Source organism: Papaver somniferum, chromosome 7 (assembly GCF_003573695.1).
Source record: "Papaver somniferum cultivar HN1 chromosome 7, ASM357369v1, whole genome shotgun sequence".
Taxonomy (NCBI): Eukaryota; Viridiplantae; Streptophyta; class Magnoliopsida; order Ranunculales; family Papaveraceae; genus Papaver; species Papaver somniferum.
The window spans coordinates 99,284,941-99,357,029 of NC_039364.1; positions in this window are offsets into that span (position 1 = coordinate 99,284,941).

Consider the following 72,089-nt stretch of genomic DNA (forward strand, 5'->3'; position numbering starts at 1 on the left):
CTGGGACATGCTAGAGAATGATTTACTCTAGGAAGTTATGACTGCCAATCGCTAAGAGATAGTTTTTAGGCTAAGAACTGAATTCAAAGCCAAGCTAGCTGTCCGGATTTTTCGAGAATTGTGAATGTTCACCTAAGAGTTGGTGATATTTCAGCTTACCCGCATTGTGCATCGATGGCTACACCCTCCTTGCTTATTACAAGACAATTTACAACATATAACAAAACATGATTCTTATTTACATCGACTAATCTCTTCATTTGAGGCAAGAGAGATACTTTAACATTTTTACTGAAACAGAACATAATAAACACTGAGTACTTCTTTTTTCTTTCTTTTTCTTTTCATTTTTTTTTTCATAATAATAACTGATGTTTCATCTGACTTTTCAACTGAATTTTCATCTGACTTTTCAATAACAAGAGATACAAACACAGAATGACACAACAACTTTACACAAAAGCTCAAAAATACATTACATGACACTTTTAGCAAGAGGCAGCCCTTTTCGATTCACCCGGTCAAATTCAGTGGTTTCTTTTCTTAACGGATCCTCCAACTTTTATCCTATCCAACCAAAGAACAAGCTAGTCAAGTCTCATTCAGTATTCTAGATGATTGACAGCCTACTTAACCTATGAAACACCGACGATACACACGCTTGGTTGATCGTGCATGTGCAAAATTTCTAAATCACATGTGAATTGTGCTAGAATCAGGGTGCCTCATCATCTAGACTAAGAATCCTAAGATATTATATCATGCACAGGCATCACAGATCAAGGTAAGTGAGCTCCGTTTTTCATTCATTTTTTTTCTAAGATGTTATCTATTCACAAGATTCAAACATACCAAATCGCTACAAAATTCATGTGATATCTACTTGTACCCCCAAACCTATGTTAAACAGTATCCTCAATGTTTCTAAGGACTCATAAAGTTATAACATGCCATGAAGTTCATGAGGATAAATAAGAGGTTTAGAGAGTACCAGATCCAAGAAGTGTTGCCAAACAAGATAGTTGAGCAGCAAGGTAGATATCGCCAAAAAGAAATAGAAATTATGCAGCAAAAACAAGCCTATCAAACTGAAACCGAAAGAAAGCAAAAGACATAAAATGGAATTCTAAACCTGGTATGTACAAGGGGTGAACCAGTTCAGTCCACATAGATGAGATCTTCAAGATCAGTTGTTTCAATTTCAGGTGGAATTGGTTCAAGGAATGGCTTCAGTCTCTGCCCATTGATTTTGAAGACGTTCTTTGTTTCTACATCTTCGAGTTCTACATCTCCATGAGGAAATATTGTTCACACCATGAACGGGCTTGTCCATCTAGAACGCAATTTACTGGAAACAGATGCAGACGTGATTTGCACACTAAAACTTTCTGGCCAGGCGTGAATGACTTGCGCAAAATGCGCTTGTCATGGAACACCTTCATTCTATCTTTGTACATCTTTGCACTGTCATAAGCATCATTCCTAAGTTCTTCCAACTCATTGAGTTGGAGTTTCCGTTGAGTACCTGCCTTATCAAGAGAAAAGTTAAGTTTCTTTATATCCCAATATGCACGATGTTCTAATTCAACAGGTAAATGACAAGGCTTTCCGTACACAAGTCTGTAAGGGGACCTGCCAATAGGGGTTAATATGTTGTTCTATAGGCTCATAAAGCATCATTCAAACGTAATGACCAATCTTTTATAGACGGGTTAACCGTCTTTTCAAGAATATTCTTAATCTCCCTATTAGAAACCTCTACTTGGCCGCTGGTCTGTGGATGGTATGGAGTTGCAACCTTATGTGTTATGCGATACTTGCGTACTAAAGACTCAAAAGACTTATTGCAGAAATGTGAACCACCGTCACTGATTATAGCTCTAGGAGTGCCAAAACGAGAAAAGATGTATTCTTTTAAGAACGAAAGTACCACTTTGTGGTCATTTGTTTTGGTTGCAATCGCTTCTACCCACTTAGAAACATAATCAACAACGACAAGGATGTACAATTTACCTTCAGAATTAGGAAATGGTCCCATGAAGTTAATTCCCCACACATCAAACTGTTCAACAATCAAGATAGGGTGTAATGGCATCATGTTTCTCTTTGTGATACTTCCTAGTTTCTGACAGCGTTCACAAGCAACACAATAATCATGACAGTCCTTAAACAATGATGGCCAATAAAAACCACACTACAAGACTTTTGCAGCAGTTTTCTTGGAACTGAAATGGCCTCCACATGCTTGGTCATGACAGAAAGATATCACATCTTTCTGTTCAATGTTGGGGACACATCTCCTAATAATTTGGTCCGGGCAGTACTTAAACAGGTATGGGTTATCCCAGAAGAAGTGTTTAACTTCAGCCAAGAAATTAGAACGGTCTTGTCTAGACCAATTCAAAGGCATTCTACCTGTAGCAAGGTAGTTAACGATATCAACAAACCAAGGAAACTCAGACACAAGCATCAATTGTTCATCATGGAATGATTCTCTAATCAGCACAGACTCATCAACAGACTCAACATTTAATCTAGAAAAGTGATCAACAACAACATTTTCTGAACCTTTCTTATCTCGAATTTCGAGATCAAATTCCTGCAATAACAGTATCCCTGAGATAACACGGGCTTTAGCATCCTTCTTAGAAAGAAGAAATTTCAGGGCAGCATGGTCAGTGTATATGATAACCTTAGACCCTATCAAGTATGACCTGAACTTGTCCAACGCAAAAACAATAACAAGAAACTCTTTCTCAGTAATTGTATAATTAAGTTGAGCATCATTGAGAGTCTTTCTAGCATAGTATATCACATATGGAAGTCTATCGACGCGCTGTCCTAAAACAACACCAACAACAAAATCAGACGCGTCACACATGATTTCAAATGGAAATTTCCAGTCAGGTGGTCGGACTATAAGGGTTGAAATTAGAAGAGTTTTGAGTTCTTCCCATGCACGCACACAAGCATCATCAAATACAAAAGCAACATCTTTACTAAGTAGATAACACAGTGGCCTTGAGATCTTACTGAAATCTTTAATGAATCTACGGTATAAACCAGCATGGCCTAAAAATGATCTAACCTCCCTCACAGAGCGAGGTTGCGGCAAGTGCTGAATGAGGTCAACTTTAGCTTTATCTACTTCTATGCATTTTTCAGAGATGATGTGTCCTAGAACTATGCCTGAGTTCACCATAAAATGACAATTTTCCCAGTTCAAAACCAAAATTTTCTCTTTACATCTAATCAACACACGAGTGAGATGGTTCAAACATTCATCGAAAGAAGATCCAAACACAGAGAAATCATCCGTATATATCTCAAGGAAGTTATCTATCATGTCAGAGAAAATGCTCATCATACAACGTTGAAATGTGGCGGGTGCATTACACAACCCAAAGGGCATACGACGATAAGCAAATGTTCCAAATGGACATGTAAATGTAGTCTTTTCCTGATCTTCAGGTGCAATATGAATCTGGTTGTAACCAGAAAATCCATCTAAGAAACAATAGTAGATATACCTAGACAACCGCTCTAGCATTTGGTAGAGGAAAGTGGTCTTTCCTTGTTACTGTGTTCAACTTCCTATAGTCAATGCAAACTCGCCACCCTGTGGTTACTCGAGTAGGAACTAACTCGTATTTATCATTTTGAACTACAGTAGGACTAACCCATTTGCTATCTGAGATCAGGTATATGATACCCGCATCAAGAAGTTTTAGAATCTCACCCTTAACAACTTCTTTCATGTTAGGATTGAGTTTCCTCTGCATTTCCCTAGATGGTTTAGCATTTTCTTCAAGATTTATATGATGCATGCACGCAATGGGACTTATACCTTTAATATCTGAGATTGTCCATCCTAATGCTTCTTTATGCTCCTTAAGTACTTCTAAAAGCTTACTCTCCTGTTCTATATTTAAGGCAGATGAAATGATTACATGTAAAGTATTAGAAGATCCCAAAAATACATATTTAAGAGTATCGGGTAATAGTTTCAGTTCAAGCTTTGGTGGCTCAACAAGAGACGAGACAGACTTGGATTTAGAGATTGGAAGTGGCTCCACTATAGATTTCCATTTGGTGGTGTCCATGAGAGGTGCATATTCAAGCAAAGAATTCACTTCACTTATGTATTCATCATCAAACAGATCCAAGTTAAAATTATTCAAACAAGCATGCAAAGGGTCAACAGACATGCTACTAGACAACGAATCTTGAATCAAACTTTCAATCATGTTGATTTCATGCACATCACTATCATCATCAAGATCTAAATGTTGTTGGCTAGCATTAAAAACATTCAACTCCACAATCATGTTACCAAATGAAAACTTCAACACTCCATTACGACAGTTAATGATTGTATTGGGACGTCCTAAAATGACAGGAATGTGATAGTCTGAGTTCTTCACAGGCTGAGTGAAAAGGCGAGGGTACCCAAATATACCTCAAACCAAAACTTTTCCTACCTATAAGTCCTTTCCCCGAAAGTGATTGTCTATGGATACGAGATCGAGACAATGCAACTAATCGGTTCACACTTTGTGTGATCGTCTATGGATACGAGATCGAGACAATACAACGACAAAGTGTGGTACTTGATAAAAAGGTTCAGACTTAACCAAACACAATAGAATTCACTTATCAAGTAATCAGGATATTAACGTTTATGTAATTTACTTTAATTATAATAAAACAATTATAATGCGGAAAATAAAAGTAAATGACACAGCAAGATTTTGTTAACGAGGAAACCGCAAATGCATAAAAACCTCGGGACCTAGTCCAGAATTGAATACTCCCAAGATTAAGCCGCTACACAAAATTACACCTAACTTCGTATAGTTGAGACCAAGTACCTAACTCTATAGTATACCTAGTTCCGTCTGTATTCCCACGCCTCCAACGTATAAATAAGTCACTGTAGATGGGGAAAAACGATTTTCTGGTTTTTACGGAATTGAAAAGTCGGCCGTGTGGAGACTCCTTGAACCGAGCGAAATGTTGAACCTCACACAGATGCACTGCAAGAAGGGAGTGCTTTAAGTTCGAGAGATCAATTTGTAAGACCCCGACCTAAACCAAGAACAATGGCCGTTCCAAAGTCAATTCGGTCACAAGAGAGGATGGGTTGATCTGTAGGAGGGAAGCTGAGAAATGTGTGAGATCAATGGTGATCTGAGATTGTAGGTGTGTTGTGAATTTAGCGTAAAAATGCTCTGAATGATTGAATTTTGCTCAATTGAGAGTGATTTCTCTGAGTTCATGTAGAAGAAAGATTGTCTGTATGAACTTTGATGAGAAATTGCTCGTTTAGGCGAATGTTTGAGTGTTCGAATCTTGTTCTTTCAATCAGGATTCAGAGACATTTTATAATTCCGGAGTTGAAAACACCATGATCCCATGAAGTGTGACAGTTGCTGGAATCAGAGAGTGGGGAAGTGGGAAATCATGTTAAAACCAGTTGCTCATCGTGCGGAGACTTGGTTAATTTTCCACCCACTATTTTGCTGACTCTTCCAACTGATTGCACGACTTGCTCACATTCTCATCGTGGGTGAACACACGTGCCGTAGACCGCCATAACAAAATCATAGTTAATATTCCCCCATGTGACACGATTGAAATCTCGTGATTGTGGAGTTAGTTGTTGACTTTATGGGACGATGAGACCATGTATTGCTGAGTTGAACATGATTTGCAAATGTTCTGAAACTCATGAATTTAATGCGTCTGCTGAGACGAGGTATTATTGTACGAGCAAACTGTGTTGCTGAATTGTTGAATATTTGATAGTTGAACCAATATTCTTTAATTTGAGCAAATATTGCCGATTCGAGCGAATATTGCTAGTTTGAGCAAAATATTGCTTGTTTGATAAATTGTTGGTAGCAGGACCAAATAAAATATTAATTTAAGTTACCGACTGCTGGGTCGAGCAAAATAAACAAAAATGTTGATCATGGAATCAACATAAAATTATCAGAGTATTTGAATCTGCTCAGAATTACGTTTCTGCAGAGCTCTGGATTCAAAACCCTAATTTTACCGAAATGGTGATTTATTGCAAATCAACCACAGAGAAGCAGGGACTGTCTATATGGGATGGTGGGTTCACCATATAACTCCCATATGCTCGAATGAGCAAAAATTACCAAAGCCTCGAAGACCAGTTGGTGAAAGAATGATTAAATGCTGGTTTAATCATTTATTGATATAATGCTCGTGTGAGCGACAAATAATAGAATCTGGTTCATGAAAATATGATGGACCATCCAAGAGGTCATGGGACCGGATCTTGGTGACCGTGGGACCAATAGATGGTCGTTTGAGCCAACTTCCAATTGTTTGGAAAGGGTTTGAACCTAATATGAATAATCGAGCAAATTAGGTTAAAATCATTAAAACATGTGGGACCAGCTATTTGCAAGCCGTAGGGTCACCCTTGTTCGGTCAAGGGGATGTGCCCGTGTCACCATGGCGTCCGTGCCCCAGTCCTGAGAATTTTGATATTTTCTGTTGCGCGTTTTAGCAACATTTCGAGAAAATATGCAAAATCCAGGGTTTTGCTGAAACTGGGAAAATACATGAGATGATGAAAAACAATAAATAAAACATGAAGTTGCAAGGTGTGGGACCGGCCACGGCTAGGGCATGGCCGACCGGCTGACAAGCGCGGTCCCACGTGCTTTCCCAGTTTTATGTAATTTTATGTATTTTCTCTGATTTGAGGGAAATTCCATGAAACTAGAGAGTTTTAGGAAATTAGGGAACTTCCATGAGACGAGAGAAATAAAATAATAATAAAATAGGGAATGGGAGTTTGGGACCGACAATGGCCAAGGAATGGCTGGCAGGCCAATGGGCGCGGGTCCCAAGGCACTCTTCCCAATTTTATGTAATTTTTCATGATTTTAGAGAATTTTCATAAAATCAAAGAGATTTGTTGAAACCAAGGTATTTTGTTGAAATCAGGGAGTTTTCATGGAATCAGGAAACAAAACACCAAATAATAATAAAATAATGGGCGTGTGGGACCGGCTAGGGCATGGCCGGCCGGCAAGAGCCCGGTCCCACAAGTTTTTCCTAATTTTATAATATTTTTTCATGATTTTAGAGAAAATTCCTAAAATTAGGGAATTTTCATGGTTTTAGGGAAAATTCATGAAATCAGAGAATTTTCATAATTTGAGAGAATATAATAAAATAATGGGACGTGAGGTGTGGGACCGGCCACGGCTAGGGTATGGCCGGCTGGTGCTCGGTCCCGCGACACCTTTCCTTAATTTTAGTATTTCCTTGATAAAATCATGAGATTAGAAAGTTTCCTTGAAACGAAGGAAATTTGCTCGAACGAGAGAACTTTCATAAGATCAGGGAAAAATAATAAAACGTGATAAAATATAAAATTGGGCGCGGGACTGGTCACGGCACGACCAGCCGGCTGGTGAGCCCAGTCCCCTGGCGCCTTTGCTAATATTTTATTATTATTTCCTATTTTGCATAGGTTCATCGTTCATTCGTATTTTTGAAATGCTCGTTCGCGCATTCAAATGCTGGTCTGTGCATTATTGCCAAATACACTTGCACCATTTTAGTCAGGGCTCATTCGACGCTCAGATGCTTGTTTCGTTGAATATTTATCACTAACCCGTGGAATTCTGCTGGGAAGAACCACGAATTGAAGTGACGAAATATAACGAAGAATCGTAGAATATTGCTGGATATTCAGACGATTAGAGATAATTAACTGATGACTCTGTACTAGCAGAGCTTCCTATCTAGGAGCATCAATTATCTGAGGTTTGAGTAATATGAACTTGTTGGAGTGTCATATTCCTCTTGTATAGTCAGGGAAAAACTTGGTTACATCCTGAAGATGTTTCTCTATACTAGCAGGCATGTTGTCTAGGAGCTGTCCAATCTTTTGATTCTATACAGTATGAGATGTGCTGCGGTCTCATCTAGGAGACTACACATCTATATCTTCCCTGAGAGACTTTCTCGATCAGAGGTTCAATATGAGATGTGCCGTGGTCTCAGCTGGGAGACTACACATCTACATCATCTTCCCTGAGAGACTTTCTCGATCAGAGGTTCAGTATGAGATGTGCCGTAGTCTCAGCTGGGAGACTACACACCTACATCTTCTCTGAGAGACTTTCTCAATCAGAGGTTCAGTATGAGATGTGTCGTGGTCTCAGCTGGGAGACTACACATCTATATCTTCTTTGAGAGAATTTTTCAATCAGATTTTTTGTATGAGATGTTCCGTGGTCTCAGCTGGGATACTACACATCTACATCTTCTCTGAGAGACTTTCTCAATCAGAGGTTTTATGAGATGTGTCGTGGTCTCAGCTGGGAGACTACACATCTACATCTTCTCTAAGAGACTTTCTCAATCAGAGGTTTTGTAAGAGATGTGCCGTGGTCTCAGCTGGGAGACTACACATCTACATCTTCTCTTAAAGACTTTCTCAATCAGAGGTTTTATGAGATATTCCGTGGTCTCAGCTGGGAGACTACACATCTACATCTTCTCTGAGAGACTTTCTCAATCAGAGGTTTTGTGAGATGTGCCGTGGTCTCAGCTGGGAGACTACACATCTACATCTTCTCTGAGAGACTTTCTCAATCAGAGGTTTTATGAGATGTGTCGTGGTCTCAGCTGGGAGACTACACATCTACATCTTCTCTGAGAGACTTTCTCAATCATAGGTTTTATGAGATGTGCCGTGGTCTCAGCTGGGAGACTACACATCTACATCTTCTATAAGAGACTTTCTCAATCAGGGGTTTTATGGCATGAGCTTTCATGCTTTATTGAGAGACATGAGTCTCAATACTCATCCGATTGCCGAATCTGGAGTAATTACTGAAATTGCTCAGTATTCATGAGATGTGTCGTGGTCTCAGCTGAGAGACTACACATCTACATGTACTCTGAGAGACAACCTTCTTAGTCAGAGAATTATGACATGGGCTTTCATGCTTTAATGAGAGACATGAGTCTCAATACTCACCCGATTGCGGGATCTGAAGTATAATTTTACAATTTTACCCTTTGTCGAAAATCCACCATCTACAGTCACGTACTTGGAACAATCTTTTTGGTTCGTATTCCAAACAATAAAAGAACAACAAATCTGTTTGGTATCAACTCTATTCAACCAAGTGATATGATTCAGACAAAGGCTCTTCCGTTTATCTCAACATAAACTCCTTCGCCAGGTCTAGATCTATCTTATGTTCAATCACACTAAGGTAATCGGTTAAGATTAAGCCAACAACACCTTTAATCCCAAGGAATCGTGTTGATGCCGATCTACTCAATTAATCAATCAATCAAATCTACCACAAGGATAAACCGATTATTAATTGGATCCTCTTTTCACAAACAAGTATTGTGCACACCAAAGATTATAAAACCCAAGTCAGATCTTCAATATCTTCTTTGTCTTCAAATCTTCAATAAACACCTGCACACAATCACTTGAATCTCTTGTGATCAATCACGCACAGAACTAAGTCTGTTAACAATGGATTATCACAAGATCGTCTTTAGAACTCACAACAGTCTAAAAATCCCTGTCGAAACTCTGAACTAGTTTGAGTGAATCTTATATCAGAAGAGAAGATTCTCAAGAATAAACAAACTAGGTGCAATCATATTTCAACCACTGTTAGTCAATTAAATCAATCGAAAACAAAGATAAACCGCAATTGTCTAGTTTCCCACCAACGGGTCGTGCTAGAGTTTCTCAATCCCAAAGAAGACTTTAAAACGAGCGGTCGTAAGAGATTTCACCTAATTAAATTACTCTCTTCTCCGATAGGCGGCTACACCAGTAACAATGACAAAAGAGGAAGTCAAATTGTTACGAAGGATTAGTTTGCTAGAAAGGCAAACTTCGTGTATTTATAGACAAGGAAGTTTGGACACCAAGGAATTTCCAAAATCGAAAATATTCTCAAGATATTCATAAATGCACAAATTCGGTTTTCATAATTCCTGGAAATGCTCTTTCCAAAAACAAAAATCGAAATCTCTCGGAAAATCTAATTAGTAAATGCACATTACTAATTCCATAATTTCCTACCAAGATAAATTAATAACCTTAATTAAAAGATTCTTAACTTACTTATGTTTCGATTCTGTGATTCTCTTCCATTTAGCCTTTAAGGAATATCTTTGAACAATTATAGAAATAAACATTCTCAGCACGTGTTCAAAGTTTGTCGACATCTTTACTTTGTAAGTTCTCTTTCACACTTACAATCTTGAAACCGATTTGCCACACTTCCAAACTAGTTTAGAATTGGTTCATCTGACTTTCAAGAACTATGTGATTGATCAAACCAACATTCAATCACAATCATGGGTTTACGGTTCTACCAAAACAAGTTTCGGTTATACCTCCATGTGAGTACTACGCATAGTCACACTAGCTTACCAAAGATATGGTTGACTAGGTACTAGGATCGGTTCCCCACATATATATGGTATCTAACTTATATGTGTTGCACCCCTTTACAGGATCGGTTCCTCTTTCTTCTGGAAATTTGTTGCACCCCATACAAGGATCGGTTCCCCTCAATGTACTATACCCCTTACTAGGATCGGTTCCCCTTAATCCCTTACAAGGATCGGTTCCCCTTCACCCCTTACTAGGATCGGTTCCCTTCACCCATTACAAGGATCGGTTCCCCTCTTCCCATGGCAGTCACAAAACCGATGCATACCAAGGTGATTACTTAAGATTGGTTTTACTAATAAAAGTTATACCAATACAAAAGTCAGGCCTTTGAGAATAGTTCTACCAAGAACACAACAAGTTGTGAGTGGTTCTACTTTATCACACATATTGGTTGTTCATAAGATATGCAATGAATAACAAAACCAATAACACCTGGCAATTTCCTTTTCGGTTCACAAAACAAGTTTATGAACTTACTTCCTTTGAACACATGTAAACATTGTTCCCTAGGATGAAATCTTCACCCTATACCCATACATAATCACAATAGAATTCAAATGATTATGGCGATGTCTTATCTACAAAGTTTAATAGTTAAGAAATAAACCTCGTATTGTATTCCTTAATACTATGTCTATCTAGAGTTCAAACATGCTTCGCAGTTATGTTTTCAATATGCACGACTTGAAAGATACTTTAGGGAATGAAATAGTTCAAGTCAAATATCACTAACCTCAAGTGGAAGGATGATTGTTGTCGTTGTAGCTCCTCGCTTCTTGACATCTTCAAGACTTCACAATACTTGTAATGTCTCATATCCTAATGCTTTCAAGCTAACCTATACGAAGTTTAACTCTAGTACATAATCAAGCGATACTTAACATGAGTTTTAGTTCACTAAAATATGACAACCAAACTTGACATACCAACGCTTGGTGGGTTCAACCGAGCAATGCTCTAAAAATCTCACCCTTTGTCAATTTTAGTGACAAAACTCTTACATCATATGGATAAACAAATTACAAAAATTCATTACAATCCGCTTGATTCCCGATTCAATAGCACAGTAAACCTGCTTACATTCAATCCTTGAAAATGTCTGTGTTGACATTATAAAAACAAAGCTAATACTCCCCCTAAGGAAGATAGGTAGATATTCAATCCGCACGTCTTTGTTATACCAATCAATATGACATGTTACTCCCCCTTAGTCTGTGCTTTCACTCTTTCGTTAGATATAACATTCAAGCACCAATGTTCTTTTCCCTAGTGATACCAATTGATATATACGAAGTAATATAAAATCAACGCCAGTATCATCTGTTTACTCCATATATTTCTCCCCCTTTTTGTCACAAAAATGACAAAGAAACGAAAAAATAAAGGACAACAAGAAAAGAATCTTACAAATCTCAGAATAGACTTGCAAACCTGTAGAGTTAGGCACGAGGGTTCCACACATCACGTTCTGATAACCACTATCAAAACCGAAACTACAAGTAGTTTTATTTTGATATGTTACCAAGGAAACAATTGCTCGAAACAATTTTTCTCATTTAGTTTAGCAAACCAAAACGACTAATCACATTAGTTCCTTTGCTAAACCGATTGTTCAAGAACAACCGCTTAATTCGGTAAGACCAAAGTAAAGTATAAACTCCATTTTTCTCATCAGGTTCTAATTATCCATAAACTTAGACCTTTCAATTTCAAACAAACCTAATACTAGGTTAGTTAACTAGTATTTCTTTGTTTAGGCATTCGATTAGACTTGAATAACCGAAACCTCACTTTTGATAAGACAAACTAAGATCAGAATTAACTTAGTTTCTTATCCGGAATCGAATTGGACTAAAAAACTCATCCCGTACACATATTATTTCGTTAAGCCATAAATAATTCATACAAACCAATATAAATCAACTTGCAAAATTATTCACCTCAACCGGAAGCAATTGAATCAACATAAGACATTATAAGCACCGGAATTGCACCGTAATTTTGTAAGCCTAAACCATTGATACACTACCAAAGCAAAATACCAAAGGTTTTCTTAATCGGAACCAATTGAATCACACATACATCAATTGTACCGCAATTTTGTAAGCCTAAACCATTGTAATCATACAAAAGCAAGATGACAATCGTTTTTCTTAACTGGAACCAATTGAATCATTACACACATCAATTGTACCATAATTTCGTAAGCCTAAACGATTGATAGCACACAATAAAGCAAGATAACAATAGTTTTTCTTAACATGAATCAATTGAAACACACATCCACACACACATCATGGAATAAAAATCAGTTGCACCTAAATTTCGTTAAGCAAAAACAATACATATATATAGTATAAACTCAGGCTTTTCTTAAACAGGAAAACAATTAACTAACAAGATTGTTACCTCAATTTCTCATCCACTCCTCCTGTTAGAGCATAGCTCGGTCGACCTCGCATGCGTTACTATATAAAGCATGTTTGCCAATGTTAGTGATCAAAACTATAAGTCTTGATTTCTAGCCTATTAGCTAAGTCTCAGACTAAGATAGGAAAAGTGTAGTTGAGCTCAAGAACTTCATGGAGATTCAACGACAACGATGAAGATCTACACAAGGAACCGTGGAACTTCATCAACAAAAAGGTATGTGATGACTTGAAATTATCTATCACTCAAAAGTCTATCTATTTTATCTCCTACATCTTATGAGAAAAAAGTCGTATGCTATATAGACTAGATCATACACATTGACATTTCGAGCTGAGTATTCAATGCTTATCTTTTTCTCGAAATCCCGTGTTGGTAAAACGTTTCGCTTTGATCAGGATTATCTTCAGCTAGTGACGAAAGTCATGAAAAGTTTCAATCACTTTTGAGAATTGCTCTGACGTGAATCGGTCTGTGAATAACGGCTACATAGCGTCCTCTGAGAATGTCTCAATGGTTGAAATGAGAGTTTAGATTACATAACCATGTATTCTTTGATCCGAAGTTTTCGAACTTTGTTGAGCAAGTGAAATCGGTAGGATTGTGGAATTGGCTTGCCAAGTCCGCGAACCCAGTCCGCGAACTGACGGAAACTCTCAACCCGAGAATTTCTACTGGGATTTCCAATATAACTCGTTTGCTGTTAAGCCCGCGAACCCAGTCCGCGAACTGGCGGAACTTCTCTTCCCGAGAAATTCTGCTGACTCAAGCAGATTGATTAAGTCCGCGAACTTGTTTGTGTACTTAATAGGTTATGATCTAAAGATGAGCTCTGAACATGTATCATTAAATTACTAAGGAATGCTTTATGCAAACCGTGGCTATAATGTTCATTGAGCCGATTCAATCGAATCGTAATCATCTTTGATTCAATTGTGTCTTGTGTTTTACATAAGATATGATAGTAATTGAACAACTCTTAACTAGTTAGGTTGAAGTCATTTGAACTAGTTATGGTGAAGAAGAACCAGGTTAATATGAGATGCTCATATGGTTAACCTTTTGGTTACTATGTTGAACCAACGTACACGTACACGTTTGAGCTTGTGTTTCACAAACCCAATTCACGTTTACAAGTGTGTATGAAAAGCTTTGTTTTTCGATCTAACGGTTGAGAAATATTAGCTTGAATCTAAATCAGTTTTCATCTAACGGTGAATAAGGTTTTCTTAATTCCTAAGGCAAAACCCTGATTTGAAAGTCTATATATAGGGGACTTCTAGCTAGAGCAAAACTTAATCCCCACACATCTGTGTGACATTAGTGCGCTCGCTAGAGTCGATCTCTATTAACCCTTGAGTTTTTTCTCTAAATTCGGGTTAACGACTTAAAGACTTCATTGGGATTGTGAAGCCAGACCGATACTACTTTTATCGTAATTGTGTTATCTGATCTTGCATCTTCTATCGTACGAGTACAATCGACTTGATTGTCTTGAGATTTGATTATCTCCGATAGGCAAGATAAAGAAGTCACAAACATCTTCGTCTCACTGTTTGTGATTCCTCGATAATCCGGTTGTGTAGTCAGGAAGGATTATTGAGAGGTGATTGATTAATCTAGGCTGTTCTTCGGGAATATGAGCCGGATTATCAATTGGTTCATGTTACCTTGATTTTATATCTAAAGACGGAACAAAACCTAGGGTTTATCTGTGGGAGACAGATTTATCCTTTGATAGACTTTTCTGTGTGAGACAGATTTGTTTATTATCAAGCCTGCGATTTTGGGTTGTAGAAACTCTTGGTTGTGGGTAAGATCAGCTAAGGGAATCAAGTACATAGCATCCTGCTGGGATCAGAGGCGTAGGAGTACAACTGTACCTTGTATCAGTGGGAGATTGATAGGGGTTCAACTATAGTCCAGTCCGAAGTTAGTTTGCAGTAGGCTAGTGTCTGCAACAGCTTAATACAGTGTGTATTCAATCTGGACTAGGTACCGGGGTTTTTCTGCATTTGCGGTTTCCTCGTTAACAAAATTTCTGGTGTCTGTGTTATTTCTTTTCCGCATTATATTTTTATATAATTGAAATAATACAGGTTGTGCGTTAAGATCATCAATTGGAAATCCAACCTTGGTTGTTGATTGATATTGATTGATCCTTGGATATTGGTCTTTGGTACCGTCCAAGTTATTCCTTGTGTTTGATTAAAAAGACTCGCTATTGTTTTAGCTTGAGTATTAATCAAAACAAGTGAGAGATATTAACTCCTTGAGATACTTTATTCTAGATTAAGTATGACTGTCTAGTTGATTCTCTAGTAAAGTATTTCGGAGTTAGTCCATACAGATTGCTAAGAGAAATATTGGGTGGTGTTTTTAGACCCCCGCTTTTTCAATTGGTATCAGAGCAGGAAAACACGTTAAAGACCTTATAAGTCTGTGTTTGTAGCGATCTGATGATGGACGAGTCTATCTCTGATAACGTACAAGTTCAGAAATTACCAGATGATTCTAAAAGCTTGGATTCACCTGAGAGAACTATCACATCTAAGTCAATATCTAAACATTCTCTTGGTGTAAAAACTGTTGATTGGGAAACTCTCCTAGAAGAACAGTTGGATGAACTTTCTGATGAAGGTGATTCAGATATTGATAGAGATGTTGATGAGGAAGTCTCAGAGTATGTTAAGTTTTTGGATTCGTGGAAGATGAAGAAGATTACAACTTCTCATGTATCACCTCTTCTGACTCCTCTCTGTCAAGAAAATAAGAAATTGAGAAGATATTACGCAGGTGTTTATTTTTCGAATCGTTCTACCGAATCGATCCTCAAGGATTCTGAGGAAAACCTACGTATGAAGTCACTTGAATGTGATAATCTTTATCAAAAGTACTTTTTGTTGGAAGAAAAATTTGCAGAATCTGAAGCAACTCCAAGCAAATAAGTTTTGACGACAGAGAAAGCGCTTATCTCACTCGAGAAAAACGCCTTAAGGCTGATTTAGCTACTTCTCTTGATAAAATCAAGATGTTGGAATATGACTTGAAAAAGTTCAATACTAGTTCAAGCAAATTAACCACTATGCTAGGAGCAAGTAAAAATCATCGTGATACACGAGGATTGGGCTATAAGGGAATAAATGTTTCAAATATTAGCAAAGAGGTAAAAATTTTCAAGGCTAGTGATCCTTCTCAACAAAAGGTTTCCACTGATGGAAAAAGTGAAATACCTTCGCCGGCAGTTAAAGTTCAAAAGAGCAAAGTATATCAACCTCCAAAACCAGCACACATGAATCCGGGTAAGAACGTTCCTTATATTTGTCATTATTGTGGAAACAAAGGTCACCTGGAAAGGCTACACTATCATGTTTATCTTATGTTGAGACCAAAAATAATTAAATTGATTACTTCAGTGATTAGTTTGGTTATTTGTATTCCAATTAGACTAATTATAGGTTCTCTTGTAATTAATGTAGTTGAGTTTTCATATATTCCACAATTCCTTGTGTTGAGTATATGAATGGCTACACTATAATGTTTTATTGGTTAATGTAGTCTCGAATATTACGTAAGGTTTTCCTTATGTTGAGTATTCTTTTATTCCGTAAGGTTTTCCTTATGTTGAGTATTTGAACGATTAAGTTGGTTATCTCCGTATGATTAACTTAGTCGTAGCTTGTTGCTCCGTAAGTTTACTTATGTTGAGTACTATCAATTAAATTGATCACTTTTGTGGTTTGATTTAGTTGCGTATTCCAATTGAATTAATCATGGGTTTACTTGTGATTAATTTGGTTGAGTGTTGGATATAAAAGATTATACCTTTGATTTTTGGTGTCCAATGAAAAATCCTTCTTTTCGTTTGAAATTAAGGTCGCTCTTGTTGTTCTTTCGGGAATGACATCAAATGGGGGAGAGTTCTTTTGAACTTGTGCTTAATGGTAATATCTTGCGGGGTGTGCGGATGTGGAATTTTAAAGGGGTTATCTTGTATCTTTAAAATCCTTGATGAATGTTGTTAGCTTCGGCTATAAGATTGCAGCTAAATTAAGATGATGTGTATTCTTTCTTTTGGTCTATGAAATGTCTCTTGTGGAAATTTCATTATGAACCCGTTCTTTTACCTTTGCCAATTTTATTGACAAAAAGGGGGAGAGATATTGTAGTTCACACTACTAATACATATGGTTTTCCGATCATTGTGTAAGGGGGAGTGGTTTCCATGATCGATATAGAGTATTGACTAAGGGGGAGTGATACATATCACCATAGTATTATTGTTAAAGTCGTGCTAAAATTGGACTTTGATGTTTCATAATAGTACTATGACACTGTATAATAATGATCGAGAATCTAGATTTCTCTCATTGTTATTGCTACGGATATTCAACAACGGTGATACTAAACTTACAACCTTTGGTATCATTGAAGTACTTGGAAGGACGAAGATTTCAAGGAACGTTGAAGATTAGACTATGGAATAGGAGCCACTAAAGTTTATCTTTTTTGTATTCCATATGTATTAATAGTTTTGTCACTAAAATTGACAAAGGGGGATATTGTTAGAGAATAGCTCGGTCGACCTCGCATGCGTTGCTATATCAAGAATGTTTGTCAATATTAGTGATAAAAACTATAAGTCTTGATTTCTAGCCTATTAGCTAAGTCTCGGACTAGGATATGAAAAGTGTAGTTGAGCTCAAGAACTTCATGGCGATTCAACGACAACGACGAAGATCTACACAAGGAACCATGGAACTTCATTTACAAAAAGGTATGTGAAGACTTGAACTTATCTATCACTCAAAAGTCTATCTATTCTATCTCCTACTTCTTATGACACAAAAGTCGTATGCTATATAGACTAGATCATACACATTGACATTTCGAGCTGAGTATTCAATGCTTATCTTTTTCTCGAAATCATGTGTTGGTAAAGCGTTTCGCTTTGATCAGGTTTATCTTCAGCTAGTGACGAAAGTCATGAAAAGCTTCAATCACTTTTGAGAATTGCTCTGACGTGAATCTGTCTGTGAATAACGGCTACATAGCGTCCTCTGAGAATGTCTCAACGGTTGAAATGAGAGTTTAAATTACATAACCATGTATTCCTTGATCCGAAGTTTTCGAACTTTGTTGAGCAAGTGAAATCGGTAGGATTGTGGAATTGGCTTGCCAAGTCCGCGAACCCAGTCTGCGAACCCAGTCCGCGAACTGACGGAAACTCTCATCCCGAGAATTTCTGCTGGGATTTCCAATATAACTCGTTTGTTGTTAAGTCCGCGAACTGGCGGAACTTCTCTTCCCGAGAAATTCTGTTGAGTTTGGAAAGCTCAACCCGATTGATTAAGTCCGAACTTGTTTGTGTACTTAATAGGTTATGATCTAAAGATGAGCTCTGAACATGTATCATTAAATTACTAAGGAGTGCTTTATGCAAACCATGGCTATAATATTCATTGAGCCGATTCAATCGAATCGTAATCATCTTTGATTCAATTGTGTCTTGTGTTTTACATAAGATCTCATAGCAATTGAACAACTCTTAACTAGTTCGTTTGAAGTCATTTGAACTAGTTATGGTGAAGAAGAACCAGGTTAATATGAGATGCTCATATGGCTAACCTTTTGGTTACTATATTGAACCAACACACGCGTACACGTTCGGGAATTTGTTTCACAAACCCAGTACACTTTTACCATGTGTGTATGACAAGATTTGTTTTTCGATCTAACGGTTGAAGAAAATTAGCTTGAATCTAAATAAGTTTTCATCTAACGGTGAATAAATATTGCTTAATACCTAAGACAAAACCCTGATTTGAAAGGCTATATATAGAGGACTTCTAGCTAGAGAAAAATTTAATCCCCACACGTCTGTGTGATACTAGTGCGCTCGCTAGAGTCGATCTCCGCTAACCCTTGAGTTTCTTATCTAAATCCGGGTTAACGACTTAAAGACTTCATTGGGATTGTGAAGCCAAACCGATACTACTTTTATCGTAGTTGTGTGATCTGATCTTGCATTTTCTATCGTACGAGTACAATCTATTTGATTGGATTGAGATCGTGAGAGTTCTCCGATAGGCAAGATAAAGAAGTGACAAACATCTTCGTCTCACTGTTTGTGATTCCTCGATAATCCGGTTGTGTAGTCAGGAAGGATTATTGAGAGGTGATTGATTAATCTAGGTTGTTCTTCGGGAATATAAGACCGGATTATCAATTGGTTCCTGTTACCTTGATTTTATATCTAAAGAAGGAACAAAACCTAGGGGTTATCGGTGGGAGACAAATTTATCCTTTGACAGACTTTTCTGTGTGAGACAGATTTTTTTATTATCAAGCCTGTGATTTTGGGTCGTAGAAACTCTTGGTTGTGGGTAAGATCAGCTAAGGGAATCAAGTACGTAGCATCCTGCTGGGATCAGAGGCGTAGGGGTACAACTGTACCTTGTATCAGTGGGAGATTGATAGGGGTTCAACTATAGTCCAGTCCGAAGTTAGTTTGCAGTAGGCTAGTGTCTGTAGCGGCTTAATACAGCGTGTACTCGATCTGGACTAGGTCCCGGGGTTTTTCTGCATTTGCGGTTTCCTCGTTAACAAAATTTCTAGTGTCTGTGTTATTTCTTTTCCGCATTATATTTTTGTATAATTGAAATAATACAGGTTGTGCGTAAATATCCTTAAATTGGAAATCCAACCTTGGTTGTTGATTGATATTGATTGATCCTTGGATATTGGTCTTTGGTACCGTCCAAGTTATTCCTTGTGTTTGATTAAAAAGACTCGCTATTGTTTTAGCTTGAGTATTAATCAAAACAAGTGAGAGATATTAACTCCTTGAGATACTTTATTCTAGATTGAGTCTGATTGTCTAGTTGATTCTCTAGTAAAGTATTTCGGAGTTAGTCCATACAGATTGCTAAGAAAAATATTGGGTGGTGTTGTTAGACCCCCACTTTTTCACCTCAAATATGATAGCATCTTCTTCCAGGGAGAATTGATAGTGAAATATCCCCACGTTGTCATCCTTATGCATAAATAAAAGAATAACAACATACCTCAACCTTTACCAGAGAAAAGTTGAAAACTGGTTTTAACTATTGCAAGTAAAGGTTGAAAACCGTCGAAACACATAAGCTTTTATGCTAAACCAAAACCAATTCAACATATTGTGACTTTTTCACATACTGTTTCTATCAGAACCCTTCACAATCCTTTGATAAAGCCTACCTACTAGGGCTAGAGCTTAATCCCGCTAAATCAAAAAGTCACTCAAACCATGAGGGTTCACACATATGAGATCGAATATCAAGGTAGTAAAACCAAAAACATACATCTCATTATCATACATAGCAATGAGGTAAAAGCAATTAAACACAGGCTATGTAAACCAAAAACTATCACAGGAAAATTACTCAAAACAAATAATTTTATTCATAATAGTTTTATTCATAATAGACCACTACAATCAATGAAATAAATCACAATTTGATGTCTATTATACTAGATTAAGTAAAACATCAAATGACTTAATCTTTCATGGTGCTCTTGTTGTTCACCGAGGTCTCTTTAGTGTTCAAACTCTTAAAGCATGTCACAAGGGACTTGTCCGCAACCACTTCTTGTTTCTCAAGTTCCTCGATTAGAGCCTTGAGCTAACAGAGAATTCCTTTCGTACTTTCATACCTCTCCTTTATCCAATCTTGATGTCGAATAGTCATAGCAAGATTGGTTTCTATATTCCCAAAACCTTGAATATATTGAGACATACTATCAGAAAGAATCCACTTGGTTTTGGTTGGATCTTTCTTATTGTAAGCCAACAAACATGACTCATCTTGTGATCCCACTGAGCTATCAGAATCAACATCAGACATAACGCCTTTCTTCTTTCTCTCTGTATTGATTCCTTGACAATCCTTAACCTTTTGAGCTTCCTCCTTATTAGTCTTTGAGACACTGCGAGTTACTGGAGGCATGACCGGTTAAAACAAAAGGATTCCTCAGGGTTTCAAATACATACAAGAAAAAGTTTCTTCTTTTAAAAATGGACAACTTTCGGACCAAAAGACCTCTGGAAAATCCGAAAATATAATACAATATATTATGTTTCCTTAGTCCGAGAATACTAAACTGGCAGGTTTATTAAACACATCCGAAAATTTCAAATATTACTTACTTTTGGAAAAACATTTTAAACATGAACAGTTTACAGACTTCCATGGATTCGCAACAACCCATAAGCTTCCATAGATTTTTTTTCTTTTGATAATCAACTACACAACGTACATGTGCTCCTGTTTTATTGTGCCTTTCTCATCAAAAATAAGGAGCCCAGATGAGATGAGAATGCACAATTACGATACAACTACGTTGCATCAGAGTAAGCTTTTTCCAGCTTACAGTGAATATCAGAAACATAGTTCATGTCTCTTCTAGGGAATTTCTGCCCAAAATATTTTCTCCCAATACGATGATCTTTTCTAACTCTCGAGATATGATCATGTGGAGAAAAAAATACTAATGTGAGAATTCTCGGAGATAGCTAGATCTCTCTTAATTATTCCAATATTTTCATAAGATTTTCTCATTCTAAGGACTTCCTTATTATTCACATTAGTGTGATCATCTGAAACAATTATTGGAAAATCCTGATTGTTTCCTTTGGCAGAGATTCGCTCTTTCCCATCCTTCTGAACTCGTTCCTCATCAAAACCAGAACCATTTCGATATGGGTGTGGAGGAACCTTTTTTCAGAAGCGATTATCAACTATTTCCCTTGACTCCTTTGAGTTGATATTATTGGGATGTAGTAAGATCTGTCTTTCTACTGAGGAATAATCTTTCTGTTTTTTAAGACAAGAAACTTCCTTCAAAATTTTTACCACTGTATGTTGAAGAAGTATAAGTTTCCTATCAAGTGACTGAAAGTTGTATTCCTTAGAATCAACACGGAATCGGTTCAAAGTTTCCTCTGGACAAGATTTCGTTTGATCATCAGTAGATCTAGAAGCTGGTTTCTCATCCTCTTCTAAATTGATGTAGTTTGGTAAACTACCATCATCTTGATCTGTTTCAGATGTGATTAACCCGGTTTTATCACAAACTGTAAAAGTCGAGGAAGGACTTTTAGTTTCCTCATCAGAAGAAATCACAACAGAATCATTAGTCAGAATCATAGGACGTGTCTCTCTATCTGTAGGAGATTTACCAACAGCTTCTAGTTTGACAGCGAGATCCATTTTCTCTTTGACTAGACAATTCAGTTGAATGTCTTTTTCTTTAATCTACTTCTTAAGAAGATTTGACTTTGTCTTTAAGATAAACACTTTAGAAGGCAGAGATTGTATAGGCTTTAGGAGTTTTACCAACTCTTTATCAGCATCTTCTTTTTCTTTAGAAAAAGACGTAGAGTTTTCATCACTCCTGGATCATGAGTCAATGAAGTATTAAAATCTTCAACATTTGAGCATTCACACTCTTGCATAATGTTAACTGAATCAGACATAGATTCAATTCTTATAGGTTGGATCACACCAAACACAGATTGTTAGATCTTTTCGTGTTTGCTAGCTCTGATACCAATTTAAAAGGCGTCGATACCCAAATATACCTCAAACCAAAACTTTTCCTACCTATAAGTCCTTTCCACGAAAGTGATTGTCTATGGATACGAGATCGAGACAATGCAACTAATCGGTTCACACTTTGTGTGATCGTCTATGGATACGAGATCGAGACAATACAACGACAAAGTGTGTTACTTGATAAAAAGGTTCGGACTTAACCAAACACAATGGGATTCACTTATCAATTAATCAGGATATTAACGTTTGTGTAATTTACTTTAATTATAATAAAACAATTATAATGCGAAAAATAAAAGTAAATGACACAACAAGATTTTGTTAACGAGGAAACAGCAAATGCAGAAAACCCCCGGGACCTAGTCCATCATTGAATACTCTCAAGATTAAGCCGCTACACAAAATTACACCTAACTTTGTATAGTTGAGACCAAATACCTAACTCTATAGTATACCTAGTTCCGTCTGTATTCCCACGCCTCCAACTTATGAATAAGTCACGTACCTGGAACAATCCCTTTGGTTCGTATTCCAAACAGTAAAGGAACAAGAAATCTGTTTGGTATCAACTCTATTCAACCAAGTGATATGAGTCAGACAAAGGCTCTTCCGTTTATCTCAACATAAACTCCTTCGTCAGGTCTAGATTATTTCTTATGTTCAATCACCCTAAGGTAATCGGTTAAGATTAAGCCAACAACACCTTTAATACCAAGGAGTCGTGTTGATGCCGATCTACTCAATTAATCAATCAAATTTACCACAAGGATAATCCGATCATTAATTGGATCCTCTTTTCCTAAACAAGTATTGTGCACACCAAAGATTATAAAACCCAAGTCAGATCTTCAATATCTTCTTTGTCTTCAAATCTTCTTAAATCTTCAATAAACACATGCACACAATCACTTGAATCTCTTGTGATCAATCATGCACAAAACGGAGTCTGTTAACAATGGATTATCACAAGATCGTCTTTAGAACTCACAACAGTCTAAAGATCCCTGTCGAAACTCTGAACTAGTTTGAGTGAATCTTATATCAGAAGAGAAGATTCTCAAGAATAAACTAACTAAGTGCAATCATATTTCAACCACCGTTAGCCAATCAAATCAATCGAAAACAAAGATAAACCACAATTATCTAGTTTCCCACCAACGGGTCGTGCTAGAGCTTCTCAATCCCAAAGAAGACTTTAAAACGAGCGGTCGTAAGAGATTTCACCTAATTAGATTACTCTCCTCTCCGATAGGCGGCTACACCAGTAACAATGACAAAAGAGGAAGTCAAATTGTTACGAAAGATTAGTTTGCTAGAAAGGCAAACTTCGTGTATTTATAGACAAGGAAGTTTGGACACCAAGGAATTTCCAAAACCGAAAATATTCTCAAGATATTCATAAAATGTATAGATTCGGTTTTCATAATTCCTGGAAATGCTCTGTCCAAAAATAACAATCGAAATCTCTCGGAAAATCTAATTAGTAAATGCACATTACTAATTCCATAATTTCCTACCAAGATAAATTAATAACCTTAATTAAAAGATTCTTAACTTACTTATGTTTCGATTCTGGGATTCTCTTCCATTTAGCCTTTAAGGAATATCTTTGAACAATTATAGAAATAAACATTCTCAGCACGTGTTCAAAGTTTGTCGACATCTTTACTTTGTAAGTTCTCTTTCACACTTACAATCTTGAAACCGATTTGCCACACTTCCAAACTAGTTTAGAATTGGTTCATCTTACTTTCAAGAACTATGTGATTGATCAAACCAACATTCAATCACAATCATGGGTTTACGGTTCTACCAAAACAAGTTTCGGTTATACCTCCATGTGAGTACTACGCATAGTCACACTAGCTTACCAAAGATATGGTTGACTAGGTACTAGGATCGGTTCCCCACATATATATGGTATCTAACTTATATGTGTTGCACCCCTTTACAGGATCGGTTCCTCTTTCTTCTGGAAATTTGTTGCACCCCATACAAGGATCGGTTCCCCTCAATGTACTATACCCCTTACTAGGATCGGTTCCCCTTAATCCCTTACAAGGATCGGTTCCCCTTCACCCCTTACTAGGATCGGTTCCCTTCACCCTTTACAAGGATCGGTTCCCCTCTTCCCATGGCAGTCACAAAACCGATGCATACCAAGGTGATTACTTAAGATTGGTTTTACTAATAAAAGTTATACCAATACAAAAGTCAGGCCTTTGAGAATAGTTCTACCAAGAACACAACAAGTTGTGAGTGGTTCTACTTTATCACACATATTGGTTGTTCATAAGATATGCAATGAATAACAAAACCAATAACACCTGGCAATTTACTTTTCGGTTCACAAAACAAGTTTATGAACTTACTTCCTTAGAACACATGTAAACATTGTTCCCTAGGATGAAATCCTCACCTTATACCCATACATAATCACAATATCATTCAAATAGTTATGGCGATGTCTTATCTACAAAGTTTAATGGTAAGTAATAAACCTCTTATTGTATTCCTTAATACTATGTCTATCTAGAGTTCAAACATGCTTCGCAGTTATGTTTTCAATATGCACGACTTGAAAGATACGTTAGGGAATGAAACAGTTCGAGTCAAATATCACTAACCTCAAGTGGAAGGATGATTGTTGTCGTTGTATCTCCTCGCTTCTTCACATCTTCAAGACTTCACAATACTTGTAATGTCTCATATCCTAATGCTTTCAAGCTAACCTATACGAAGTTTAACTCTAGTACATAATCAAGCGACTCTTAACATGAGTTTTGGTTCACTAAAATATGACAACCAAACTTGACATACCAACGCTTGGTGGGTTCAACCGAGCAATGCTCTAACATTGAGTATCTAATACAATGAAGTCCACAAGAAAATAAAACTTATCAACCTTAATCAAAACATCTTCTACCACACCATGTGGAATTTTGACGGATCTGTCCGCCAATTGCAGAGTTATAGGTGTTGATTTTAACTCTCCAAGACCCAACTGCACATATACTGAATAAGGCAGTAGGTTCACACTTGCCCCTAAGTCTAGTAACGCCTTATTGACCGTATGATCACCTATCTTGCATGTGATTGTGGGACAATCTGGGTCTCTAAACTTAGGTGGAGTCTTGTTTTGAATGATAGAACTTACCTGTTCAGCGAGAAAGGCACGCTTGTGCATATTAAGCTTTCGCTTTTGTGTGCACATATCTTTCAGGAACTTAGCATAAGCAGGAATCTGCTTAATTGCTTCGATAAATAGAATCTTAATATTGACTCGCCTGAACAATTCCAATATCTCGTTATACTGCGTTCCTTTCTTTTGTTACTCTAACCTTTGAGGAAAAGGGGCTACATGCACATTTGATGGCACAAAAACATTAACATCAGCAGATTTGTTAGATTTAGGGACATGCTTAGACTCATTTTCAACAACTGGTGTATCATGCGACACAGACTCACTCTTTTCAGGCATGCTTACATTGTTATCTACTACTTTACCACTACGAAGCATAGTAACAACATGTGCAGTCTCATTACAAGTAGACGTACTTGCCTGAAATGTGCGTTTTGTTCAGGCTGACTTGGAAACTTACCCTTTTCCCTGTCATTAAGCGCATCACAGATTTGGCCCAATTTAAGTTCTAGACTAGCAAACCTTTGGTCATTCATCTTCTAATATTGCAAAATATTTTGATTCATTTGGTTTACACTATCACCAAAGATAGGCCTTTTCTCTACAAGGTACTGTGTGTGCGATTGTACTTGGGGGCTTCTAGGATATGAATATCCTTGTGTGTTTCCTGAATTTCCCTCTTGTACAGGGCCCTTGGGCCATGAAAAGTTAGGATGGTTTTTCCACCCTGGGTTATATGTATGAGAATAGGGGTTATTCTCATGCTTTTGATACAAAACATTAGCTTGTTCAGGTCTGGACTCTTGAAATGCATGTAATTTTGGGCAGTTATCAACAAGATGATCAGAACTATTACACGTAGCACAAATAGAAAATTCAACTTGGTTGCAAGAAGTAATTGCAGCAGATTTCACACTTTTCTCTAGTTCTAAAGCCTCAACCCTCCTAGCCAATGATGCTATTTTAGCATTACCCTCAAAGTCAGACTCTATCTTATGAACATTACCCCTGATGGTCGACTTTCTAGGTGTTCTATCAGACTCCCGAAACTGAGTTTTCTCGGCAACTTCATGCAAGAAGGACCACGACTCGTCGACACTTTTATCTGTGAACTCACCATTGCACATAGATTCAACCAAGGTTCGAGTGGATAAATCCAACCCTTCATATAGAATTGTTGATAGTCTCCACTGTTTGAAACCATGGTGAGGAAATTGCAGTAACAAATCATTAAATCGTTCTAGATACTTGGACAATGTCTCACCATCTAGTTGAAAAAAACTATTGATATCCTGACGAATGATGGCTGTTTTGTGATTTGGGAAGAACTTTTTGAAAAATTCTTTTGTAAGTTCATCCCAAGTTCTAATGGACCGAGGCCGCAAAGCATATAGCCAATATTTGGCTTTTTCCTTCAAAGAGAAAGGAAACAAACACAATTTTAGGGACTCTTCTGTCAACTGATTGAATCTGAGAGTCCCACAAATCTCCTCAAAGTCTCTCACGTGATGGTAAGGTTTTTCAGCATCAACCCCTCGAAACACAGGGAGCATGTGTATCGTGCTCGCCTTTAACTCAAAATGACCAGCAGTTTCTGGTAGAAAAATACAAGAGGGATGGCTTGTCCTCGTGGGGTACATGTAATCTTTGAGACTGCGGGGTTGGACTATCTTTTCACCCATTGTCTCAGGTTGGTCAGGTCTTTCTTCGACAGACACAGGAATTTCAACTACGTCCTCTCGCTGAATTCTAATTAGACGATTGGTATGGTCTCGAAAAGTCACAATCATAGCCTAACGGACATACCATTTAACATGTTATAACACCCGTTCAAACAACACGTGCACAAGTTAGACACACATGGATTATGCAAATGATAGCAGGTTTGCGGATGTATGCACAAAGACATAGTATTTTTTTTCCGCAGAGATTGATAGGTGCACAGAGAAATAACAAATTTAGCTAGCAAGTAGATTACCCAAATGTCACAGGATCATTCACAAGATGTTATAAGTGGCAGGGTTTTGACAATGCTTAGCAACTAGTTTTGCATGCAAGATGGTGTATCATTCAAGACAAGGATATTAAAGTTGAGGCACAATACCGCCGATATAAGACCGGGTTTAGGCACAACCAACAGGTTGTCTCGCAATATTTTTCTCCTCACCTTTTGGTTTGTAATGCAGTATCTCAGGTACCTGTTGATCTCAAGAGAGGAATTTCAGTACCCAGAAATATGCGACTACGGAGGGTAATGTCCTTACAGGTGAAAAAGGTTACTAACAACTAAAATTTTAACAAATATACAAACTAAACACAGAATGCACTAGATACAGATGCAAGTAACTCAAACAAGGTACGCTATATGACAATGATGCAATGAATGAAAAGGCAGAAAGTTTTAGAAGGATGCAGGTTACAAGAAATTGTGAACTATACTACTAAGATAAGACTGCAAAGGTAAAAAGAAAGAAAATTCAAAATATTCACAGATTCCTAACTTACTGAAGTGAGTATATTACAAACTGAGATAGTAAAACACAGTTGAGAAACTGGTTTACAAGAAGAAACCAGTTACAAAGGACACTGACTGAAACTACAGGAGCAGAAAATAAAGATGCAGTTACAGGATGATTAAAGGCTACAACTAGATGCAAAGAAAGTTTCAACAACACAAGATATATGAACAAGTGAATTGACTAAGCTATGATGCAGCAGCACAGTTACAAATACTAGTGAACTATTAAACTAAGAAACACAACAAAAGACTTATTATGCTAAACAAAATATAGGACTATGCGAATGGAAGACTAAACAGATGCATATATGTAACAGAATATGGAAGGATTAACAATTACAGCTACTATTAATGGGATTATATACAGATGACAGAAAGCTTTAACAAGATGCAAGACATATGCTGATGCAAGAGACTGAAAAATCAAAACTACAACTAAGAGTAATGGAAGAACTACAAGGTTACAGCAGGCAGGTACTATGATGCAAACTGAACAGATGCAAGGTATATAATGATGCCGTTATGAACAAAATACATGTAAACAAAATGGATGAAATAACAAGTTAAACTAAGCTATAACTAGAATTGAAACTAATATGTACAGAACTTAGACTAAAATCAGTGAAGTAAAAGTAAAATTTTCAGCTACACCGCTACCGAGTCCCCGGCAGTGGCGCCAAAAACTTGGTAGGACTAGAAGAAGCCTACAATATTAAACCGCAAGTATACAGTGTCTACAATATAATGCACGTCAAGTGAGGATCGTTCCCACAGGTAATTGATGGGTGTATAGTTGAAACTAGAAGAAAACTAAACTATTTTGTAACAAAAAGGTGTTTGTTGTGTCAATAAGACAAGAAGATTGATTGTTAAACAAAACTATGAAACTATAAATGAAACAGAGGTAAGGATGCAATGAGATTCAGAAAACAATCAAGTAGGAAGTACTAGGGCAATTGAATCTACCACATAACCTACACTAGATATTTCAGCTAATGAAAATACTCTTGTCCTTGTAACAGATAACGGTGAAGATTCGAGTCTGCCGTGTATCTAAGGTAATCTTTAAATGGATAGTTAGTCATAACTAAAGTATCAATTCCTAGAATCAGTTGTCTTACTACAGCACAACTGATCACAAATTGAAAATAGTCGATGGAGCATGAGTTGATGCAACAACTGAAAAAGCAGGGGTCTAACAACACCACCCAATATTTCGTTTGTCAATCTGAATAGACAAACTCCAATATACTTTCAAGAGAATCAACTAGACAGTTAGATATAGGATCAGAATCTCGCAACAATTATGTCTCAGCGAAACTATGAATGGTACAACACAATAGTGTCGCAGAACAATTTCAGAAACGACGTCAGCAAGGATCATGAGAAAGATATGATAGTCCTGCGAAAATTAGAAAGCTTGCGAAATTAACATTTGTAAGGTTGCGAGAATTTCGCAAACCATATCCAAAAATAAAGGACAGATTAGCTGTCATCCACTAGGTATTTTCTTATAAATAGTCGTTCGAGTTGTAAAAAGGGAGAGATCTTTTTTGAGTAAGAGACAAGTAAATAGGAGAGAGAAAGTTCAGAGCAGAGATCATTCTTGATTTCTTTATTTTCCTTGTAAGAACATTCAGAAATTAATCAATAAAATTAAGAGTGTAAACCTAAAAATGAGCTGATCAGCAATGAAATCATATGAGGGGTGTATTGTAGGATTTCCTGCAACTACATAATGGCGCTAGAAACAGGGAGATTCAAGATCGAAAGTTGAAGATTGTTGATTGAGAATATTCAAATCAAGAAAGTGATTAAACAAATCAGTGAATCAGTTAGAGGAAAGATGAATAGAATTAATGAAAATGGCAAAAAATTGGAGTGTAATATGATAACAAAAAGCTTGATTAATGAATTCCATGAAAACATCAAAGGAAGAATACATAAACGAAATTTTGAAGGAAAAAAAATTATGGCGGTGGAAAAAACATCACCCTTGAAAGATTGGGAAAAGCAAAGAATTGCGTTCATGGCGGAAGAAATACCAAAAGAAAATTTGAACCATACATCTCCATTGGTCATCACAATGCCTATTACACGAAAAGAGAAGGAGACAACAATAAAATCCACAGGAGAATGAATGTTGAACATAACTTTAATTGATACAGGAAGTTCAGTTGATATAATATTTTATCATGCATTCCGGGGAATGGGATTTAAAGACGAAGAAATGTCCAGTTCAACATATTTTGTTCACGGCTTTGGAAAATCCAAAACAAAACCTAAAGGACAAATAGTGGTACGAATTATACTTGGAGAAATCGAAACACATGTGACATTGTGCGTGGTGGATATGGAATCGCCATATAATATGTTATTAGGAAGATCATGGATACATGCGATAAAAGCTGTGGTATCAACGTTGCATCAATGTATTAAATTCCCCACTCCAAGTGGAATATGTGAAATCAGAGGAGATGTTGACAATGCGAAATTATGTCATCAAATTGAAGTAAGACATTATGAAGGACAAGCAAAAAAGAAACAATTTCGCAGAAAATTGGTAAAGGAAGCAAAGAAGGAAGAAGAATTTAGAGTATATATGATAAGGGCAAAAGAAGGCAAAGGAATACCCAGCGAAATTTCGGAAGAAGGGGAAGGACCCATAAAAGCAATAAAAGAACCCACACCAATGGGATAACCTAAACCCAGTTACACTGCCGCAGAATCAACAAAAGAAATAAACGTTGGGACTATAGAGGAGCCTCTGATGTTGAGAATTGGAACCAAAATGGATATAGAAGAAGAAGAAAGAACTGTTAACTTGTTGCGAGAATATAAAGATATTTTCATGCCACAAATTGGAGATTAACAAAAATGTGAGACCATTTAAACAGAGAATAAGAAAAATTGCAACAACTTACCATTCCCAAATAGAAGAAGAACTACAGAAAATGCTTGAGGCGGGAATCATAAGGGAAGCTAAATACCCAGAATGGATAGCGAATATGGTCATTGTCCCAAAGAAAAACAAAGGAATCAGGATTTGCATAGATTTCACTGACTTAAACAAAGCTTGCCCCAAAGATAGTTTTTCGTTACCAGATATTCCTCAAATGGTGGAATCCGCAGCGGGAAATGATAGGGTATCATCTTTAGATGAGTACAAAGGGTATAACCAAATCCCTCTCGCTGAATAATATCAAGAACATACTGCTTTCTTTGCCCCTAGAGGTTTATATTGTTACACGAAAATGCCATTTGGTGTGCGAAATGCGGGAGCGACATACCAAAGAATGGTAGAGAAGGTGTTCGCAAAATGTATACACAAAACATTAGAAGTATACGTGGATGACATGTTAGTAAAGAATACAGAAGCTAAAGACCATGTACAAGACCTGAGGGAGATTTTTGAACAAATGCGACAGTATAACATTAAATTGAATCCTGAGAAGTGTACTATTGGAGTTGCATCGGGAATTTTTTTTGGCTACATTGTATCAAAGGAAGGAATACAGGTTGATCCAGAAAAAATGTAAGCAGTTCGTGACATGCCAACACCAGCAACAATAAAAGATGTACAGAAGTTGAATGGGTTCGCTGGGGAGATTCATTTCGCGATCATCAGACAAATGCAAATATTTTTTCGATATACTCAAGAAGGGTGCAAAATTTAAACGGAGTGATGAATGTAAAAATAATTTTCAGGGAATCAAAGAACATCTTATGAATACAACTATTTTACAAAAGGCAGAACCAGGAGAAGAATTATTGATTTACCTTGCGACAACGTCGCATGCATTAAGTGCTGTGTTATTGCGAGTAGACGCAGGGGTGGAGAAACCCATTTATTACATTAGCAAAACTTTTAATACCGCAGAGAAGAATTACTCAAAGATTGAAAAGTTAAGCTTAGCATTAGTTTATGCATCATTTAAGCTCCGCATATACTTTCAAGCACACAAGATAAATGTATTAACAAAAGTACAAATCGAATTAGTGATGAAGAATTCTAAAAGATCAGGAAGGGTGGAGAGATGGAACGCACAAGTAGGCCATTTTGATATTAAATATGAAGTTTTGTCTTCACCAAAATCACAAGTTGTTGCGGATTTCTTGGTAGAATTTCCTTTAGAAGAAAATGAAGCAGTAGAAGAAATGATGGATGTAGAAGAAGAACATGAAGATCCACAAGATTTATTAACAGAACCAAATAGATGGGAAATATTGGTAGATGGATCATCTAATGGAGAAGGAAATGGAGTTGGAATTGTTTTAATTTTTCCAGAAGGAATAAAGATGGCTTTTTCATTCATATTGGAATTTGCATCCACTACTAATGAAACAGAATATGAAGCTGTGATACATACATTAAAATTCGTAATAGAAATGAAACTAGAAAATGCCAGGATCACTAATGATTCGCAGCTAGTTATTCGCCAAATAAAAGGAGAGTATACTACAAATGAACCGTCCCTGAAGAAATATAAGACGCTGGTTGAAGAATTGTCAGCGAAAATCCCAAAAATAAAATGGAGGCACATTTCAAGAAAAGATAATAGACTCGCAGACGCTTTTGCTTTCATTTAAAGCATGATGACAGATCCAACTGCGAGATGCATAAAAATAAAAACATTTCTGTCACCATCAATCAAGAAAGAAGAGGAAGATGTGGATGTGATGGTCATAGATAATGAAAAAGAAGAACAAATAAATAATGTCGCAGACTGGAGAATGGAACTTCATGCATATTTGGCGAAAGGAGAAACACCATGAAATAGATTGGAAACACACAAGTTAAAAAGCCGAGCAACAAATTATGAATTAAGAGATGGGTTGCTATACCGAAAATCCTTTAGTGGACCATCACTCAGATGTTTGACACGAGAGGAAGGAGAAAAGGTGCTGAAAATGTTACATAGTGGAGATGCTGGCAATCATAGTGGAGGAAGATCTTTGGCACATAGAGCAAAAATACAAGGTTATTACTGGCCATACATGCATGAAGATGCAAAACAAATATCAAGACGTTGCGAAGATTGTCGGCGGCATGGAAAGAAGATACATGCACCAGGAGCACCGTTGTCATATTCAACCAGTATGTGGTCCTTTGGAAAATGGGGCTTAGACATTGTGGAGCCATTTTTACCAGGAACTGGACAAAGAAGATACTTAATAGTCGCAACAGATTATTTCACAAAATGGACAAAAGTGAAGGCAGTACAACATATTCGCGACAAAGATATCTTTACATTCATATTCGAAAATATCATTTGCAGATTTGGAATTCCTGCACAGTTGGTATCTGATAATGGGAAACAGTTTGAGGGGCAGAACATAGAAATGTTACTTAATGCATTCAAGATAAAGTGTGGAAAGTCAACTCCTTTGTATCCACAAGCTAATGGGAAAGTAGAAGCAACAAATAAAACAATTGCAGACATATTAAAGAAGAAATTGGAAGGACATCACAGAGCATGGTGCGAACAAGTACATAATGCAGTATGGGATTATAACACAACTAGAAGAGAAGCTACTGGAATGTCACCTTTTTGTTTAACATATGGAGTTGAAGCGGTATTACCAACAGAAGTTGTTATTCCGACAACAAAAAGAGAAGCTTGGGAGAAAAATCTTAGTGCGGGCTTAATTTTAAAAAACTTGATGAATTAGAAGAAAGAAGAGAAAAATCTTTACAACATATGGAGAATTATCAGGGAAGATTAGCTCGAGAATATAATAAACGTGTCAAAATACGCGAATTTCAACCAGGAGATTTAGTTCTGCGAGAAACACTAATATATCAGCGAGAAAATGGTGGAAAATTAGCGAAAAAATGGGATGGACCTTACATTATTAAGGAGATAGTTGGAACAGGAGCTTATAGATTAATGGACCCAGAAGGAAGAGACGTTGGTCATAGATTAGAAAAACCATGGAACAGATTGTACTTAAAAAGATATTATCCGTAAGAAGCTTTGGGAAGTTATGAATTTTGAAAGAATAATTGCAGGATTATTCATGACAAAACAAGATCATGATGTGCGAAATTTTCGCAGAGAACAATGACATAAAAGAAAGGGGCGAACCTTTATGGCGTACACCCTAGTTCGCGAATAAAATTTCGCAAGAGGCAAATGTAAACCTAAAGTACGTCATATTAGGGGGTACCTGTTACATGGCTCAGGGAAAGGCTATACCGCCACCGGAACCTGAGTCATGGAGATTTTGGGTCAATAAAGCCCATCCGGGAGAGGCACCTTGGATTCTCAACTTGAGCATATGACTTGGGTTGGGCGACTAAGGTAATAAGGACTCTCCCAAGGAGTGAAAATATGATCAAGGCGCCGAGGTACACGGTTGATTCAAGAGTGCCGAGGGCGTTTGAAGCGTCCTTGCCATTCTTGACAAGTCTTGGCTTATACTGCACTCGGCCTGAAGAAAACCCCACTTAGGGTGCAGTCTCGTAACCATAAACCCTATAGGTAAAAGGGATAAGAGGCTGCGAAAACAACTGGTTGTTTTTAAGACTGTATGGGAGGAGCTAACCTTGTATGGTAGAAGTACGCCTCCTTGAAGGGGCAACCAGGGGGGAGATAAGGGCGGCACCCTCCATTAGGGAGCTGATAAGTGTCTTAAGATGCAAATGTCATGAGGCTTTTTATTCACAAGGATATTAAGGCTTGTCATATTTGTGCAACAATCCTGAAGAGGCAATAATACAAAAAAAAAGGATAAGACGAGATCAATGGGTTTTCGCATGAAAGTGCGAAAACGTCCCGCGATTTCATCGCAAGACGGCAATGTCATGGGGCTTTATTTTCGTAAGAATATTTAGGACTGTCATATTGTCGCAACATTCCTGAAGAGGCCATAATACAAAAGAAAAAGTTAAGACAAGATCAATAGGTTTTTGTATGAAAGTGCAAGGACGTCCTGCGATTTTGTCGCAATGACAAGATATGGCATAATAAGACCTTTAATTAGGAAGGAAAAAGAAGACCATATGATAAAATAAATTAATTATAAGCATTCATAACAAATTATTTTTTGCAAGAAAGATAATGAGAGGCAAGTATGGGAATCGATACACAAGAAGCATTATCTTTCTTATCAATAAAATATTAAAAGAAAAAGTTGACTCCAAAGTCGATTGAAAAATGTAACTCTCAAAAGTGATAAAAATAAGACAGTTCAAGAAAACAAAGCTAGATAAGAAGCTCAAGCTTTAATATTAATGTCAGTAGCAGGAGATGACAGAAATTCTTCGCCAACATTCTCGCAAGCTTCTCTTTCATTTCGGCTTTGATCTTCGCCATGACTAGCATCTTGATTATCGCCAGCAACTACTTCTTCAGGAGAAATTTCTTCCTCATTCTGATTAACACCAGCAGATATTTCTTTAGAAGGAACCTCATCTTCATCTTCCAGGAAATTATCCTCTGCACCGCTTTCGTAATCATAATCACTATCAGCAGGACGAGGAACTTCATCATCATCTACTTCTAAAGGATCAATTGATGTAGGAGGAAGAGAGTTGGACAATAAAATGTCATTTACAAGGACTTCAGCCCAGAGATGAAATTGGCGAAGAAGTGCTCTTTGATGATTCCTATCTTGAATATCCTTAAAATAAGCAAGATAATCAAGTCTTCTTTCTGCCCGGTCGCGAGAACCAGTAAGGGTAGAGACGAGCAATGCATTCTCTTTGCGAATTTTAGCATATTTAGCCTCCATATCAGAAATAAAAGAATGAAGATTCTTCTCAGACTCTGCAAAAAATAGAATACAAAATTTTATTAAGATAAGGAATTCAGAGAGATATGACAAAGGAAAGATAATTAAGGCAGTCAAACTATTATGACTACCTTCCTTTTGCGAAATAATGTGTTGAGTCAAGGATAGATAACTATTCTCCCAGTGGTCCATTGCGTCATCAAATTTATCTCCAACTAAACCTTTAAGTCGAGACTGAAGATTTTTCTCTTTAGAAATAAGAAAGGCATTCTTCTTCGCAAGAGAAGAATAAGATTCTTCTGATTTGGAATATTGTTCTTTAAGATGATTTGCCTTCACACTTAAAGCTATTCTACCTTGAATAAGTGTATCTCTTTCAGCGATAGATGATTCTGTTACTTCTTTAAGTTCATTTCTCAAAGAGCGAAGAGATTGCTCTTGGTCAGCACATACTTTTTGGAGAATACTAAGTTGTTGCGAAGATATTGCCATCTTGTTTAAATAAGTTCGCTTCTCTTGAGATAAGGTTTTATTCTCATCTGATAAAGTTTCCATCCCTAAATTAGCTTTAGTTAAAGAATAAGAAAGATGAGATACTTCATTACTTAATTGATCTTGTCTTTGAACTAATTGGGTATTTTCATTGGTAAGATTATTTATCTGATCAAGAGAATATGAATAGAGGTTATCTAATTGGTTATATTGATCCATCAAGACTTCTTTATCAACACGGGCTTCTTCAACAGCAGATTCAAATTGATATCTCTCCATTATTCGTTTCTGATTTAATGCTTAACATGCGAAAGAGGGATTTAAAGGATAATTAAACATTGGAAGGATAAAACCATCGAAAAGGAAAATTAAAGACATAGATAACGAAATTATACCTCTTAATTCATCATTCTTATTGCGAAGATTGTCACGATCCAGCAAAACATTTTGAAGCTTCTGGTTTAAAAGACGAAGAGCATTACATTCTTTTTCTAAAGCTGTCTGCGAAGCAGCTCTGCCAGAACTCAAATGCTTGCTCAGAATTTCGCGAACATTGGACTTGGTGGGATTAGTAGAAAACTTTTTGCTTTCATCCAAAATCTCAGATAAAACTTTGAAAGCAATATCTATCCCTTCCACAATTTCTTTCGACAGAGGGAGAGACTTGGGTAGAGAACTGGTAGAGACAGAAGGTTGAGAAACATTCTCAATGGGGAGAGAAGAGGTTTCATTCGCAGAAGGATCCACAGGGGGAATTTCAATCATAGAAAGGTCAATTGAAGAAATAAAATCAGAGGCAACATTTTCGCGAATTGGAGATAAAGGTTTATCTTGCGAAGATGTCGCAGGAGATTTGGAAGAAATGAAGTCAGAAGCAGCATCTTCGCGAATTGGAGATAAAAGTTTATCTTGCGAAGATGTCGCAGGAGATTTGGAAGAAATGAGTAGGTGGAAGGGAACAGAGGTTGGAACAATTTTAAGGTGGCGAGATTTCTTGTGAGGTTTATGAAGATCTTCATCACCCTACGAATTATAATCCAAATAAGAAACAAAGGAAACAATATTGTTATTAGAAAAAGATAGTTTTTCTTACTACCTTCTCATTCGCAGACTTTCTTTTATGTGCGACAATCTTATGCCGTGATTTGGGATTGTTAGGGTTCTGAACTGTAAATTTAGTGTTGGAGCCGCTTTTGCTGAAATAATAAGAGTATGGGAATCACATAAACAACATCAAATAAGGCAATATACAAGATTAATTTCAGATATATCAATTTCAACAAACTCATAAGGAAGAAAAGAGAATACTAACCTTGATGAATCCATGAAAAATGATAGCAGAGAGATTGTCTCGAAGAAGATCACGAACTATGAAGATCTAGTATGAAGATGAAGGAGAACTTAAAAAGATTGAATAGGAAAGAAGAAAAGTTGCAATAATGGAATTTGCAGAAGAACGATGAAGTTGCAGAGAGAATAAAAAGAAAGAAGAAGAGAATAAAAAGAAAGAAGAAGAGAATGAAAAGGAATATATATAGAGGAAATTTTTCCTTGAGAAAATAAACACGGTTAATACAAAAAGATATAAGCGGTTTAAAAGTAACGGTTACAAAAGACGTGTCGAGAAATAAATGGAAGAAAGAATACGTGTGATAAATACAGAATATGAAAAGATAAGCAGTTGTGGCATTTCTCACATCATTCTCTACTTTGCAGAGAAGATATGAGAAGAGGCAAGATGTAGGATCAGAATCTCGCAACAATTATGTCTCAGCGAAATTATGAATGGTACAACACAATAGTGTCGCAGAACAATTTCAGAAACGACGTCAGCAAGGATCATGAGAAAGATATGATAGTCCTGCGAAAATTAGAAAGCTTGCGAAATTAACATTTTTAAGGTTGCCTGAATGTCGCAAACCATATCCAAAAATAACGGACAGAATAGCTGTCATCCACTAGGTATTTTCTTATAAATAGTCGTTCGAGTTGTAAAGAGGGAGAGATATTTTTTGAGTAAGAGACAAGTAAATAGGAGAGAGAAAGTTCAGAGCAGAGATCATTCTTGGTTTCTTTATTTTCCTTGTAAGAACATTCAGAAATTAATCAATAAAATTAAGAGTGTAAACCTAAAAATGAGCTGATCAGCAATGAAATCATATGAGGGGTGTATTGTAGGATTTCCTGCAACTACATTAGACTCAATCTATCAGAAGTATATCAAAGAGTTTTATATCTCTATCTCTTGATTTAATCCGCAATCAGCAAATAGGGATTTGCGATCCCGATTTAATATAAGAGGATTAACTTGAACGGTACCAAAGACCAATGTTCAAGTGTCAATCAATTCACTCAACAACCCTAAGGCCGGATACAAGAACTGATTGATCTTAACGTACAACCAGTGATATTTCTATTATATAAATAAAATATAATGCGGAAAAGAAATAACACAGACACCAGAATTTTGTTAACGAGGAAACCGCAAAAGCAGAAAACCCCCGGGACCTAGTCCAGAATAAACACACACTGATAGTAAGCTGTTACACCAATTTCCTACTACCTATTCGGACTAGATGTAATACCTTCTTCAGCACTTGTAGAACTCCTAGCAGAATACCGATTCTCTTTAGAAATTCTTAACGCAAATCTTCTAGCAGAACCCAAGGTTCTCTTTAGAAGACACACCACCACGATTGATACGATTTGATATCCTGTATGCATAAAACACCGCTTTGATTTCCCTTTAGATGTAAATCAAGGTTTTGGAAATCTTGTGTTTATTTTGATAAGAACAATTACTAGGTAAAAGTAATATCAAAACAAACTTGTAGATTAAGGATTATTATACTCTTCAATAGAGGAATAAAAACCTAATAACTCTACAACAAGAACAACTAGAATAAATCTAGAGATATCTTGTCTAAAACTTCTCAAGGATTTTTTACGAGATGCCTCAAAAGAAGTTTTTCTTTCTAGTCTCCGATTTCGACTAACAAGTGTTAGTATACGATCAGAAACAGAAATCTATCAAAACCTAGGGTTTATGATCAACAACTCTTGAATGGTTTTATATCAGAATAGAAAACCTTAGAATAGACAAGAGGTGAAAAACCTAGATTACAAGTTGTATGATCAATCACGAAGATTAAATCCAACTTGGCTTTGTGATCCCTAATACAAAGACTTTTATCTCACTCTCGTTCACGAAGAACGGAAGACGTGGAAAACAACCAGCAGATCTTATGCCAATTTTCCAAAGGAATGAAAAAACGTTTAAACTCGCAAACTCCTTATTTATAATAAACAATCGCTTCGAAGCTAAGCAAAGATATTTTCCTTTTTCAAGACTCTCCTAAATAAGGGAGTCTTTCCTAAGTTACAACTCTTGCCAAAATAATTAAATTAGCAAATTTTATTTTTGTGAATAAATCACAAATTAAATTAGGAAGGAATTACAAACACTTTAATATGGTAATCAAAGATATTTGGAATAATAGCTAACTTGCCTAGATAAGGAAACATCACCAACTTGACCAAAAATGCCTTTTAGTCACGTAGTTGGGCCCAAGTCCGTGAACTGTGACAAACAGCCCATGGATTATTTCCTACTCACGAACTGTAACAGTTACATCAAACTTATAACTGTTACTTTAATAAATCACTCATAACATCATCATTATAACTCGGAATTGAGTGATTCTTGGCTCGTTGAATTCGTAAGCTCATTCACTATAACATGAGACTCTTTATAAGGAATTGGCTCGTTGTCTCCAAGGTCATGATCAAATAACCTCAAGTATATATACATAAATGTACATTTACCGTCATCAGAATTGTTCCATTTAGTGAGCATATATGTTGATAGATTAGAAAGGTAGAATTGAACAAGAATCCAAATGAAATCAATCACAAACGTGGCGAAAGAAGATATTGTGGAATCACAAACGTTGAGACGAATATGTTTGAGATTACTTTTATATCTTGCCTATCAGAGATATGAATCTCAAGCCAATCATTACGATTGTACTCAATACGATAGAAACAACAAGATCAGATCACACAACTACAAGAAAGTAGTATCGGTCTGGCTTCACAATCCCAATGAAGTCTTCAAGTCGTTAACCTACTGGGTCTCGGTAGAAACCTAAGGTCAAAGGAGAATCGACTCTAGCTTATACAACTAGTATCACACAAGAGGTGTGGGTATTAGGTTTCCCAGTTGCTAGAGTGAAAAAGTGGGGGTCTAACAACACCACCCAATATTTCGCTTAGCAATCTGTATGGACTAACTCTGAAATACTTTCTAGAGAATCAACTAGACAGTCAGACTCAATCTAAGTAGAAGTATCTCAAGGAGTTAATATCTCTCGCTTGTTTTGATTTACTCAAGCTAATAAATCAGCGAGTTAATAATCAAACACAAGGAATAACTTGGACGGTACCAAAGACCAATGTCCAAGGATCAATCAATGACAATCAGACAACCAAAGGTTGGATTATACCATTTGATGATCTAACGCACAACCTGTATTATTTCAATTATAAAGATAGAACAATATAATGCGGAAATTTAAATAACACAGACACCATAAATTTTGTTAACGAGGAAACCGCAAATCCAGAAAAACCCCGATACCTAGTCCAGATTGAATGCACACTGTATTAAGCCACTACAAACACTAGCCTATTATAAGCTAACTTCAGACTGGACTATAGTTAAACCCCAATCAGTCTCCCACCGATCCAAGGTACAGTTGTACTCCCTAAGTCACTGATCCCAGCAGGACAGCGCGCACTTGATTCCCTTAGCTGATCTCACCCACAACTAAGACACATTACGGAGCCTCACAGTAATACATAAAATATGGATCAATGATAATCATTACTGTGGAATACATACAAGGATATATTCTATTTTCCATCACTATTTACATAACGACATAATAGACTTTATCCTTGTCACACAAAATATTTTATCCTATTTCCCATCAAATAAATGACTGCATAGGCATAACTTCTGTATTTGTAAAAATTCCATTCGTTTTTCATCAATACGAATACAACTCATGAACGACTTTACTTTTGACAACATATGGGACCTTCAAGTTCATGGACGCAAACAATACATATCCATAAACATATTGCAATACTTCAAAATCAAAGAGATTAATACTGCAATAACATCATCCTCCAAAAAATTTTAGAATTTAAAACCAATAAACCTAATAAATAACACAAGAGAATGAAAACAATAATATCTATGTGTAGTCACAATCTTCGCTATTCAAAACCGCTAGTTATTCTTCTATCTAAACCAAAAAGAAGACATACTAGGTATCTACAAGGAATCAAGATAAGAGGGTTCCTAAATTCCATCAGCAACAAGGGTTTGAACAAGAACGAGCTCGTCAATTGCCTTCTTAAGTTCGCCTTTAAGAAAGTCCAGATTCCGTGTTGTGATTCCAAGTTGTTCACGAACGACTTCAAAGTCTACAAAAATATTTCGTACCCGTTGTGAAGATAACTGAACTGGTTGTTTTTCTTTATTTTCATGATCAAGGGCATGAAAGCATGAGATGAAAATAGGACAAAGTTCAACATCATCAAATTTGTTGCTTCCTTCCATTGCGCACCCAAAAAGAATCTCAGAAATATCTTTTTGTTAGTATGAACCATATAAATAGGTATTCCAACAAACTCTAGAGGAACATGATGTTCGTGAGGGTTGGTGCATGAACTACAGGGCAAGGTCCATGCTTGACCGTAAAGAAGCCCATAAGACAAGGTCAAAGGAAGAAACAAAATGTTGGTAGGTTTACGAACCAGTAAATAATAAACAAACCTTTTAACAAATAACCCTGACAGAAATCTCAAGAAAACAGTGTCCTGAGACTTATGAGCATCCCTCTTTCTAGAAACTAAAAAGAGAGGATGCAAAATAAAAACATGTCAGGATGAAATAAGATGAGTATCTCGCTCATCATTATTCACTTCTCCTTCTTGTTTTTCAAAAGTGTTTATCAAAACATCTGAACTAGGAGAAGAGGCTTTATCAAGAAGAGATTTAGGAGTACTTGGGTTAACAACATTCCATGTTTTCTTGATATTTCGTCTTAGTTTGTTTATACATATTTTCAGATCAGAGACTCGATTGTTAATGTGTAGAAAATCTGAGTTTGAAGTACTGGATCCATGGTCCTTTTTGAGAAGATTAGAACTTGACACATTTTTCTTTCTTCTGTTCTTTTTTCTCCTTTCGGACTGATTCACAGGATCCGTCACACTTTTGCCATTTATTCTTCTCCCATAATAGGCATCCTTCGAGTTGATCACATGGTTAGGATAGGCCTTGTCACAGTTTATCAATTGATAGCGAAAATCCTGGATTCTACCAAATTGTGATACAGGTTTAACAACTTATTTAGACATCCATGTGAGAATGTTGTGAAGCTTTTCATTCCTTTTCCGAAGACGACACCTTTGCTCAGAGTGTCCTTTGATTCTGCAGAAATAGCATTTGAAGGACTTACATTCAGTAGTTCTCTTATGAGCAGGTTTTGAAGGAGTAGAATCCTTATTCTTGCAGGATGACACAGGTCCTTCACATAGAGGATTATCAACAGCTTTAACAAAGTTAATCTTACTAGTGTTTGGAGCGTCTATTCCTTTATATCCCAGACCACGTGTATCACGATGTTCTTTACATGCTCCAAGCATAGATGATAGCTTTGTCGAGCTAGAATTGAATCTCTTCAGATTCTCCTCCAGTGCTTTTACCTTCTTAAGAGCAGCAGCAAGATCAGTCTCCAAGGATTTTTCTTTGGCAAGAAACTAATGTTCTTTGTCATTAAAACATTTACGTTGAGATTCACACCTTGCTTCAGATTCTGCAAGCTTATCTTTCATTATGAAAAGATTTCGAAGGAGATTATCACGTTCAGTTCTTTTTAGAAGAACATCTTCCTTGTGATCTTTGACAATGGCTTGTAAGAGTTTATATCCACCATCATATTCTTTAAAGAGTTTTCTCAACTTTCTGTTTTCTAGACAAAGAGGTCTCATGTATTCTCTCAAACATGAGGTTGTCCTTTTTAGGGTATGATTAAACATCATGATATATTGAGAGAATTCCTCATCAACACTCTGTCCTTCTTCTGAATCACTGTCATCTGAAATTTCATCCAACTGCTCATCAAGTGTTTTTTTTTTCCACTCGAATACAGATTCATTTGAAGAACTTTGGTTGGAGTTATTCTCAGTAGTTTTCGGTTTTTGAAACCCAACCGAGCGACCCTGACCTGGCATTGCATTGTTAGAGATAGTACTCTTGTCCATAGAGTCAGATCGCTACAAACACAGACTTGTGAGGTATTTAATGTGTCTGCATGCTCTGATACCAATTGAAAAAACGGGGGTCTAACAACACCACCCAATATTTCGTTTAGGCTATCTATATGGACAAACTCGAACAACTTCTAAGAGAATCACTTGAGACTCAATCTATCAGAAGTGCTTCAACGAGTTTATATCTCACACTTGATTTGATTTACTCAAGCTAATAGGAATCAACGAGTTCTAATCAAATACAAGTGTCAATCAATATCAATCAACAACCGTTAGGTCGGATTTTCCAATTGATTGATCTTATACGCACAACCTGTATTATTCCAATTATAAAGATAAACAATATAATGCGGAAAAGAAATAACACAGACACCAGAATTTTGTTAACGAGGAAAACCGCAAATGCAGAAAACCCCCGGGACCTAGTCCAGATTGAATACACATTGTATTAAGATGCTACATACACTATCCTACTACAAGCTAACTTCGGACTGGACTATAGTTGAACCCCAATCAGTCTCCCACCGATCCAAGGTACAGTTGTACTCCCTACGCCTCTGATCCCAGCAAGAAACTGCGCACTTGATTCCCTTAGCTGATATCACCCACAACTAAGAGTTGCTGCAACCCAAAATCGCAGACTTGGTAATAAACAAATATGTATCACACAGAAAAGTATATCAAGGGATAAATCTGTCTCCCACAGAAGAACCCTAGTTTTTGTTCCGTCTTATGATTTAAAATCAAGGTGAACAGGAACCATTTGATAATCCGGTCTTATATTCCCGAAGAAAAGCCTAGGTTAATCAATCACCTCACAACAGCCTTACCCGTTATAAAAACAAGAGGGCGTCGAGGAATCACAAACAGTGAGACGAAGATGTTTGTGACTTCTTTATCTTGCCTATCAGAGAACTCTCACGATCTCAAGCCAATCACAGATTGTGCTCGGACGATAGAAGATGCAAGATCAGATCATACAACTACGATAAAAGTAGTATCGGTCTGACTTCACGATCCCAATTAAGTCTTTAAGTTGTTAACCTGGTTTTAGAGAAGAAAACCAAATGTTAGAGGAGAATCGACTATAGCGAGCGCACTAGTATCACACAAACATGTGGGGATTAGTTTTGCCCAATTCTAGATGTCTCCTATATATAGTCTTTCAAATCAGGGTTTTCTCCTTGCTCACAAAGCAAACACTATCCACCGTTAGATGAAAACCTGATTTAGATTCAAGCTAATATTTCTCAACCGTTAGATCGAAAACTTAGCTTGACACACACACACTTGAGGTATACGTTTACTGGGATTGTGAAAACCGTGTACTAGTGTATTGGTTCAACATAGTAACCAAATGGTTAACCATATGAGCATTTCATATTAACCTTGTTCTTCTTCACCATAACTAGTTCAAATGACTTCAAAATAACTAGTTAGAGAGTTGTTCAATTTTTATGAGATCTTATGTAACTACACAAGACACAATTGAAACAAAGACGATTTGATTCGATTGAATTGGCTCATGAACTTTATAGCCACAGTTTGCATACTGCATTCCTTAGTAATTTAAGTTTCATGTTCAGAGAACATCCTTAGATCATAACCCACTCAAGTACGCAAGGTTCGCGGACTTAAGGTAAACCAGCAGAGTTTTCCAAAACTCAGCAGAATTTCTCGGTAAGAGAACTTCCTCCAGTTCGCGGACTTAACACACAAACGAGTTATAGGAAATCATAGCAGAAATTCTCGGTATGAGAACCTCTCGACAGTTCGCGGACTTGGCAAAGCCAATTCCTTCGGTTTCTCTCAATCAACAAAGTTCGCAAACTTCGGATTAAGACAAAGGACTTATGCACATATGTGTTACCACACAATGCTTATATCCATCATTGGTTATATCGACCTAAACTCTCGTTCCAACCATTGAAACATTCTTAGATGACTTTATACATTTGTTACACTATTTTTCGTCAAAGCAATTTTCAAAGTGATTGAAACAATATGACTTTCGTCAATAGGTGAAGATAAACTTGATCAAAGAGAAACGTCAAAAGGCGAGGGTAGCCAAATATACCTCAAACCAAAACTTTTCCTACCTATAAGTCCTTTCTCCAAAAGTGATTGTTTATGGATACGAGATCGAGACAATACAACTAATCGGTTCACACTTTGTGTGATCGTCTATGGATACGAGATCGAGACAATACAACAACAAAGTGTGTTACTTGATAAAAAAGGTTCAGACTTAACCAAGCACAATAGGATTCACTTATCAAGTAATTAGGAGATTAACGTTTGTCTAATTTACTTTAATTATAATAAGACAACTATAATGCGGAAAATAAAAGTAAAGGACACGCCAAGATTTTGTTAACGAGAAAACCGAAAATGCAGAAAAACCCCGAGACCTAGTCTAGAATTGAATACTCTCAGGATTAAGCCGCTACACAAAATTACACTTAACTTCGTATAGTTGAGACCAAGTAACTAACCCTATAGTTCACCTAGTTCCGTCTGTATTCCCACGCCTCCGACCTATGAATAAGTCACGTACTTGGAACAATCCCTTTGGTTCGTATTCCAAACAGTAAAGGAACAAGAAATATGTTTGGTAGAAACTCTATTCAACCAAGTGATATGAGTTAGACAAAGGCTCTTCCGTTTATCTTAACATAAACTCCTTCGTCGGGTCTAGATCTATCTTATGTTCAATCACCCGAAGGTAATCGGTTAAGATTAAGCCAACAACACCTTTCATCACAATGAATCGTGTTGATGCCGATATACTCAATTAATCAATCCAATCTACCACAAGGATAAACCGATTATTAATTGGATCCTCTTTTCCCAAACAAGTATTGTGCACACCAAAGATTATAAAACCCAAGTCAGATCTTCAATATCTTTTTTGTCTTCAAATCTTCTTAAATCTTCAATAAAGACCTGCACACAATCACTTGAATCTCTTGTGATCAATCACGCAAAGAACGGCGTCTGTTAACAATGGATTATCACAAGATCGTATTTAGAACTAACAACAGTCTAAAGATCCCTGTCGAAACTCTGAACTAGTTTGAGTGAATCTTATATCAGAAGAGAAGATTCTCAAGCATAAACAAACTAGGTGCAATCAGATTTCAACCACCGGTAGTCAATCAAATCAAACGAAAACAAAGATAAACCGCAATTATCTAGTTTCCCACCAACGGGTCGCGCTAGAGCTTCTCAATCCCAAAGAAGACTTTAAAACGAGCGGCCGTAAGAGATTTCACCTAATTAGATTACTCTCCTCTCCGATAGGCGGATTCACCAGTAACAATGACAAAAGAGGAAGTAAAATTATTACCAAGGATTAGTTTGCAAGTAAAGGCAAACTTCGGTATTTATAGAAAAGGAAGTTTGGACACCAAGGAATTTCCAAAACCGAAAATATTCTCAAGATACTCAATATATTCCAGATTCGGTTTTCATAATTCCTGGAAATGCTTTGTCCAAATATAATGATCGAAATCTCTTGGAAAATATAATTAGTTAATGCACATTACTAATTCCATAATTTCCCTACCAAGATAAATTAATTAAAATATTCTTAACTTACTTATGTTTCGATCCTGGTATTCTCTTCCCTTAGATGTTAAGGAATATCTTTGAACAATTATAGAAATAAACATTCTTAGCACGTGTTCAAAGTTTGTCGACATCTTTACTTTGTAAGTTCTCTTTCACACTTACAACCTTGAAACCGATTTGCCACACTTCCAAAAAAGTTTAGAATTGGTTCATCTGGCTTTCAAGAACTATGTGATTGATCAAACCAACATTCAGTCACACTCGTGGGTTTACGGTTCTACCAAAAACAAGATTCGGTTCTACCTCCATGTGAGTACTAAGCATAGTCACACTAGCTTCCCAAAAATTCGATTGACTAGGTACTAGGATCGTTTCCCCACATATATATGGTATCTAACTTATATGTGTTGCACATGTTCACAGGATCGGTTCCCCTTTCTTCTGTATACCTTGTTGCACCCCATACAAGGATCGGTTCCCTTCACCTCTTACAAGGATCGGTTCCCTTTCCAATGGAAGGCATAATCCGATCACACAAAAGTGATTACTTAAGATTAGTTTTACTAATAAAAGTTCTACCAATACAAAAGTCAGGCCTTTGTGAATAGTTCTACCAAGAACACAACAAGTTGTGAGCGGTTATACTTTATCACACATATTGGTTGTTCATAAGATATGCAATGAATAACAAAACCAATAACACCTGGAAATTTCCTTTTCGGTTCACATAACAAGTTTATGAACTTACTTCCTTAGAACACATGTAAACATTGTTCCCTAGGATGCAATCCTCACCTTATACCCATACATAATCACAATAGCATTCAAATGATTATGGCGATGTCTTATCTACAAAGTTTAATGGTTAAGGAATAAACCTCGTATTGTATTCCTTAATACTATGTCTATCTAGAGTTCAAATATGCTTCTCCGTTATGTTTTCAATATGCACGACTTGAAAGATACGTTAGGGAATGAAACAGTTCAAGTCAAATATCACTAGCCTCAAGTGGAAGGATGATTGTTGTTGTTGTAGCTCCGTTCTTCGTCACATCTTCAAGACTTCCTGCAATACTTGTAATGTCTCATATCCTAATGCTTTCAAGCTAACCTATACGAAGTTTAACTCTAGTACATAATCAAGCGACTCTTAACATGAGTTTTGATTCACTAAAATATGACAACCAAACTTGACATACCAACGCCTGGTGGGTTAAACCTAGCAATGCTCTAACAATCTCCCTCTTTGTCAATTTTAGTGACAAAGATCTTACATCATATGGATAAAAAAATTACAAAAATTCATTACAATCCGCTTGATTCCCGTTTCAACAACACAGTAAAACTGCTTACATTCAATCCTTGAAAATGCCACTGTTGACATTATAATAACAAAGCTAATACTCCTCCTAAGGAAGATAGGTAGATATTCAATCTGCACGTCTTTGTTATACCAATTTATATGACATGTTATTCCCCCTTTGTCTGTGCTTTTACTCTTTCGTTAGATAATAACATTCAAGCACCAATGTTCTTTTCCCTAGTAATACCAATCAATATAAATATCAATGCCAGTATCACCTGTTTACTTCATATATTTATCCTACTAGGGATGGAACTTAATCCCGCTAAATCAAAAAGTCACCCAAACCATGAGGGTTCACAATATGAGATCGAATATTAAGGTAGTAACACCGAAATCAGACATCTCATAGACATACATAGCAATAAGGTAAAAGCAATTAAGCACAGGCTATGTAAACCAAAAACTATCACAAGAAAATTACTCAAAACTGAAAAAGCGAGGGTACCCAAATATACCTCAAGCTAAACTTTTCCGACCTATAAGTCCTTTCCCCGAAAGTGATTGTCTATGGATACGAGATCGAGACAATACAACTAATAGGTTCATACATTGTGTGATCGTATATGGATACGAGATCGAGACAATACGACAACAAAGTGTGTTACTTGATAAAAAGGTTAGGACTTAACCAAACACAATAGGATTCACTTATCAAGTAATATGAGATTAACGTTTGTGTGATTTACTTTAATTATAATAAAACAATTATAATGCGGAAAATAAAAGTAAATGACACAATAAGATTTTGTTAACGAGGAAACCGCAAATGCAGAAAAACCCCGGGACCTTGTCCAGATTGAATACTCTCAGGATTAAGCCGCTACACAAAATTACACCTAACTTCGTATAGTTGAGACCAAGTAACTAATCCTATAGTTCACTTAGTTCCGTCTGTATTCCCACGCCTCCGACCTATGAATAAGTCACGTACTTGGAACAATCCCTTTGGTTCGTACTCCAAACAGTAAAGGAACAAGAAATCTGTTTGGTAACAACTCTATTCAACCAAGTGATATGAGTCAGACAAAGGCTCTTCCGTTTATCTTAACATAAACTCCTTCGTCAGGGCTAGATCTATCTTATGTTCAATCACCCGAAGGTAATCGGTTAAGATTAAGCCAACAACACCTTTAATCCCAAAGGAATCGTGTTGATGCCGATCTAGTCAATTAATCAATCAAATCTACCACAAGGATAAACCGATTATTAATTGGATCCTCTTTTCCCAAACAAGTATTGTGCACACCAAAGATTATAAAACCCAAGTCAGATCTTCAATATTTTCTTTGTCTTCAAATCTTCTTTAATCTTCAATAAACACCTGCACACAATCACTTGAATCTCTTGTGATCAATCGCGCACAGAACAGAGTCTGTTAACAATGGATTATCACAAGATCGTCTTTAGATCTAACAACAGTCTAAACATCCCTGTCGAAACTCTGATCTAGTTTGAGTGAATCTTATATCAGAAGAGAAGATTCTCAAGCATAAAAAAACTAGGTGCAATCATATTTCAACCACCGTTAGTCAATCAAATCAATCGAAAACAAAGATAAACCGCAATTATCTAATTTCCCACCAACGGGTCGCGCTAGAGCTTCACAATCCCAAAGAAGACTTTAAAACGAGCGGCCGTAAGAGATTTCACCTGATTAGATTACTCTCCTCTCCGATAGGTGGCTATACCAGTAACAATGACAAAAGAGGAAGTCAAATTGTTACGAAGGATTAGTTTGCTAGAAAGGCAAACTTCGTGTATTTGTAGACAAGGAAGTTTGGACACCAAGGAATTTGCAAAACCGAAAATATTCTCAAGATATTCATAAATGCAGAGATTCGGTTTTCATAATTCCTGGAAATGCTCTGTCCAAAAAAATAATCGAAATCTCTTGGAAAATCTTAATTAGCAAATGCACATTACTAATTCCATAATTTCCTTCCAAGATAAATTAATAACCTTAATTAAAAGATTCTTAACTTACTTATGTTTCGATTCTGGGATTCTCTTCCATTTAGCCTTTAAGGAATATCTTTGAACAATTATAGAAATAAACATTCTCAGCACGTGTTCAAAGTTTGTCAACATGTTTACTTTGTAAGTTCTCTTTCACACTTACAACCTTGAAACCGATTTGCCACACTTCCAAACAAGTTTAGAATTGGTTCATCTGACTTTCAAGAACTATGTGATTGATCAAACCAAACATTCAATCACACTCATGGGTGTGCGTTTTTACCAAAACAAGTTTCGGTTCTACCTCCATGTGAGTACTAAGCATAGTCACACTAGCTTACCAAAGATATGGTTGACTAGGTACTAGGATCGGTTCCCCACATATATATGGTATCTAACTTATATGTGTTGCACCCCTTCACAGGATCGGTTCCCCTTTCTACTATAAATTTGTTGCACCCCATACAAGGACCGGTTCCCCTATTGCACTGCACCCCTTACTAGGATCGGTTCCCTTCACCCTTTACAAGGATCGGTTCCCCTTACACCCCTTACTAGGATCGGTTCCCTTCACCCCTTACAAGGCTCGGTTCTCCTCTTCCATGGCAGTCACAAAACCGATACATACCAAGGTGATTACTTAAGATTGGTTTTACTAATAAAAGTTACCAATACAAAAGTCAGGCCTTTGTGAATTAGTTCTACCAAGAACACAACAAGTTGTGAGCGGTTCTACTCTATCACATATATTGGTTGTTCATAAAATATGCAATGAATAACAAAACCAATAACGCCTGACAATTTCCTTTTCGGTTCACAAAACAAGTTTATGAACTTACTTCCTTAGAACATGTAAACATTGTTCCCTAGGATGAAATCCTCACCTTATACCCATACATAATCACAATAGCATTCAAATGATTATGGCGATGTCTTATATACAAAGTTTAATGGTTAAGCAATAAACCTCGTATTGTATTCCTTAATATTATGTCTATCTAGAGTTCAACATGCTTCGCAGTTATGTTTTCAATATGCACGACTTGAAAGATACGTTAGGGAATGAAACAGTTCAAGTCAAATATCACTAACCTCAAGTGGAAGGATGATTGTAGTTGTTGTAGCTCCTCGATTCTTCACATCTTCAAGACTTCGCAATACTTGTAGTGTCTCATATCCTAATGCTTTCAAGCTAACCTATACAAAGTTTAACTCTAGTACATAATCAAGCGACTCTTAACATGAGTTTTGGTTCACTAAAATCATACAACCAAACTTGACATACCAACGCTTGGTGGGTTCAACCGAGCAATGCTCTAACAATCTCCCCCTTTTCAATTTTAGTGACAAAACCCTTACATCATATGGATAAACAAATTACACCGCTTTATTCCCGATTCAACAGCACAATAAACCTGCTTACATTCAATCCTTGAAAATGTCGCTGTTGACATCATAATAACAAATCAAATACTCTCCCTAAGGAAGATAGGTAGATATTCAATCCACACGGATTTGTTATACACTCAATATGACATGTTACTCCCCCTTAATCTGTACTTTCACTCTTTCGTTAGATATAACATTCAAGCACCAATGTTCTTTTCCCTAGCGATACCAATTGATATATACCTAGTAAGATAAAATCAATGCCAGTATCACCTATTTACTCCATATATTTCACCCCCTTTTGGTCACAAAAATGACAAAGAAACGAAAAAATAAAGGACAACACGAAAAGAATCTTACAAATCTCAGAAATAGACTTGCAAAACTGTAGAGTTAGGCACGAGGGTTCCACACATCACGTTCTGATAACCAACATCAAAACTGAAACTACAAGTAGTTTATTTTGATATGTTACCAAGGAAACAATTTCCCGAAACAATTTTTCCCATTTAGTTTAGCAAATTCAAAAACGACTAATCACATTAGTTCCTTTGCTAAACCGATTGTCCAAGAACAACCGCTTAATTCGATAAGACCAAAATAAAGTATGAACTCCATTTTTCTCATCAGGTTCTAATTATCCATATACTTAGACCTTTCAATTTCAAATAAACCAAATACTAGGTTAGTTAACTAGTATTTCTTTGTTTAGGCATTCGATTAGACTTGAATAACCGAAACCTCACTTTGATCAGACAAACTAAAATCAGAATGAACTTAGTTTCTTATCCGGAATCGAATTGGACTAAACAACTCGTCCCGTACACATATTATTTCGTTAAGCCATAAATAATAAATACAAACCAATATAAATCAACTTGCAAAATTATTCACCTCAACCGGAAGCAATTGAATCAACATAAGACGTTATAAGCACCACAATTGCACCGTAATTTTGTAAGCCTAAACCAGTGATACAGTACCAAAGAAAAATACCAAAGGTTTTTCTTATCCGAAACCAATTGAATCATACATACATCAATTGTACCGCACTTTTGTAAGCCTAAACCAATGTAACCATACAAAAGCAAGATGACAATAGTTTTTCTTAACTGGAACCAATTGAATCATCACACACATCAATTGTACCACAATTTCGTAAGCCTAAACGATTGATACCATACAATAAAGTAAGATAACAATAGTTTTTCTTAACATGAATCAATTGAAACACACATCCACACACACACATCATGGAATAAAAATAAATTGCACCTAAATTTCGTTAAGAAAAAGTAATAAATAATATATATAAACTCAGGCTTTTCTTAAACAGGAAAACAATTAACTAACAACATTGTTACCTCAATTTCGCATCCATTCCTCCAATATAATAGCATCTTCGTCCAGGGGTAATTGAGATCGAAATTTCCCTCGTTCTCATCCTTATGCGTAAACAAAAAGAATAACAACATACCTCAACCATTACCAGAGAAAGGTTGAAAACCGGTTTTAACTATTGCAAGAAAAAGTTGAAAACCGGCGAAACACATATGCTTTCATGCTAAACCAAAACCGATTCAACATATTGTGACTTTTTCACATACTGTTTCTATCAGAACCCCTCATAATCCTTTAATGAAGCCTACCTACTTGGGTTGGAACTTAATCCTGCTAAATCAAAAAGTCACCCAAACCATGAGGGTTCACACATATGAGATCGAATATTAAGGTAGTAAAACCGAAAACATACATCTCATAATCATACATAGCAATAAGATAAAAGCAATTAAGCACAGGCTATGTAAACCAAAAACTATCACAAGAAAATTACTCAAAATAAATAATTTTATTCATAATAGTTTTATTCATAATAGACCAATACAATCAATGAAAGAAATCACAAATTGATGTCTATTAAACTTGCAACCTAATCATTCATATCAGAACCGAATGTGTAGTTGCAGGAAGTCCTACAATACACCCCTCATATAATTTCATTATTGATCAACTCATTCTTAGGTTTACACTCTTAATTTTATTGATTAAATTCTGAATGTTCTTACAAGGAAAATAAAGAAATCAAGAATGATCTCTGTTCTGAACTTTCTCTCTCCTATTTACTTGTCTCTTACTCAAAAAAGATCTCCCCCTCCTTTACAACTCGAATGACTATTTATAAGGAAATACATAGTGGATGAAAGCTAATCTGTCCTTTATTTTCGGATATGGTTTGCGATATTCTCGCAACCTTACAAATGTTATCTTCGCAAGCTCTCTAATCTTCGCAAGACTATCACATCTTTCTCATGATCCTTGCTGACGTTGTTTCTAAAACTGTTCTGTGACGCTATTGTGCAATACCGATGATAATTTCGCTGAGACATAATTGTTGCGAGAATCTGATCCTACATCTTTCCTCTTCTCATATCTTCTCTGCAAAGTAGAGAATGATGTGAGAAATGTCGCAACTGCTTATCTTTTCATATCCTCACATTTATCACACGTACTCTCTCTCTTCCATTTATTTCTTGACACGTCTTCTGTAATCGCTACTTTTCAACCGCTCACGTCTCTTTGTCTTAATGGTGTTTATTTCTTAGAGAAGTAAATTTTTTTTATATACTCTTCTCCCTCCCTCTTTCCACTTTTCTTTTTACTTTCTCTTTTATTTTTATTCTCTCATCTCTGCAACTCTATCATTCTTCTGCAAATTTTGCTGCTGTAATTTTTTCTTCCTTCAATTCTTTTACTTCCCATACATTCCCATACCCTTTATTCAATCATGGCTCCAAGTGGTCATAGATATGAGAAGAATCTACAAGATGTCCAAAAACATCTTGCTAATAAAGGTCTTACACTCTCCCCCATTCCTGGTGTGAATGCCAAATCAATTCTTTCTGTCAAGCTTTTCTCCAATCAAAATTGTGATGATCAATCAATCATAATTTCGCTAGGTCAAATTCTCGCAGGTCTCCCTATTCCTCTTTATAACCCAGACATTCCTTTATTTTATGAAATTCTCGCTCATCCGGGATTTTCGCGAGCCATTTTCCAACTAAGTGGGGACTGCATCCGTCTGATGCTAGAGTTCGCTAATCGTGGTGCTGGTAGAGGATCTCTTTACTCCACAGAACTTAGGATCCAAAATTCGCAGACCTAGAGATAGTTGCTGAGAAATATACAGTGGCGAATTTCTTTGAAAACTACGAACTTATCTCCATGAAGAAGAGAATACTCGCTGGGGTATTCGATTAAGAAGAAAGATAACATTGATGAAGCCAAAATTCTTATGCAAGATATTGACTGGCATTCTGGTAAAAAACAACTCCTCGCCAATCCAAAGATGACAAATGGTGTGTGTTTCCTTTAATGCTAAAGGGTCCTACATTGCTGGATCAAACGTTCTTCCTGCGAATCTCGCTGCATATCAACCTTGGGTTTCTCCTGGCCCGAGAAAGGAGAAAGAGGTATGTTTCTCCCCTTTAACTCATTTTATATTTCTTTATTGATTTTTACTATTCTGTTCGCTAACTCTTGCGACATTTCCGCAGATCCAAAAACTAAAGATAGTTATAACAGGACTGGGAAATCTAGTACTCTGTTAGCTCTTCGCTCATACACAGATGAGGTAAGAAATTTTCTCTTATGACTTTAAATAGTACTGTTACTTCCATGCTTCCATTTCTTATTTCTATCTGTGTGTGAAGGTTATTGCTGAAGTAGAAGAATCTGTTGATGCTGCGAAGATTGGTGAAAGGTAAAGGTACTCTTCGCAGGGAAAAATCAACTGGTCCTCCTCCAAAGAAAAGAAAAGTTCGTTCTCTTCTCCTTCAAATGTTCTTCCTAACGAAATTCTGAAATGATAAGGGTGATGAGGATAACGATGATCTTGCTGCAACTGAAGATTCTCCACCTGAATCTTCTATGGCTAAGCTTTCTGGCCTCTTTTCTGATTCTCTACAAGGGATGGGAGATAGCCAATTCGCAAATACCTGCAAATCTCGCTACCCTTTGTGATGTCCCTTTACTGGATGGTGATAATCTCTTCGCGGAGTTTCTAGATCAGTGACTCCCGACTTCTTGCATTCTCTCAATAGTTGGTATACTTTTATCTTTTACTTTTCATTGTTATAACTCAAAATCTCTTTCTATATTAATATTTTTTATTTCTTTTCGCAGGCTGGAAAAGCTTCTTTTGCTGTTGCCTCAGATCTGGAGAGAAGACGCGAAAATCTTGAAAAGAAAATCTTCAATTTCGCAAAAAGAATGAAGAATTGGAAGCTGAAGTTAAAGTCTTCGCGAGAAAAATAGACAATTAGAAATTGATTCTTCCTCGTATAAGAATAAAATTTCTAGTCTTCAACAAGCTAATAATCAGCTTTACGGTATGTTACTTTTCTCTTTTCTCTTTATTCATTCATCTGTTGTTTTATCTTATTTAAATGATCCTTTTTGCAGACATTTATGGTCTTTCTGATGAAGCTCCCTTCTTCGCTCATTTCCTAATGCCTTGGATAATGATACCCTTCTTGAACGTCTTAACAATTCCTTAAATAGCTTTTCAAATGATAGAATTTCATCTCTTTCTCTAAATGAACTTAGATCGAAATTTCGCCTCTTAGAAATTGATCATAGATCCAGTTTAGGCTTAGCCAACAGATTTAAGCGTCTCCTTATTGATTCCAAAGAGAAAACCAATGAATTAAGAACCAAAATTAGCGGTCTCATAGATGATAAGATCGTATCTCTGATCAAGGTGCCAAGGCTTTAGCGAAATTCCAAGAGGCTCTCCTTGAAGTTCAACTTGAGCGAGATGAAGCTAACCGCAAGAATATTGAACTCTGCGAAAGGGAAAATCAAATTCGTTCTCGTCTTCTCATAAGTAGTGAGGATGAATTTGTCTGGGCTGCGAAAATTTTAGATGATGCTAGAAAAGATTTAGGCGTAAATGTTAGTCTCCAAGTTGAACATACAGCCTTGATTAGAGACATGATTTCTGACAGAGAAGGTTGCTAATTGCTCTTCTTTACTAATCTTTTGCTTCTTATGATTTTCATCAAGTTAATAATTGGTTGTCTTTTGTTCGCAGATTCTGAAAATAAATATCGTGAAAAGATTGAAGAACTTGAAGCTGAAAAGGAGGAACTCGCAAAGAATCTTTCTTCTCGCAACGACAAGTATTCTAGATTGAAGAATCAAATCAAATCACCATTGAGAATTTTAAGAATGACGCTATGCATTTTCGCAATCAAACCATCCAGATGGTTTGTGATGATCATAATATCCCACATTCTGATTATCCTTGTCTTTTAGAAGAAATCCCACAGAATACTCCCAGTTTGATTATCTCTGATAGTGAAGCTGACGATGAAGAAGAATGATAGTGATGGAAGTTCTGATGGTGATGAGATTCTGACGCAGATGAAGAAGGAAATAAGTCTGATGAAGATAATGAAGGATTAACCAAGAAATATCTTTATTTTTCTTTGATTCTTTGTAATACTTGTACATTTATTTCTTTTTCTGTATATTTGTGTTTCTTTCATTTTGACCTGCGTAAATTAAAACAATTCTTCTTTGCAATACAGTTAATCAATATAATCATTAATTCTTGAATTTTTGAGTAAATCTCTCATATGGAGACAAATAACATTTTCTAATTTCATACATTCCCATACTTGCCTCTGTTATTTGAATCCAAATGAGAGATTCATAAATTTTCTTATTGTATAATTTCGCAACCTTTTGCGAAGTGAATTTTGTTTCTTTTCAAAATCTCATTCCTGTGTGGTCTTATTTTGCCTTCCTAATTAAAGGTCTTATTATGCCACCTCTTGTCATTGCGACAAAATCGCAGGACGTCCTTGCACTTTCATGCAAAAACCCATTGATCTTGCCTTAACTTTTTCTTTGTATTATGGCCTCTTCAGGAATATTGCGACAATATGACAGGCCTAAATATTCTTGCGAAAATAAAGCCCCATGACATTGCCGTCTTGCGATGAAATCGCAGGACGTCTTCGCACTTTCATGCGAAAACCCATTGATCTCGTCTTATCTTTTTCTTTTGTATTATTGCCTCTTCAGGATTGTTGCACAAATATGACAAGCCTTAATATCCTTGCGAATAAAAGCCTCATGACATTTGCGTCTTAAGACACTTATCAGCTCCCTAATGGAGGGTGCCGCCCTTATTCCCCCTGGTTGCCCCTTCAAGGAGGCGTACTTCTACCATACAAGGTTAGCTCCTCCCATCCAGTCTTAACAACAACCAGTTGTTTTCGCAGCCTCTTATCCCTTTTACCTATAGGCTTATGGTTACGAGACTGCACCCTAAGTGGGGTTTTCTTCGGGCCGAGTGCAGTATAAGCCAAGACTTGTCAAGAATGGCAAGGACGCTTCAAACGCCCTCGGCACTCTTGACTCAACCGTGTACCTCGGCGCCTTGATCAGATCTGCACTCCTTGGGAGAGTCCTTATTACCTTAGTCGCCCAACCTAAGTCATATGCTTAAGTTGAGAATCCAAGGTGCCTCTCCCGGATGGGCTTTATTGACCCCAAATCTCCATGACTCAGGTTCCGGTGGCGGTGTAGCCTTTCCCTGAGCCATGTAACAGGTACCCCCTAATATGACGTACTTTAGGTCTTACATTTGCCTCTTGCGAAATTTTATTCGCGAACTAGGGTGTACGCCATAAAGGTTCGCCTCTTTCTCTTTTGTCATTCTTTCTGATTATTTTCTGTAAAATTCATTATCTCTGCGAGAGTCTCGCAATTCATATATTGTATCTGAATTTCGCAATCTCAATTTTTTGTTCAATCAAATGTTTTTGAGAATTTTACTTATTGCGAGATTATCGCAACAACTTAATCATTCATACATTTCTTGCTTTTATTACTTTTGCCCTCCTCTGCTTCTTTATGATTTTCTGCTACTGCTTCCTTGGTAATGGTATGTTCATCCTTTTTATCCTGAGCTAGCATTGATTTTGAAACTCTTCTCCTTTCTTTCGATTGTATCCACCATCAACTTCTCACTTCTTTGTACATCCTTGATTTTGTGTCGCCAGTTTTCCTTCTTGTTTGCTCTTCCTTCGCAAGATTCTATCTCAGTTTCGTAACATTTCTTTCCTTCAACCCAATCTCCCTTTATGATTCCTACACCATTGGGGTGAGGGAATTTGATGCATTGATGGAAAGTTGAAGCTACACCTAGAATCCCATGTAGCCAAGGTCGACCAATTAATGCATTGTAGGGTGATTCTACATCAACACACAGAATGAGATTTCAGAAGATATTCCCTTCAATGGAATTTGCATAGTAACCTCCCCTTTAGGCTTGTTAGCAGTACCATTAAAACCATATATCTTATATGTTGATGGTATAAGATCATCATCTCTTCCACCCATGGTTTTATAAGTATGATAAAATAAGATGTTCACAGAGCTTCCAGTATCGACTAGATTCTATTGATTGCCCATGAATCTTCAGCTTCATCATCCTCATCTTCTTTTGGTTTTGGATTAATTTCTAATTTTATTACCAATGGATTGTCATGCACCTCTTCTCCTTCGGGAATTTCTTCTGCGGTAAAAGAAATGATCTGTTTCTGCCATTCCTCTATGCGAAATTTTCGCAATATTCATAATTTCTCCATTATTATCTCTTGCGAACACTCTACTTAAAACATTATCATGAAATTCAATTGTCTTATATGAATGTACGATAGAGTGACAGAATAGATTTTTTGCTTTTGCACCAACTTCTATGAAGAATGTTTCTTTCTTTTTCATCGTATTCACTTTGTGATGTTCTGGTGGTGGTGGTGGTAATGGTTGAGATTGTGGATGCCCTACCAGAAAGTCGTTTAGTTTTCCTTGATCTATCATTCTCAAAATAATTCTCTTTACATTTCTGCAATTTGTGGTATGTCCATGAAAATGATGATAAGAACAAAATTCATGACTTTGTGATTTGGGGTGGTTCCGTTCCCATGTTCCATGGTGTTGGTATATTCTCCATCAAATTATAGCTTCCCATATCTTCTCCACACTTGCATTTAGAGGTGGCATCTTGATTTCTTCCCATACTACCTTGTGACCTCCTTGTCCTCTATTAAAGTTTGGTCTTTGACCTCCATAAGTTTCTTGCGGTTGATCGAGTCTTTGAATCTTGTTATTTCCTCCACGACTGTAGAAATTTCTTTCTCTTTCATACTCTTCTTGATCTCGACTCCCATAGCTACCAACTTCTGCTGATTGTTACTGTCACCTTTTCTTGTTGTACTTGCGAAGTATTCGCCACTGTTTATTAGCTTGGGTAATAAGCTTGCTTTGCTTGTGAGCTGGTGTTCGCAACTGGATATGATTCCATTTCATTTTGTTTCCTCTAAAGCAATGTATTCTTCTTGAAGTTCTCGCAATTCAGTCATTGTAATCGTATTCTTGACTCTGAAAATTTGACATACAACAGGTTTGTTGCAAACATAGCATTGATAAATGATAATATGAGATATCTCTCATCTACACGGCCAGCCATTTCGCTACACATAGTTCTCCATCTTTTAGTCAAGTGTTTCAAACTTTCCAATCCTTTGTTTTAATCCAAACACATCTATACCAGGTCGTGAGGAATTATTACTTATATATGCTCCCAAGAATGTGGTCTGCAAATGATTGAAGGAGGTTATTGTATTCTTTGGTAAACCTTCAAACCATTTTAACGCTCTCCTGTTAAGCTGGATGCGAAATATTTGCACAATACCGCATCATGATTTTCCCATTGTAACATGCACCTCACATAAGCTTTAATGTGTTGAATTGCACAAGTTGTTCCATCGAAAATGCTGGTTAATGCGGGCAAATTGCATTTCGGTGGTATTCCTCCTAATTGTACTTCCCTTGTAAATGGAGTTTTCGCAGCTTCTTCTATTGCTTCATCCAATTGTCTTCTACCTACTTCTCCTCTGTTATTTAGCATTCCTCTCATTTCTTCTAATCTTTTTTCAAGATTTGTTTATTTACTCCTGAATCTTGACCCATTGGTCTCTTTAATTTTTTCTCTTCTTCTGCGTTCACGTCTATCTTCTCTTGCGAAATTTTGTATCTCTTCTTCATTATCCTCATCTCGTCTTCTTCTGCGATTCTCTTCCTCATCCCTATCTTGAATTCGCAAATGATGATGTCGTTCATTTTCCCCTCCATAATTTTGTTCATTTCTTATCAACTCAATTCGCTGTCTTTCAACCATTCTCTTCACTCTATCATACTCCTCATTGAGATTATCATTATTCCGGTTTTGTATACGCCTTCTTTCTCGGTTGTCATGATTATTCTGGCGAATTGTCTCCTTAAGCTCTTGCTCTTCCATTTCCGCTCTCAACCTTTCACGTTCGCAGATTAAACGTGCTTGTTCAGCATTATGCCTTTCAATTTCTTCTTCAATTGTCTGTTGATTTCTTTGATTTTCTCTCACATGTAAAATTCTTCTTCCATCCTATTGATTTCCTTCACCATCTTGGTTATTTTGTCTCCGAATTTTCCCGTTCTCTTGATTTCCTCCAATTTGCCTATCATCAAAAGTTTCATTTTGTGGAATATAACTATCATCAATTCTTTCTCTATTTTCACGATATTCTTCATTAAGATTTGACATTTCTTCTTGAATATTGTTTCCAACATTGATCGTAGGTGAATTTTGCCTCATTTCTCTTCTGGTTGATCTGGAATATGATTTTGTAATACTTCTCGATCTTCTATTCTACAATCTAATATTCTCTATCCTTAATTCGTGATTTTGTCTTGTTAAATTTGCACGTTCTTTGCCTCAGCTCTTCTTTCTTCATGTATTCTTCGTCTCAATGTTTCTAACGCTCCAATTTCTTCACCTCCATGAATTATTCCTTCATCTGCTTCTTGATTTCTCTCTTCCTGTCTATAATTTCTATTTTGTTGCTCTTCTTCTATTTCTTCTGCTGAATTTGATCGCCAAGTGTGTACGCTCACTTTGTCATAATCTGTATTCCTATCTTGAACTAATGCTTGTTGAATTGGCGATTGAATTAGATTTTCTCTATTATTTCTCATTCTAGTAGATTCTACCATTTCACTTCTTTCTCTTCCAGCAATTCTTTTGCTTCTTCTAATAGTAGTCGGTTGTTCGGATGTATTTCTTCTTCTAGCCATTTCTTCAATGCTAACAGTATTTCAAAAAATTATGAAAAATTCTTAATCAGTTACTTTAAATTTTCACAAATCTCAATATCAATCTTTAGCTTTTTCTAGAATAATCTTCTACTCGTCCCTGTTTGTAGTGCCATTATGTAGTTGCAGGAAATCCTACAATACACCCCTCATATAATTTCATTATTGATCAACTCATTCTTAGGTTTACACTCCTAATTTTATTGATTAAATTCTGAATGTTCTTACAAGGAAAATAAAGAGATCAATAATGATCTCTGTTCTGAACTTTCTCTCTCCTATTTACTTGTCTCTTACTCAAAGAAGATCTCCCTCTCCTTTACAACTCGAATGACTATTTATAAGGAAATACATAGTGGATGACATCTAATCTGTCCTTTATTTTCGGATATGGTTTGCGACATTCTCGCAACCTTACAAATGTTATCTTTGCAAGACTATCACATCTTTCTCATGATCCTTGCTGACGTTGTTTCTGAAACTGTTCTGCGACGCTATTGTGCAATACCATTGATAATTTCGCTGAGACATAATTGTTGCGAGAATCTGATCCTACAGAATGAAGGTGCATTACTACTTTTCAGCTTTTGAATTTCCTCAAGTAGAAAGCCTTGTTGCTTGACCAGAATTTCTTGCAAATGAGAGATCTTTGTGAAGGATTCTGTAAGAGCATGTAATTCTGTCTTCGATTGAACACAAAAGTGTGTCAATGCTTCAATACACTGATATTTCTTCAGAGTATTCTCTCTTTCCTTCTTGCTAAGCCAATCCCCCTTTCTGATTTTACCCTTGACATCGAGAGATAAACCAGACTTCGTTTTAAGAAGATCTTTCTGATCTTGCATCTTCTCCAGAGAAACCATTTGATCCAGACCCATAGTTCGGACAAGGAATGATCAAACAAGGAGAAGATATTTTTTATATTTTTCATACTACCGAAAATATAATATTCCTATAAATACGAATATATCAAATATCTCCAAATACTAGATATTATTTCCATAATCTACACAGAAGTGCCTTGATTTTTCTTCTTCCTCATTCAAATTCGGCACACAAGATGAGGAAAGAATTCTAACACCAATCAAGTGGCATTAGTATGAGATTTTCTCTCATTATGGAATTTCTAAAAACCAGAGTGTTCTAGATCTAGCAAGGTATAAAAAGATCTTCTTTTGTTACCCCGAACTAACAAAATATCTTGAGAAAGATCGGAATTGTACATGAAACTTTTAGCAATTCTATGTTTAAGACAGTTTTTCATCTAGTTTTCTTTTCCCTTTTACCATTAGATGATTTAATAACATCGGAAGATATGTCTAGTTTTAAAATAGGTAAATCACTAATGGTGGAAGGAACAATACTGACAATCAATGCTATATTAGTTGTTTCCTCTCCTTCAGAATCATATGACTCAGAGGAGTCATCTAGAGTTACAACCAATGCCTTGCTTCCAGTGTATTTCTTAAGATTGGGACAGTCTTTAGCTATATGACCAAACCCTTTACACTTGAAGCACTGCGGGTGATATCCATCATCTTCTTCCTGATCCTTCTTGACAAGAACTCGATAATGTGGTCGAGAAGATCGATAAGTATCCTTAATGAATGTCTTATTTCTTTTCTTTAAGAGATCTCGAAACTGTCTAGTGATCAATGACAAAGATTGTTCAATCTCATCATCAGAATTTCCTGTAATCTCCTCATTCGAATCATCCAACTGTCCATTCCTTTCAATTGGAGCATTTGGAATGTTTGCTTTAAAAGCGATTCCTTTATTCTGAATAGACTGTGATTCGTGATAAAAAATCTTTAACTTACCGACGAGTGTACTTCGTGAGAGAGTTGAAAGATCATTTGATTCTATGACTGCATGCTTCTTAGAATCGTATCTAGATGGAAACGATCTGAGAATCTTGCATACTATATCTTTTCCAGAAATAGTCTTTCCTAACGAGAAAGAAGCATTAATTATCTCAGAGAGTTTAATATGAAACTCTTCAAAAGTGTCGTTGTCATTTATTCGAAGGTTTTCCCACTCGGAAGTGAGCGTTTGAAGTCTAGCTTCTTTCTCAGAAGTGTTACCTTCGAATACGATCTGCAGATTATCCAAAGCTTCTTTCGAAGTTTGACATGTAGACACATGATGTTGCAAGTCACGACTTACAGCATGAATAATAGCATTCAAACCATCTGAATTCTGCCTTGCCAATGTCTTTTCTTCGCTTGAAAACTCTGCTAAACGCTTAAGTTCGGTTTCTGAGTTTTCTCTCTTTGGAAGAGTATAACCATCGACGACTAATAACCAAGTATTAAAGTCTCGTGATTGAAGAAAAGATCTCATAGCAGATTTCCACCATAGATAGTTTATTCCGTCAAATCTTGGCGGAACGTTAATTGAAGTCGATTCGTGAGAACTCGAGTTCATTCTTGTAGGTTGGATCGCACCAAACACAGATTGTTAGATCTTTTCGTGTTTGCCTGCTCTAATACCAATTGAAAATGCGAGGGTACCCAAATATACCTCAAGCTAAAACTTTTCCGACCTAAGTCCTTTCCCCGAAAGTGATTGTCTATGGATACGAGATCGAAATAATACAACTAATCGGTTCACACTTTCTGTGATCATCTATGGATACGAGATCGAGACAATATGACAACAAATTGTGTTACTTGATAAAAAGGTTCAGACTTAACCAAACACAATAGGATTCACTTATCAAGTAATAGGAGATTAACATTTGTGTGATTTACTTTAATTATAATAAAACAATTATGATGCGAAAAATAAAAGTAAGTGACACAACAAGATTTTGTTAACGAGGAAACCGAAAATGCAGAAAAACCCCGGGACCTTGTTCAGAATTGAATACTCTCAGGATTAAGCCGCTACAAAAAATTACACCTAACTTCATATAGTTGATACCAAGTAACTAACCCTATAGTTCACCTAGTTCCGTCTGTATTCCCACGCCTCCGAACTATGAATAAGTCACGTACTTGGAACAATCCCTTTGGTTCGTATTCCAAACAGTAAAGGAACAAGAAATCTGTTTGGTAGAAACTCTATTCAACCAAGTGATATGAGTCGGATAAAGGATCTTCCGTTTATCTTAACATAAACTCCTTCGTCAGGTCTAGATCTATCTTATGTTCAATCACCCGAAGGTAATCGGTTAAGATTAAGCCAAAAACACCTTTAATCCCAAAGGAACCTTGTTGATGCCGATCTCCTCAATTAATCAATCCAATCTACCACAAGGATAAACCGATTATTAATTGGATCCTCTTTTCCCAAACAAGTATTGTGCACACCAAAGATTATAAAACCCAAGTCAGATCTTCAATATCTTCTTTGTCTTCAAATCTTCTTTAATATTCAATAAACACTTGCACACAATCACTTGAATCTCTTGTGATCAATCACGCACAGAACGAAGTCTGTTAACAATGGATTATCACACGATCGTCTTTAGATCTAACAACATTCTAAAGATCCCTGTCGAAACTCTGATCTAGTTTGAGTGAATGTTATATCAAAATAGAAGATTCTCAAGCATAAACAAACTAGGTGCAATCAGATTTCAACCACCGTTAGTCAACCAAATCAATCGAAAACAAAGATAAACCACAATTATCTAGTTTCCCACCAACGGGTCGCGTTAGAGCTTCTCAATCCCAAAGAAGACTTTAAAACGAGCGGTCGTAAGAGATTTCACCTAATTAGATTACTCTCCTCTCCGATAGGCGGCTACACCAGTAACAATGACAAAAGAGGAAGTCAAATTGTTACGAAGGATTAGTTTGCTAGAAAGGCAAACTTCGTGTATTTATAGACAAAGAAGTTTGGACACCAAGGAATTTCCAAAACCGAAAATATTCTCAAGATATTCATAAACGCACATATTTGGTTTTCATAATTCTTGGAAATGCTCTGTCCAAAAAAATAATCGAAATCTCTTGGAAAAACTTAATTAGCAAATGCACATTACTAATTCCATAATTTCCTTCCAAGATAAATTAATAACCTTAATTAAAAGATTCTTAACTTACTTATGTTTCGATTCTGGGATTCTCTTCCATTTAGCCTTTAAGGAATATCTTTGAACAATTATAGAAATAAACATTCTCAGCACGTGTTCAAAGTTTGTCGACATCTTTACTTTGTAAGTTCTCTTTCACACTTACAACCTTGAAACCGATTTGCCACATTTCCAAACAAGTTTAAAATTGGTTCATCTGACTTTCAAGAACTATGTGATTGATCAAACCAAACATTCAATCACACTCATGGGTTTGCGGTTCTACCAAAAAAAGTTTCGGTTCTACCTCCATGTGAGTACTAAGCATAGTCACACTAGCTTACCAAAGATATGGTTGACTAGGTACTAATATCGGTTCACCACATATATATGGTATCTAACTTATATGTGTTGCACCCCTTCACAGGATCGGTTCCCCTTTCTACTGTAAATTTGTTGCACCCCATACAAGGATCGGTTCTCCCATTGCACTGCACCCCTTACTAGGATCGGTTCCCTTCACCCCTTAGAAGGATCGATTCCCCTTACACCCCTTACTAGGATCGGTTACCTTCACCCCTTACAAGGATCGGTTCCCCTGTTCCATGGCAGTCACAAAACCGATACATACCAAGGTGATTACTTAAGATTGATTTTACTAATAAAAGTTCTACCAATACAAAAGTCAGGCCTTTGTGAATTAGTTCTACCAAGAACACAACAAGTTGTGAGCGGTTGTACTCTATCACACATATTGGTTGTTCATAAGATATGCAATGAATAACAAAACCAATAACGCTTGGAAATTTCCTTTTCGGTTCACAAAACAAGTTTATAAACTTACTTCCTTAGAACACATGTAAACATTGTTCCCTAAGATGAAATCCTCACCTTATACCCATACATAATCGCAATAGCATCCAAATGATTATGGAAATGTCATATCTACAAATTTTAATGGTTAAGCAATAAACCTCGTATTGTATTCCTTAATACTATGTCTATCTAGAGTTCAACATGCTTCGCAGTTATGTTTTCAATATGCACGACTTGAAAGATACGTTAGGGAATGAAACAGTTCAAGTCAAATATCACTAACCTCAAGTGGAAGGATGATTGTAGTTGTTGTAGCTCCTCGCTTCTTCACATCTTCAAGGCTTTGCAATACTTGTAATGTCTCACATCCTAATGCTTTCAAGCTAACCTATACGAAGTTTAACTCTAGTACATAATCAATCGACTCTTAACATGAGTTTTGGTTCACTAAAATATGACAACCAAACTTTACATACCAACGCTTGGTGGGTTCAACCGAGCAATGCTCTAACAAAAAAAAAATATTCATAATAGTTTTATTTATAATAGACCAATACAATCAATGAGAGAAATCAAAAATTGATGTCTATTAAACTAGGATTTTTAGAATCCTTTCAAAACTCTTGAGATCTCTTGCGCTTGATGGGAATGATTCTCCTGATCCCCTGAAGCGATCCTTGATTGAAGACTAATTCCTCAACCTTGTGAAAGTTGGATTCCTCCTCGTTTACTCTTTTAGTGAGTAAATCTAGTTGCTTGAGTGTTTGAGATTGAACTAACAGGGAGTTTTCAAGGCTATGTTTTAACATCAGATTTTCCAACTTGGTTTCGGCACAAGTTCGAGCCAACTTGTAAAATTATTTTCATAATAGATCATACACGACGAAAGATTCATATTCACATAGCAAGCGGAGCCGTTTCCATTAAAATTTAGATGACCGAAAGAGTCACTAGCCAATTTTTTAGTATACTTTTCTGACACTTTTGAAGATAACTTTACATATAAATCTGATTTCTCCATGATTCCAGGTTTCAGGCATAAGACCGAAACACATAAGACCAAACCTTATATAAATCAATAGTTACTAAAAACTTGTTCATTTATTATGGAAAACAGATATTCTCTCTTAATAGAAAAATCAAAAATTTTAATATTAAGGATTTTTTAGGAAAGTGCGATCCTTTGAATATTTTCATAAATATCCTAATCTTTGAACTATTCCAAAAATACACTGAACTCATCAAACTTAGTTTGAGCACTCTATGAGTCAGTGTGTTTCTTCCGGATACTAAGTATCTGAATGAGACCGATAAGGTTTTTTATGATTGTCAGAGAAATTCTTCCTCCCATATTTATTAAGAGCCTTAACACCTTTTGACAATTGTTTATACATGAGAAAATATCCCCTTAACAAGTTAGGGATGCCCTTGAAAATGGTAACAAACTTGGGTTGAAGCGTAAAGGCTTGGGGACTAAGCCCAAGTCCAAAGGGAAAGGGCCCATGGAGATGGGATGATTAGGAGGAATTAGTAAAGAAGAAAGAGGTTATGTTAAAGAATGACATTAAAAGTAATTAGGAGGTATGAGGACACATGGCATGGTGTCATAAAATGAGGGGATTTTAGGAAAGCCTATAAAAGAGAATGCAAGGTACAATGGAAAGGAAACTCTCTCTCTTACTATAATTGGTATTGTGAGGTCGTGTGAGGCAACTAGGACGGGTAGGACCTAAACCGAGATTTGGGTATTAACATTTGGCGACCACACCGGGAGGCTCGTTCCTAGCTCGCAATGACCTATACAAAAGGAGCTAGTTCAGGCGCAGCCGGAAACTTAAAACACATCCCCTCCCAACCCTGAAGGAGAGAGGGTAGGCATAGTAACAAACCCAATCACGCAGGCGAAGAAATCAAGTGTTCCGCGTGAAGAAGGTGAACAGCGCGAGGGCGAAGAAACACCGCTCACTCAACCTTCTCTCGAAGAAATGAAAAAATAACTGGAGGGGCATGTACGGAGGGAACGAGAATTGAATAAATTCATGTGGATAGCTAATATGAAAAGAAACGCTAAAGAAACAACAGAAGATATGGAAGAGGTGGAAGACGAGCCTGTGACTGCAACACAAGAAGCGATCGCGAAATACTTCGAATCAAACTATCGAATCGTGAAGCAAGACAACTACAATTTCATGGCGAGCCCTTACTCCTCTGAAATCATAGAGTACCAATATCCCGAAGACTACACTTCACCAAAATTCAAATTCTACAATGGCCAAGGAAACGCAAGAGAGCACCTCAGCCGATTCTTGTCTACAATGAATGACCGCGCGACAGACAGAAAGCTATGTCTAAGAGAGTTCCCAAAATCATTGACTGATACGACGTTCACCTGGTACGACAATCTAAAGACAGGAAGTATACATTCATGGCCAACCATGTCAACGCTCTTCCTTAGGAAATTTTATTCAACAAAGAGGAAGGTCACAACCATAGACCTAAGCAAGTGTATCCAACGCCTAGGCGAGGAGATAGATAAGTACATCGCTAGGTTTCGACTTCTCGCTCTCGATTGCCACGAAGATGTTAAGGAGGAAGCGCTGGTGGAAATTTGCGTTCGAGGGATGACTCCATCTTTTAAAAAGAATCTGGTAAACTTTCGCTTTCCTATATTTGTGGAATTAGAGGAAGCAGCGACAAGAATTGCCGATTTCATCGAAGAACCAAACTCGGGTTATGTTTGGCGAAACTCGGTTAATGCTGTGACTGCTGCGCCAAAGAAAACTCGCCCAAACAACAATCGCGAGGTTTGGGGAGCACAAGCGCTACCACCACCTCTGCCTTGCAACAAGGAACAAATTATTGGGTTATTAGAGCAATGGATAGAAAACAAAGAAACACAATTGCCTATGACGAAGTCGGATCCTAGCGCCCTCGATAAGAATGATGCACGATACTGTCACTTCCATCGAAGGATACAACACCCTATGGTCGACTGCTTTAACCTAAGAAGGATGTTTCAGAAAAAACTGGAAATATGAGAAATCGAAATGAACAAGGCGGAAGACGGAAAAACAACTCAACAACATGTAATGACGCTCTCCCATGATCCAAGCGGAGATGTCTGGAGGCCTTGGACAGAAGATGAGGAATAAGAAGCGTGCGAGGCGGGTATGGAGAACCCCACCTTCGCTAACACGGATGGCGTAACCCATCAATTTGCTAAGACAGTGTTGTCGCAACAGTTCTTCGACTTACTTGGCTTCAGTGAAGACCAAATCAAGGAGGCGTCTAAAGCCATAGCAGCCATAGCGGTAGGGAGACCTTGTGGCCTTCTCCCCAAGGAAGCAATCGTGTTCACCAATGAAGACATCTGTTATCCAGGAGAACACCTTAGACCGCTATACCTCACCGTCTACATCAACAGGAAACCGCTAAAGAGGGCTTTTATCGACGGGGGTGCATCTTTAAATACGATCTCCACACATATGCTTGATTTCCTAGACATACATCGGTCTGCAATAAGAAGGCGAGTCACTACAGTAAAGAGATTCAGAGGGCACGCCCAAACAGCTATTGGAATCATTAACCTAGCAATGAAGGTTGGAACCATTCGAGGGATTACCCATTTCTATGTATTGGAAGATGATACTACCTTCCACGTATTGCTAGGGCGGGGCTGGTTGCTCAACCATAAGGTAGTCGCGTCGACATATCATCAATGCGTAAAAACCAACATAGGAGGCAAACAATATCAGATTCCCGCCACAAGCAACCCTTTTGATCCGGAAGAAGCATACATGGCTGACGCTATCTTTTATGGTGAACCAAAGGAAGAGGATGAAGTTCCTGACGCTCGAATCACCTCGCTGCCAAGGTGGGAAGATGTAGAAAAAACAGAACCAGCAAAGTCGGTATTTAGCCCCTCAAGGATGGTGTTCCCAGCGGACAGAAAGAGAAAGCAAGGCGAGGAACCCAAATTCCAACGCTTCTCCAGGACGGATGGAGGGCACGTGTACCTTTTATAGCAATTATCCGAGGGAATGGCAGCGGAAGATCAGAACGACGTTGATGAGACGATGAACGAAGCGGAAATTCCCGATGAAAATACGGATCAAAACCTGGCGGAGCTCCCCTACAACACGATTAGTGAAGAGTTACACGACCAGCTGACGAGCGCCACTACCAAGACTGAAGAGGAACGAGCACCAGAAGACCTTACTGTGGATGAGATGGAAGTGATCGACATAGGAAAACAAGGGAACAAACGTGCCATCATGATAAGAAATAACTTGGACCAGAAGGAAAGGGAAGCTTTGATTTCGCTGCTTAAAGAATATAAGGATGTTTTTGCTTACGACTATGATGAAATGTCGGGTCTAAATAACTGTCTTGTAATGCATAATCTAGGGGTATCGCCTGAATTCAAAACGGTAAAGAAAAGAAGTTGCAAGTTTCCTAGAGCCACCGCCCTTGCAATAAAGGAGGAAGTGGAACGATTGCTCAAGGATAAATTCATCAAGCCGATACAGCACCCTACCTGGTTGGATAACATCGTACCGGTTACGAAGAAAAATGGGAAGGTTAGATGTTGTGTCGATTACAGAGATTTGAACCGCGCGTGCCCGAAGGACGACTTTCCATTACCAAATATTGACATGACGCTGGACGCTACAGGAAAGAAGAAAAGATACTCTTTCATGGATGGCTTCAGCGGGTATAATTAAGTAAAAATGGATCCCGCAGACGCAAAGAAAACAGCCTTCCAAACCCCCTACGACAATTTCTATTATGTGGTAATGTCGTTTGGGTTGAAGAATGCCGGTGCAACATACCAGCACGCCATGAAGTCCATATTCCATGACTTGCTTCACCAAACAATATAGGTGTATGTTGACGACATTGTGGTCAAGACAGGGGAAGTTGAAGACCACATCTCTCACCTAATGACCGCTTTCGAAAGATGCAGGAAATTCAAACTCAAGATGAACTCGCTCAAATGCTCCTTCGG